Source organism: Bubalus kerabau, chromosome 1, assembly GCF_029407905.1.
Source record: "Bubalus kerabau isolate K-KA32 ecotype Philippines breed swamp buffalo chromosome 1, PCC_UOA_SB_1v2, whole genome shotgun sequence".
Lineage (NCBI taxonomy): Eukaryota > Metazoa > Chordata > Mammalia > Artiodactyla > Bovidae > Bubalus > Bubalus kerabau.
Window position 1 is genome coordinate 214477737 of NC_073624.1, and position 71840 is coordinate 214549576.

General features: G+C 45.3%; 2 protein-coding genes across 8 annotated transcripts; both read right to left on the reverse strand.

The window, feature by feature from the left end:
• Positions 1–12983: 12983 nt before the first annotated feature.
• C1H5orf15 (chromosome 1 C5orf15 homolog) lies at positions 12984–25777 on the reverse strand. Of its 5 annotated transcripts, none has more exons than XR_008704432.1 (4): positions 25514–25777; positions 16404–16930; positions 14436–14713; positions 13982–14171 (listed from the first exon to the last, which is right to left on the reverse strand). XR_008704432.1 is itself a non-coding variant. In XM_055553726.1 (3 exons), exons 1-3 carry the CDS (start codon positions 25650–25652, stop codon positions 14040–14042), a joined length of 798 nt encoding a protein of 265 aa, XP_055409701.1. In that variant the 5' UTR covers positions 25653–25777; the 3' UTR covers positions 12984–14039. The 5 variants fall into 5 exon arrangements, 1 of the variants encoding a protein (XP_055409701.1); XR_008704431.1 differs by having other exon boundaries at positions 14436–14929; XM_055553726.1 differs by lacking the exon at positions 14436–14713 and having other exon boundaries at positions 12984–14171.
• A 2738-nt stretch (positions 25778–28515) lies between these two features.
• VDAC1 (voltage dependent anion channel 1) lies at positions 28516–54571 on the reverse strand. 3 transcript variants are annotated; one of them, XM_055553693.1, is made up of 9 exons: positions 54439–54571; positions 42965–43037; positions 42377–42426; positions 41320–41472; positions 41172–41224; positions 34918–35145; positions 32102–32252; positions 30389–30446; positions 28516–29458 (listed from the first exon to the last, which is right to left on the reverse strand). In XM_055553693.1, exons 2-9 carry the CDS (start codon positions 43029–43031, stop codon positions 29367–29369), a joined length of 852 nt encoding a protein of 283 aa, XP_055409668.1. In that variant the 5' UTR covers positions 43032–43037; positions 54439–54571; the 3' UTR covers positions 28516–29366. The 3 variants fall into 3 exon arrangements, with proteins under 3 accessions (XP_055409668.1, XP_055409678.1, XP_055409688.1); XM_055553703.1 differs by having other exon boundaries at positions 42965–43034; positions 54439–54494; XM_055553713.1 differs by lacking the exon at positions 54439–54571 and adding an exon at positions 45441–45547.
• Positions 54572–71840: the final 17269 nt, after the last annotated feature.

Consider the following 71840-nt stretch of genomic DNA (forward strand, 5'->3'; position numbering starts at 1 on the left):
ATGAAAAAATACTCAATATTCTCAATATTACAATAAGATACCACTTTATACCCACTAGGATACAAATAAATAAACAAGTGGATGAAAATAACAAGTGTTAGCAAAGATGTGGATTTGGAACCCTTCTACATTGCTAGTGGGATTGTAAAAATCATGCCGCTGCTGCAGTAGTTTGGTAGTTCCTCAAAAAGCTAAACCACAGCAATTTTACCCCTAAGTACATACTCAGAAAAATTGATAACAAGGACTCAAACAGATATTTGTATGCCAATGTTAATTACAGCAATACACTATAGGTAGAAACAGGGCTTTCCTGGTGCTCCAGTGGTTGAGAATTTACCTGCCAATGCAGGGCACACGGGTTCAGTCCCTGCTCTGGGAGGATCCTACGTGCTGCAGGGTAGCTGAGCCCATGCACACAACTACTGAGCCAGTGCTCCAGAGCCCATAAGCCACAACTATTGAGCCCACACCCTAGAGCCCATGCTCCACAACAAAAAGAAGCAATCACAGTCAGAAACCCATGCACCACACCTAGAAAGCAGCCCCCACTCACTGCAACTAGAGAAAGACCCCAAGCAGCAACAAAAGATCCAGCGTAGCCAAAAACAAAATTTTTAAAAAGGTGGAAATAAGTGTCCATTAACAAATGAACAGATAAACAAATGGAATATTACTCATCCATTAAAAGGTATGAAGTTCTAATACAGCTACAACATGAAAACATTGTACTACGTGAAATAAGTCAGATACAAAAGAAACAATAGCATATGATTGCATTCATGTAAAATATTACACTAGGCAAATTCATGGAGACAGAAAGTAGATTTGAGCTTAATAAGGTTTGAGGGGGTTTCTATTGCATAATGACTGCAGTTTCAGCTGGGATGATAAAAAGGTTTGGAAACAGTGGTGGTTGCACAGCAGTGTCAGTGTCATTAATGCCACTGAATTACACTGAAAATGGTTAAAATGATAAATTTAAGCTATATTTTACCACAATAAAAAAGTTGAAAAAGAAAACCAACAGCAACCTCAGTATTCATTGCAGCACTGTTTACAATAGCCAGTACATGAAAGCAACCTAAATGTCCGTCGACAGGGGAATGGATAACGGCATGGTACATATATACAATGGACTATTATTCAGCCGTCAAAAAGAATGAGATAATCCCATCTGTAGCAACAGGGATGAACCTCGAGAGTGTCATACTGAGTGAAGTAAGTCACACAGAGAGGAGAAAAACCATGTGCCATCCCTTATATGTGGAATCTAAAGAGAGATGATTCAAATGAACTTACACAACAGAAACAGACTCACAGACTTAGAAAATGAACTTATGGGTTGCTAGGGGGAAGGGCTATTTAGGGATGTTGGGATGGTCTTGTACACACTGCTGTATTTAAAATGGATAACTAACAAGGACCTACTGTCTAGCACATGGAACTCTCTCAATGTTATGTGGCAGCTGGGATGGCTGGGGGATTTGGGAGAATGTTATATATGGCTGAGTCCCTTGGCTGTTCACCTGAAACTATCACAACATTGTTAATCGGCTCTACCACAATACAAAATAAAAAAATTTTTTTTAACCAACAGCAAAAAAAGGAAACATTTCAATTACATGAAGAGCCATTTCACCAAAGAGGAAATACAGATGACAATCACATGAAAAGATGTTCTATATCATCATCTGTTAAGGAAATACAAATTAAAACCATAATAAGACATTGCTACACACCTAGCAGGATGCTTAAGCAACAAATGGTGACACCAAATGCTGGTTGGGATACAGGGAAACTGGTCCACTCATTTGCTGCTCATAGCAATGTAAAGTAAACTCTTTAGCATTCATTTAAAAAACTAAATATGCAGCTACCATATAACCCAGCAATTGCAGTCCTAAGCATTTATCCCAGAGAAATAAAAACATGTTCACACAGAAATCTGTCCCTAAATGTTTATAGCAGCTTAATTCATAATTGTCAAAAACTGGAAACAATCCAGATGTCCTTGAAGAGGTGAATGGTTAAAAAATACATGGCATATCCACACCATGGAACACTATTTGGCAACAAAAAGGAAGGACCTACTGCTACGTGCAAGGACCCAGATGAATTTCCAGATGATTATGCTGAATGCAAACGCCAACCCCAAAAGGTTATATACTATATGATTCAATTCATGTTACCGAATCACAAGTCTGTGTGCCAGGTCCCCAGACCCTGCCCAGCTGTCACCACTGAGGGAGCCAGGCACCCAACCAAACTGGGCCTCAACCAGAGGTGCACCAGGTCTGTCACTGCTAGTAGGTCACAGAGACGGGGGTCGGGGGAGAGGTCCCCCACTGCCTCAAGTCCTGGGCCCGGCCAGTGGGGGGTCTTGGGGAGGGCTCTGGAGCCCTGTAGGACACAGCCCTCAGCCTGTTCCCCGGGCCACCAGCTCACACAGTGGCCTAGAGTGGGTAAGCCGGAGGCCCAGCGGGAGAAGGCCAGCATCTGCCTCTTACCTCACTTTCCACCTGACGACCAAGAAAGAATGTATACAATGTATACCGTATGATTCCATTTATATGCAGTCCAAAACTTACTATAGCGTTTAGGGATATATATTTACATGGCAAATCTAAGAAGAAAACCAAGGTAATGGTTGCCATGAAGGTCAAATCGTAACTCCTGGCAGAGGGAGAGAGATGGTGATCGTCGGGAAAGGGAGCAAGGACGAGGGTGATAGCTATTAATACATAAGCATTTGCTTTTTAATCATCTTTAAGCTGTACATTTGTCTCAGTCCTCTAGAGTGTTATGTTATATTCATAATAAAAGCAATTTTTAAAGGAAGAAAAAGAGAATACACCTAAATGTTTAGGGCCTAAGAAGAGAAAAAGCTTTGGATAGTTTTTCTTCTAACTTTTGAGTAGCTGTCTCATTTTCTATATTAACAGGCAATTAGTAATTAAGGGAGTCTGGAATCAGACCTTACCTTAATTCAAATCCAAGCTGTCTCTTATCAGCTCTATGACATCAGGAAAGTCACTTAACTGTGTGCTTGTTTCCTGATCTGTGAAGTGGGGTTAATAATAGTAACTACCTTATTTAGCCAGTCTGCACACATGGAAGAGTGATTTACCGGATCCATGGGATACCCTCATTGTTAGCTGCTATTGTAATTAGTCTAAATTACCTTGACCATGAAGAAACAAAGGTGAGGGAATTCCCTGGCCTCATGGCCAGGACTTAGGTTAGGACTAAGCACTTTCACTGCCATGGGCCTGGGTTCGATCCCTGGTCAGAGAACTAAGATCCCACAAGACAAGCCAAAAACAGCAACAACAACAAACAAAAAACAAAGATGAAATCCAGTTTTTGGTGTGTAATATCCATCACACTGTGACTGCTTAATTTCTTTTCTTCTCTGCCTGACAGAGGGCACCATGGGGACAGAGACAGTGTCTGCCTTGACCCACTGTCCTCCCCAGCTCGCAGCACAGAACCAGTGAAAGGAGTCCAGGTGTTCGGCTTTCAATGCAATGCTGTGGTAACGGCAAAAGGGGGACACCTGAGAGTGAACCTTGGCACCCAAACCCTGCCTCCATCCTTGCAAACCCCCATCCCCTGCAGAGCTACAAGATCCCAGCTCAGGCATACTGAGGAGCCTGAAAGAAACCTTCCCTGGGGTCCTGGTTCTCACTGCCTCTAGACAAAGGTTCTTGGTAACAGCCCAAGGCATGATAGGAAGGAAGCTGTGAGGTTTCAGGAAGCCCTGGGGGAGCTGGGCGGGCAGTCCCAGAACTCTAGGCAGCTCCTAGCAGCTCCTTCGGCCTCTCTCTCCTTGGGGGACCCAAAGCTCGAGCTGGCTCTTCTGTCATCAGTGACAAGTTGGGAACTCTTCTCCATACACAAAGTTCTTTCACAAACATAAATCCATTTTTTTCTTCCTTACAAACCCATAATCAGTTGCCCATTTTACTCAAACATAGAGCTCAGACCAAAGTCATCCAGCCCTGACCTCACCCGACACTCCTCCTTCCCTTCCCTTTCTCCCAGGTCTGTCTTCCTAGAACAGGTAGATACAACCTGAGCCAGGACATCCTCAGCCCCAGCCAAGCCCAGGATGTGCAAGTTAGCCCTGGAGACCCCCGATTCTTCCTCACTCCCAGGGGATCAGGAAATGGGTTTGGCCTCTCCCAAGAGGCTGCAATCTGATTTCAGTGTTGACCATCTGGGGATGTCCAGGTGTAGAGTCTTCTCTTGTGTTGTTGGAAGAGGGTGTTTGTTATGACCAGTGCATTTTCTTGGCAAAACTCTATTAGCCTTTGCCCTGCTTCATTCTGTATTCCAAGGCCAAATTTGCCTGTTACTCCAGGTGTTTCTTGACTTCCTACTTTTGCATTCCAGTCCCCTATAATGAAAAGGACATCTTTTTGGGGTGTTAGTTCTAAAAGGTCTTGTAGGTCTTCACAGAACCGTTCAACTTCAGCTTCTTCAGCATTACTGGTTGGGGCATAGACTTGGATTACTGTGATATTGAATGGTTTGCCTTGGAAACGAAGAGAGATCATTCTGTCGTTTTTGAGATTGCATCCAAGTACTGCATTTCGGATTCTTTTGTTGACCATGATGGCCACTCCATTTCTTCTGAGGGATTCCTGCCCGCAGTAGTAGATATAATGGTCATCTGAGTTAAATTCACCCATTCCAGTCCATTTCAGTTCGCTGATTCCTAGAATGTCAACATTCACTCTTGCCATCTCTTGTTTGACCACTTCCAATTCGCCTTGATTCATGGACCTGACATTCCAGGTTCCTATGCAATATTGCTCTTTACAGCATCGGACCTTGCTTCTATCACCAGTCACATCCACAGCTGGGTATTGTTTTTGCTTTGGCTCCATCCCCTCACTCCTTCTGGAGTTATTTCTCCACTGATCTCCAGTAGCATATTGGGCACCTACTGACCTGGGGAGTTTCTCTTTCAGTATCCTATCATTTTGCCTTTTCATACTGTTCATGGGGCTCTCAAGGCAAGAATACTGAAGTGGTTTGCCATTCCCTTCTCCAGTGGACCACGTTCTGTTGAATCTCTCCACCATGACCTGCCCGTCTTGGGTTGCCCCACGGGCATGGCTTAGTTTCATTGAATTAGACAAGGCTGTGGTCCTAGTGTGATTAGATTGACTAGATCTAGTGTGATTAGATTAGCCAAAGATGGAGAAGCTCTATACAGTCAGCAAAAACAAGACCAGGAGCTGACTGTGGCTCAGACCATGAACCCCTTATTGCCAAATTCAGACTTAAATTGAAGAAAGTAGGGAAAACCACTAGACCATTCAGGTATGACCTAAATCAAATCCCTTATGATTATACTGTGGAAGTGAGAAATAGATTTAAGGGCCTAGATCTGATAGATAGAGTGCCTGATGAACTATGGAATGAGGTTCATGACATTGTACAGGAGACAGGGATCAAGACCATTCCCATAGAAAAGAAATGCAAAAAAGCAAAATGGCTGTCTGGGAAGGCCTTACAAATAGCTGTGAAAGAAGAGAAGCGAAAAGCACAGGAGAAAAGGAAAGATATAAACATCTGAATGCAGAGTTCTAAAGAATAGCAAGAAGAGATAAGAAAGCCTTCTTCAGCGATCAATGCAAAGAAATAGAGGAAAACAACAGAATGGGAAAGACTAGGGATCTCTTCGAGAAAATCAGAGATACCAAAGGAACATTTCATGCAAAGATGAGCTCGATAAAGGACAGAAATGGTATGGACCTAACAGAAGCAGAAGATATTAAGAACAGATGGCAAGAATACACAGAAGAACTGTACAAAAAAGATCTTCATGACCCAGATAATCATGATGGTGTGATCACTGACCTAGAGCCAGACATCCTGGAATGTGAAGTCAAGTGGGCCTTAGAAAGCATCACTACGAACAAAGCTAGTGGAGGTGATGGAATTCCAGTTGAGCTATTCCAAATCCTGAAAGATGATGCTGTGAAAGTGCTGCACTCAATATACCAGCAAATTTGGAAAACTCAGCAGTGGCCACAGGACTGGAAATGGTCAGTTTTCATTCCAATCACAAAGAAAGGCAATGCCAAAGAATGCTCAAACTACCGCACAATTGCACTCATCTCACACGCTAGTAAAGCAATGCTCAAAATTCTCCAAGCCAGGCTTCAGCAATATGTGAACCGTGAACTTCCTGATGTTCAAGCTGGTTTTAGAAAAGGCAGAGGAACCAGAGATCAAACTGCCAAAATCTGCTGGATCATAGAAAAAGCAAGAGAGTTCCAGAAAAACATCTATTTCTGCTTTATTGACTATGCCAAAGCCTTTGACTGTGTGGATCACAATAAACTGTGGGAAATTCTGAAAGAGATGGGAATACCAGACCACCTGATCTGCCTCTTGAGAAATCTGTATGCAGGTCAGGAAGCAACAGTTAGAACTGGACATGGAACAACAGACTGGTTCCAAATAGGAAAAGGAGTTCGTCAAGGCTGTATATTGTCACCCTGTTTATTTAACTTATATGCAGAGTACATCATGAGAAATGCTGGACTGGAAGAAACACAAGCTGGAATCAAGATTTCCAGGAGAAATGTCAATAACCTCAGATATGCAGATGACACGACTCTTATGGCAGAAAGTGAAGAGGAACTAAAAAGCCTCTTGATGAAAGTGAAAGTGGAGAGTGAAAAAGTTGACTTAAAGCTCAACATTCAGAAAACCAAGATCATGGCATCCCGTCCCATCACTTTATGGGAAATAGATGGGGAAACAGTGGAAACAGTGTCAGACTTGATTTTTCTGGGCTCCAAAATCACTACAGATGGTGACTGCAGCCATGAAATTAAAAGACGCTTAGTCCTTGGAAGGAAAGTTATCACCAACCTAGATAGCATATTGAAAAGCAGAGACATTACTTTGCCAACAAAGGTTCGTCTAGTCAAGGCTATGGTTTTTCCTTGGTCATGTATGGATGTGAGAGTTGGACTGTGAAGAAGGCTGAGTGCCGAAGAATTGATGCTTTTGAACTGGGGTGTTGGAGAAGACTCTTGAGAGTCCCTTGGGCTGCAAGGAGATCCAACCAGTCCATTCTGAAGGAGATCAGCCCTGGGATTTCTTTGGAAGGAATGATGCTAAGGCTGAAACTCCAGTACTTTGGCCACCTCATGCGAAGAGTTAACTCATTGGAAAAGACTCTGATGCTGGGAGGGATTGGGGGCAGGAGGAGAAGGGGACCACAGAGAATGAGATGGCTGGATGGCATCACTGACTCGATGGACGTGAGTCTCAGTGAACTCTGGGAGTTGGTGATGGACAGGGAGGCCTGGCGTGCTGCAATCCATGGGGTCGCAAAGTCAGACACGACTGAGCGACTGATCTGAAGAGGCTGCAAAATGGCGTGCAAGGGACTCTTAGGGTCCAGAGGTCAGGCCCAGAGTGGGAAGCCAACCCAGATCTGTGACTCCAGAGCCCACCAGAGCTCTAACCCATGGCAAGACACTGCCTCCTTTGGAAGGGTCTCAGGTGGGAGTGCTGTCCTATCCATACTCCAAAGGGTGGCCTGGGAGAGAAGCCCAAAGGACCCTATAAAGAAGGGCATGTTGGAAGGAAAGGATTCTCAGAACATGGCATCTCTAGATTTCCCAGCAGAGAAATGAGACGGTCTGGGAGTCTGAGGGAAAGAACCGTTAAGGTTTCAGAGCACAGTTGTTATTGGTGTGTTAGGTATAGAAAAGGAAATGGCAGCCCACTCCAGTGTTCTTGCCTGGAGAATCCCAGGGACAGGGGAGCCTGGTGGGCTGCCGTCTATGGCGTCGCACAGAGTTGGACACGACTGAAGTGACTTAGCAGCAGGTATAGAAAGGCCTCCTACCTTAAAAACAGCAGGGCTTTTAAATCTGGAGCCTCATCAATAGTGGCAAAGGAGTCTGGGACTCCTTAGGAGGGAGCTTGAAGAGAATGGGCTTAGAGCTAATGGGGAAAAAGCTGCTGCTTACAGGTCCAAAATCCCTGGAGTCACTTCAGTCTAAACAGCAGGTCACCACCACACAGGGCTCTTGAGATGGGAGTCAGAAGCAGTTCCAGTTCCATCTCCAAAACCTATCCTGGCAACTTACCCTCCTCAAGGAAGTAAAACCACAGGTGAACAGAATTTAAATATAACTGACTTCAAACCTCAGGACAGCCCCCTTTTCAGCTCCCTTGGAAGATTTCTGGCCTTCACAAGTTACTTGTAATCTCTTGAGCTTCAGCTGGGATGTTTCCACACCTTTTTCAGCTTACTGCTGAACCCAAAAAGGAGGCAAACTATTGCACCGCCAGATCGGGCAGAAAAAGGGCAAAAGGCAAAGTCAGCTAGAGAGGGAGAGAGAACCAGAACACTGGCAGCTGTGCTCACAGTAACCTTCATCCCCTTCGCCTTCATGGGCAGCAGCTGCTCTGATCAGAACCTAGGGTTTGTGGGAAGCAGCAGTATCTCACACAATTAACGCGGGCTTTCGCTTCATGTAGGAATCTGGGTACTCAGACAAAGCTGACACACTCCATCTTGGTTCTCCCCCACTCCCTGCAGTGCCAGGTCTCAGATGTTACTAGTATTAGACTGTATGCCAACTTCATGAGCCCATTTTCTCATCCTCTAATTTCACAACTATGTCATCACATGATTGATTTCAAGGGGCCTAGCAGGCATCATGCAGTGCTGAGTAAGGGGTAGAGATGAATAAAAGCCAGTCTCTGGTCTCAAGCTCACACTCTGGGGCAAACTATAGAGACAGCTGCTTCCTGCACACGTTCTATTAAAGAGCTCACACTCACCCTCTACAATTCACATATAAGATCAAATTCCCAGGGATTTCCCTGGTGGTCCAGTGACTAAAACTCCACACTCCCAATGCAGAGGACCCAAGTTCAATCCCTCATCAGGGAATTAGATCCCACACGCCACAATTAAGACCCGGCACAGAGCCATGTGGCCTAGCAGTCCTGGGTCCCCTTACCCTACTGCTCTCCACCCAGGCACTCCTTCACTATAGTCTCTTGCTTTGTCAAAAAAAAAATTTTTTTTTAAAGTCTGGGGTAGCAGACTGGTTCCAAATAGGAAAAGGAGTATGTCAAGGCTGTATATTGTCACCCTGCTTATTTAACTTATATGCAGAGTACATCATGAGAAACGCTGGGCTGGAAGAAGCACAAGCTGGAATTAAGATTGCCGGGAGAAATATCAATAACCTCAGATACGTAGATGACACCACCCTTATGGCAGAAAGTGAAGAGGAACTAAAAAGCCTCTTGATGAAAGTGAAAGTGGAGAGTGAAAAAGTTGGCTTAAAGCTCAACATTCAGAAAACTAAGATCATGGCATCTGGTCCCATCACTTCATGGCAAATAGATGGGGAAACAGTGGAAACAGTGGCTGACTTTATTTTTGGGGGCTCCAAAATCACTGCAGATGGTGACTGCAGCCATGAAATTAAAAGACGCTTACTTCTTGGAAGAAAAGTTATGACCAACCTAGATAGCATATTGGAGAAGGCAATGGCACCCCACTCCAGTACTCTTGCCTGGAAAATCCCATGGATGGAGGAGCCTGGTAGGCTGCAGTCCATGGGGTCACTAGAAGTCAGACACGACTAAGCGACTTCACTTTCACTTTTCACTCTCATGCATTGGAGAAGGAAATGGCAACCCACTCCAGTGTTATTGCCTGGAGAATCCCAGGGATGGGGTCGCACAGAGTCAGACACAACTGAAGCGACTTAGCAGCAGATAGCATATTGCAAAGCAGAGACATTACTTTGCCAACAAAGGTTCATCTAGTCAAGGCTATGGTTTTTCCAGTGGTCATGTATGGATGTGAGAGTTGGACTGTGAAGAAAGCTGAGCACCGAAGAACTGATGCTTTTGAACTGTGGTGTTAGAGAAGACTCTTGAGAGTCCCTTGGACTGCAAGGAGATCCAACCAGTCCATTCTGAAGGAGATCAGCCCTGGGATTTCTTTGGAAGGAATGATGCTAAGGCTGAAACTCCAGTACTTTGGCCACCTCATGCAAAGAGTTGACTCATTGGAAAAGACTCTGATGCTGGTAGGGATTGGGGGTAGGAGGAGAAGGGGACCACAGAGGATGAGATGGCTGGATGGCATCACCAACTCGATGGACATGAGTCTGGGTAAACTCCAAGAGTTGGCGATGGACAGGGAGGCCTGGCGTGCTGCGATTCATGGGGTCGCAAAGAGTCGGACACGACTGGGCAACTGAACTGAACTGAACTGGGGAAGCCAAATAAATAATGTTGTTTCATTGTTTTTCAGTGGCTCAATCATGTCAGACTCTGCGACCCCATGAACAGCAGCATGCCAGGGGGTGTCCTTCACTATCTCCTAGAGCTTGCTCAAATTTATGTCCACGGAGTCAGTGATGCCACCCAAAGATCTCATCCTGTCACCCCCTTCTCCTCCTGCCTTCAATCTTTCCCAGCATCAAGGTCTTTTCCAATGAGTCAGCTCTTTGTATCAGGTGGCCAAAGTATTGGAGCTTCAGCTTCAGCATCAGTCCTTCCAATGAATATTCAGGGTTGATTTTCTTTAGGATTGACCGGTTTCATCTCCTCGCAGTCCAAGAGTACCTCAAGAGTCTTCTCCAGCACCACAATTCAAAATCATCAATTCTTTGGCACTCAGCTTTCTTTATGGTCCAACTCTCACATCTGTACACGACTACTGGAAAAACCATATAGCTTTGGTTATACAGATCTTTGTCAGCAGTGATGTCTCTGCTTTTTAATACACTGTCTAGATTTGTCATAGCTTTTCTTCCAAGGAGCAAGCATCTTATAATTTCATGGCTGCAGCCATCGTCCACAGTGATTTTGGAGCCCAAGAAAATAAAGTCTGACACTGTTTCCACTGTTTACCCATCTATTTGAAATGATGTGATGGAACCAGACGCCATGATCTTCATTTTTTGAATGTTGAGTTTGAAGCCAACTTTTTCACTCTCCTCTTTCACTTTCATCAAGAGGCTCTTTAGTTCCTCTTCACTTTCTGCCATTAGGGTGGTATCATCTGCATATCTGAGGTTATTGAAATTTCTCCCGGCAGTCTTGATCTCAGCTTGTGAGTCATCCAGCCCAGCATTTCGTATGATGTACTCTGCATATAAGTTAAATAAGTGGGGTGACAATACAGCCTTGATGTTCTCCTTTCCCAGTTTGGAATCAGTCCATTGTTCCATGCCCGGTTCCAAATGTTGCTTCTTGACCTGCATACAGATTACTCAGGAGGCAGGTAACATGTTCTGGTATTCCCATCTCTTTAAATAATAAATATACATACATATTAAAAAGTAAACAAAGTTGAAAATCATTAAAAACAAAGTCAAAACCCAGTCAAGACATGCTTGCCCTCCTGAGGGGCTTCTCTAGTGCTCCACTGGTTAAGAATCTGCAGGGAATACAGGTTCGATCCCTGGACTGGGAAAGTCCCACAGGATGCGTAGCAACTAAGCCGGTGTGCCACAACTCCTGAACCCAAGAGCCCATGCTCTGCAACAAGAGAAGCCCTGCAACGAGAAGCCCACACAGTGCAACTAGAGAAATAACACTCACAGCAACGAAAACCTAGAACAGCCAAAAATAAAGAAATCTTTAAAAAAAAGAGACAGACATGGCTGCCAGCACAAATTCTAAATGTCTGCTTCTGCCTGCCCCACGACTTTCAACACATTCTTTTTCAGATAAGACAGAGAAACGGTAACTAAAGTGTTATCTATTATGCCATTAGTACCAACATTTGGAGCCATGCTCCTGGTCTCTCCAGAAACTGACACTGAAAGACTATACCACATGTGAGTAGGATACACTGGTGCTCTAAGACTCAAATGTAGGTCTTCTTTGTGCCATTCATTTCTATTTATGCCTCCTCTGCCTCATTTAACCCAACAAACCAATTCCAATACAGAAATATTCACCACAATATTATTTCTGAGCCAAAACTGGAAACGATCTAAACAGTCAAGAGGAAAATAGTTAAATAAATTATGCAGCTATTAGATGCTTTTTAAAAATATTAATGACATAGAAAATGCTCATGATCTGTTAGGTAAAAAGCAAGATGCAAAACAATATGAAGTCAAGTTCATTTAAAAGTTGTTACCATACACATGTATGTCTGAATTATACACAGACTTATAGACCAGTGACTTGGGCGCCTTTGTAAGACAGTGGAAGCATTTTTGATCAATGTACAATCGATGCTCCAAGTCAGAGGCTATTTGATTGCAGCACTGGGACATGGGTAGCAAAGACTGTGCCATCAGGAAGCACCAAAGAACCCCAGATCCACTAAGGCGGGCAATCCTTCAGGATGGGAGAGGCTTCAACAGGAAGACAACAAGGAAGCAGGATGCCAGAAGTGCAGCACACTGATTTAGCTGCTTTACTTTCCTTTGCAATCCTACTTTGCTATGGTTTTCAATGAACCACAGTACATAGCCATAAACTAGATCTAAAGTAGGATCTAGAAATGTTATGTGGAATTCACAGAAGCAGAGTCCCAGTGCTAAAAGGAACAAAAGCAAGCTAACACATTTTCTTTTTTTTTCCTCCCAGAGATACACTACCCATCTATCACCACCCAGTGAAGGCCGCATCATTAAAATGAAACATGCTTATAAAATCATGAATTTATATCTTTGCCATTTATTTTTTAAAATCTTATTCAAAATATTAAATAATACAATTTCAGATATGAAAAAATTACTGCAAGAACAGTTCAGGTGTACCTCCACTGTGCCTCCCTTCCTTACTCAAACAGTAAACGGCCCACCCAAGAGAAACGATGGACTGCCCTGCCTCTTCCATCTCTACACAAACAATATGCCCACTAGCTCACCTGGGTTTCGTGAGTGGCGTTTAACACATATTAGGGGTTATGTTTTCTAAAAAGTTGTTGTGACACCTGTAAGTCAACCATGTTTCAAATCATATATTTACATACTGATCAACTCCTTATGATAGAAAGACAAGTCAAAATTAAATAAAGTAAGCAATTTCCAGTTGCTATTAAAAAAGAACAAGAAACCAAACAAGCACAAAGGGAGAAAGAGCCAGTGTACAGATACAGCCTTTATGTATACAAACAGGTATAATTTTCATTTGAAAGACCTAGATCCAATATCATTTAAATTACAATGTCTCCTAAAATTCATTCAAACTTACTATAAAAAATAAGCGAGTGAACAAATATGATATAATTTTAAACTCTGCCCCTTGCTTGAAAGCTTGGAGGAACCCGTGCTACAATCAATTGCTAAGTAAAAGCAATTGTACGTGTATTTAATATTTCACAACAATTTCTACCTCTAAATTTAATTCAGTAATTCAAAGCAAAAAAGCTATCTATAACATTTTATTTATGTCTACTGCAAACTGCAGAGTCTCTATTGCCAGAATTTTTAGACACATTTATTAATGTGCTACTTAAAATCGTGGTCAGAATGAGCAATAATAAATTATACATAAATTATCCAAAAATATCCAAAGCAAAGAGTCCTGGAAGAAAAAAATGTGACTTATATGTAAAGCATTATTACATACATCCTTGTAGATTACAGTTTGACAGCACAAAGAAATGTGTGCTTAAGAAACAATATTTGGATGGCAGAAAGAGAATCTGAGTCAGCAATATCAGATGTGTTAGAATTTAATTATAAGTTTGGGATTTTTTTAAAGTAGCATTACTAACACTTCCAGAAGAAGTACAATAAAGAAATCTAAAACAATAAAAAACTAACAGGTAATGCTTAGCTCCACATTTTGGACACCTGATTGAATTTACCTCTAAAAATGTAGATAAAAAATTATATACTCCTTGTTCGTGATACTTAATTTCCAAAGCACCAAGGCAAAATAAAGAGAGGCCCACCTCTCATTTAAGTATGAACTGCCAATGGCAAACATCTGCACAATATCATATAAAAAGTCAAGCAAATAAAATTACATAATAAGCAAATGCAAATCACAGTGCTTTAAAATATATAATCATTGGTAATCTTCAGAGAAGGCATTGCTTCATTAACATTCTGGTCAAGACGATGATATTCCACTGTTTTGGAACAAAAACCATCACGCCATTTCCTGCTTTGAACCAGAAGGAAAATCTGAAATAAAACAAATCAGATATTCAAAAGAGAAAATAGAGGACATGCTAAAAGTTTTTATAACTGAAATATCTGTCTCCTAGGTTCCCAAACACAAAAGTAAAATGTCAACAACAAAAGGGCTATTTTGTTTTCCATCTTGTAAATAAGCTGAAACAGTGCTTTTTAAATTTTAATGTAAACAGAAGTCCCTGTTAAAGACTGATTCCTGGCCTCTCTCTTCAGAGATGAGCTAATAGGTAGCAGTGGAGTCCAGGAACCTACCTGTTTAACAAGTCCCTTAGGCGTTTAAGTCCCTAGGGCTTCCTTGGTGGCTCAGATGGTAAAGCGTCTGCCTGCAATGCGGGAGACCCAGGTTCAATCCCTGGGTCGGGAAGATCCCCTGGAGAAGGAAATGGCAACCCACTCCAGCACTCTTGCCTGGAAAATCCCATGGACGGAGAAGCTTGGTAGACTATAGTCCACAGGGTCGCAAAGAGTCAGACATGACTGAGCAACTTCACTTTCTTTTTTTAGGTGTTTGTAATAGAGATGGTCCCACACTGAACAGTGGAATAAAACATAACTGGCATTCAAAATTTCATCCACCTACAAATACTTACAGAACTACTGAGAGACCACTAAACCACAAATAAACCAACTCAAAACCACAAGTGAGATATTAGAATCACTGATTCTCTAAGCTGGAAGGCATTCTGAAATTACCTTTGTATCATTTTGCAGGTGAGAAAATCAACGTCCTTAAGGGGAAGTGGGTGCTAGGAATCACAAAGCAAGTTACAACAAAGTCAAGAACTGAGACTTCCTGACCAGTAAGTATTAAAAAGGACACTGTGTTTGATTTCCCTTTAAGTATTTAAAAAGTTTAACTATTTAGCTCAGGGACTGCAGAGCGCCCAGATGAACCCTCACACTAAATTATCCATAGAGTCCTATTTATGCCTCCTCTGCCTCATGTAATCCAACAAACCAATTTTAGTACAGCAATGTTCATCATATTATTATTTCTGGATCAAAGTTTGAAAACAATCTAAATACTCAACAGGAAAAAGTTAAATTACGTAGCTATTAAATCATGTTTTTAAAGAATATTAATGATATGAAAAATGCTCATGATTTGTTAGGTAAAAGGCAAGATATACAACTCTATAGGAAATCAAGTTCATTTAAAAATTATTAGCATACACATATATATCTGAAGTATACACACATTTACAGGCCAGAAATATACCAAAATGTTCATAATGTTCAGCTTTGGGTAGTAGCTTACATTTTCTTTTCTATATTTTTCTGTGTCCCTAAAAAAGGCATCTAATACTTTAACAACCAGGGGAAAAAGTTATCAAAATAACATTAAGTTCAATGTAAATACATTAGAAGTCCTAAATTAACATCTCCCTCCACAAGTACTCCCAATGAAGTAGCAATGCCAAATTAAGACATAAAATCTTTAAAAAAAAAATCATCAGGCTTTGGTTTTGCTCAAAATCAATTGGCTTCTTTTTTTTAAAAGCACATGTAGTAGGCTTCCTTGATAGCTCAGATGGTAAAGAATCCGCCTGCAATGCAGAAGAAAGTGAAAGTGAAGTCGCTCAGTCGTGTCCGACTCTTTGTGACCCCATGGACTGCAGCCTCCCAGGCTCCTCCATCCATGGGATTTTCCAGGCAAGAGTACTGGAGTGGGTTGCCATTTCCTTCTCCAGGGGATCTTCCCGACTCAGGGATTGAACCCAGGTCTCCCACATTGCAGGCAGACGCTTTTACCCTCTAAGCCACCAGGGAAGCCCCGGGTTTAATTCCTGGGTTGGGAAGATCCACTGGAGAAGGGATAGGCTACCCACTCCAATATTCTTGGACTTCCCTTGTGGTTCAAATGGTAAAGAATCCACCTGCAATGTGGAAAACCTGGGTTCGATCCCTGGAGAAAGGAAAGGCTACCCACTCCGGTACTCTGGCCTGGAGAATTTCATGGACTGTATAGTCCATGGGGTCGCAAAGAGTCAGACATGACTGAGCAATTTTCACTCACTCACTCACATGCAGTAAAGCATTCTGTCATTTGTTAAAATCCACAAAGACATACAAGCTGATGAGATATCACAATATTTTACCATCAACTGAAACCTGATTAAAAGAGGGGAAAAAATCTCTGAATAAGCAAAAGCATTAATAAGAAGTATGACTGAGATAACAGAGGGCAACTAGAGGGGGTGAAAAAAAGCTCAAACTTACCTTCCTTTTGTTGTGATATGTAATATAAACAATAGCAATACAAAAAGCAAAAATAATAAGGTGGAAAAAGAAATGGCTATCTTCCTCTTCTATATTTGAGGGTGGGGTTTTAAAAGGTCTCTCTGACTGTTCAATTTCCATGTAGCCCCTGTTTTCTTCCAAGGCTTCACTGGACTCATCATCCCGGGGGCTGGTGGTCCAGTCATAGTCTGGTTCTCCATAATCCCCGTTGTCCAGAGTGTCTTTGGCAGTAGACGGAGAACTGTTCAGTGTGAGAAGATCCTCCTCCTCTATGCTAGGATCTTCATTGTTATCAACTTCCTCTTGGGACAGAGTAGTAGTAGGCAAGGGATGAGGGGACACGGACGCCACTCCACTTTTTTCTGTACTAGTTGTGGGAGGGAGAGTGGTGCTGATTTGGGAAGCAGAAGGTGTGGTTTGGTTTTCATTTGTTAAAGCATTCATATGTGAAGTAGAAACATCTGACGTGAGTACAGGCTGGCTCAATGACTCAATCTGTGATGGAACTAAATAAGTAAAGAAAGAAATGTTACACTGAAATCTCCAAATTTATCTCCACCAAGCTAAAAGGAAATACACCTATATTTTTCACTAAGCTCAGATTAGTCACCTTTCTTTTCTGCAGGTACTGAAATCCAACCTTTGTGAAAGTAGAACAGAGGGCACAAGCTCTGTGTGGACTTTGCCACTGTGACCTAAAGTCAGACCCCTCTCTATTCCTTCTTTTTCTTATGGTGGCAGGCTATGAAATGCAACAGGTCTCCTATGCTGCTTAAGTTCTTACTATCTGGCAAGGCAACTGTTATCTGATGAATATTTCATTTTCTATTTTTCATTTTTTATTTCATTTTAAATGCAACACCCAAATCCAGATGTACCTGTTATGCTGTCAGCAATTATCCTGTGTTTTCCCAGCCTGTTCACCCTTCTCTCTTAGTAGACCATTCACAGCTTGCTCTGTCCTCAAATTTCTAAAACCTTTTCTGTTGTCCTCATTGTCAAAGGCTCATATAACTTCCTGACTTCTCTTAGAAAAATGAAGCCCTCAAAAGAGAAGGTCCACAAACTACCAGAACTCTAGGCTCATAAGTCCAACTGTCTACCTGACATGTCTGCTTAGATTTGTCATTCAAATTAACATGTTCAAAATGAAATTCTGACTTTCACTGCTAGGAAGATGGAGTAAATGTATTTTTCCCTATTCTTCCCACTAAAAACAAATAAAACTCTTCCTATTACATATAAAATAACACAATTGTGAAAGGTGGAAAGAATAAGGCAGAGCAATCAGAGACCTCAGGACCTGAGAAACAACCCAGAGTTGACTATCCTGAACTTTTTTTACCTCATGTATTCCTGACTTGGAGCTGAAGAATCCAGTAACCTGGAAACACCCAAGAGTATGGACAAAACGGGCCCCCAAAAAAGCCTGCTCTCTCGCCAGAAGATCAGGAGAGAGGCAGCCTAGCAAGAAAGAAAACTTTCAGACGACTGCTCTTACTTTCTCCAAACAAAGAGCACCACTCTCCACTCACACTTACAGCAGCAAAGACCAAGTGGGGAGCCTAGATTACCACCCTGACCAAGCTGCAATGAGGTGCCCCTTCGCCTCCATAAAAGGATGTGTCTGAGGAGGCCTATGCTATGCTATGCTAAGTCACTTCAGTCGTGTCCGACTCTGTGTGACCCCACAGACAGCAGCCCACCAGGCTCCCCCGTCCCTGGGATTCTCCAGGCAAGAACACTGGAGTGGGTTGCCATTTCCTTCTCCAATACATGCAAGTGAAAAGTGAAAGTGAAGTCACTCAGTCGTGTCCGACTCTCAGCGACCCCATGGACTGCAGCCTACCAGGCTCCTCCGTCCATGGGATTTTCCAGGCAAGAGTACTGGAGTGGGGTGCCATTGCCTTCTCCTCTGAGGAGGCCTAGTGGACAGTCAAGACTTTAGCCATGGCCCCGCAGTAACGAGGCTGTCCCCACCAACATGTCAGCGCAGGCCACAAGAGGAGCCGAAACTCCCACCTCTGCCCAGAGCTGCCAGGACCACCACTGTCCTTAAGGCTCAACGCAGATCAAGTAGAGCCCCTAGGTTTCTAGCTCTAACTGCAATTAATGTGCATCAACCCCCACCTCCCCATCAGAGCAATGTCATAAAAAGCAACTAAAAGAGAAAATTTAAGACCAGAATCTTAAAAACACAAAGTACCACAACTTACCACATATGGAATACATAATTTGACTAGCCCTTTAACTATTAAAGAAACTGAATTGTTAATTTTAAAATTCCCCAAAATTAAATATCCTTGCCCACATAAGAATGGAGAATTCACTGGAGAATTCTACCAAATGTTTAATGTAGAGTTAACACCAATTCTATACAACCTCCTCCAGAGACCTGCAGAGGGAACGAACACCTCATGATTCCTTTTATGAAGCTCCTGAAACCAAAACCAAAGACACTACAGAAAAAGAAAATTACACATTGGTATCCTTCCTGAACAGAAATGCAAAAATTCTTAACAAAATACTAACAAATAGAAACCAGCAATATAAAGTTCCCTGGTGAGCTAGTGATTAGGATTCCAAGCTTTCACTGCCCAGGTTCAATCCCTGGCTGGGAAACTGAGACACCGCAAACCACATGGAACAGCCAAAAAAAAAAGAAAAAAGAAATGACCAATATATAAAACGATACTCCATGATTAGTAAGGTTTATTTCAGAGATGCAAGATAGCCTCAATACTCAAAAATCAATGTAATCTAACAAGCTAAATTAACCTTGGCCTAAGTCTCACACCTTTTGCAAATATTAACTAAAAAATGGATCACAAGTTTAAATGTAAAACTACACAGATTTTAGGGCCTTGCCTGGTGGTATACTGGATAAGAGTCCACCTCCCAATGCAGGGGACATGGGTTCAATCCCTGGTCCAGGAAGATCCCACGTGCCGTGGAGCAACTAAGCCCATGCACCTGGAGCCTGTGCTCCACAAGAGAAGTCCACACACCACAACCAGAGAAAGCCCTCACGCAGCAACGAAGACCCAACACTACCAAAGTTTAAGTAAATTAATTAAAATAATAATTTTTTTTAAAACTACACAGATTTTAGAAAAAGACCTCCAACAAAATCTTCAGAATCATGGACTAGATAAATTCTTAGACCAAAAACACAATACATAAAAAGAAAAATTCATAAATTGGATTCCATCGAAATTTTAAAACTTTTGTTCAGTAAAAGACTTTTGTGAGGAAGAAAAGACAAGCTACCAAGTGGAAGAAGTATCTATAAGCCCCATACCCAACAAAGGACTAATATCTAGAATACATGAAGAATTATGACAACTCAAAAGTGAAAAAGCAAACAATCCAATTAGAACATGGACAAAAGACACAGAGAGACATTTCACCAAAAAGAGTATACAGATGGCAAACAAGCACGTGAAAAGATGTTAACCACTGCTGCTGCTAAGTCACTTCAGTCGTGTCCGACTCTGTGTGACCCCATAGACGGCAGCCCACCAGGCTCCGCCGTCCCTGGGATTCTCCAGGCAAGAACACTGGAGTGGGTTGCCATTTCCTTCTCCAATAAATGGGATTTTCCAGGCAAGAGTACTGGAGTGGGGTGCCATTGCCTTCTCCCTTAGCAAAATGCAAATTAAATCTCAATGAGATATCACCATACACCTATCAGAATGGCTAAAATAAAAAATAATGACCATGTCAAATGTTGGCAAGGATGCAGAGTAACAAGATCACTCACATGTTGCTCTGGTTACATAACATGTGACAACCATTTCAGAAAACAGTTTGGCAGTTTCTTAAACTAAATGTGCAACTACCACCTGACCCAGCAGTTACAGTCCTGGGCATTCATCCTAGAGAAATGAATTTTTATGTTCACATAAAAATCTTTGCATAAATGTTTATAGCAGCCTTATTCACAATAGCCAAAAACTGGAAACAACTCAGATGTCCTTCAATAGATGAAGGGTTAAACAAGTGTACTACACATAAATGCCAAGGAACATTACTCAGCAATAAAAAGGAACAAACTATTGATACATGAAACAACTCAGATGAACCTCCCAAGAATTATACTAGGTAAACCCAGCCAACTCCCAAAAGCTACATAGTATATGATTTCATACATCACATTATACTAGGTAAAACCAACTCCCAAAAGCTACATATGATATGATTCCATACATCACATTCACAAAATGATAAGATTATAGAAATAAAAAAGATTAGTGGTTGCCAGGAATTCAGGAGGGAGTAGGGACAGGGAAAAAGTGAGGGTGACTTTTAAAAGAGCCACAGAAAAAATCCTCATGGTGATGGAAATGCTCTGTATCTTGACTGTATCAGTATCAGTGTCTGGTTGTGGTACTGCACTACAGTTTTGCAGGATACTATCACTGAGAAAAACTGGGTAAAGGGTACACAAAATTTCTGTATTTTATTTTTTACAACTGCAAGTGAATTTACAATTATTTCAAGATGAAAAGGTTAAAGACATGAATTTTTACTCCCCACTCCAAAAAGAGAAGACAAAGAAACAAACAACAACAACAAAACCCTGCTCTATGTACAGTCTCCCTCTCAGTTATGACAACTCCATTTTTCTGTTGTTCAAGCCTAAAGCTTTGCAGTCATTATTTTAACACTCCACATCCAATCTGTCACCCTACCTTCAAAAGATATGAAGAATTTGAAGAGTTTTCACCTCTCCATTGCTACTGCCTAATCCAAGCCATCATCTCACCCAGATTATTACAGTAGTCTTCTAAATGATCTGCCTGCTTCTACCATGATCCCCAGTGTCCACTCTCAACGTAACAGCGAGAGTCACCCTGTAAAACCTTATGTTAAATGATGTTACTGCTCTGCTTAAAACCACCTAGTAGCTCTCAGCTTCTCTCAAAAGTGAAATTCAAAGCCTTTATAATAGCCTATAAGCTCCTATATGATCTGGTCCCCATTATCTGAATGCTATTACCTCTTACTAATCTTCCAAACTATTCTATCCCCACTGCCTACTTATAGCAGGCATTCAATAAACACTTACTGAACATGCTCTTGACCCAACTCTCACCACAAATCCTACACTGCTTCCCAAGTAGTGTTTCTGTACCTGCTGCTGCTGCTGCTGCTGCTAAGTCGCTTCAGTCGTGTTCGACTCTGTGCGGACTACACCCTCTCAAAAGCCTTTCTCATAGTTCTTAGCCAGGTAAAACCCCACTCACTCTTCTAAGGATATCTCCAACGTCACCCTATCTGTTGCTGTAACTCCGATACCTAGCATCAGGTAGGAGTCCACCGGGGAAGCTCCAGGTAGGAGTAGTTAATAAATATTGCTCAAGGAGTAAAAATGTGGAAATTAGGACTTCCCTGGTGGTCCAGTGGTTAAGATTCTGTGCTTCCACTGCAGGGGGCACGGGCTGAACCCTGGTTGGGAAACTGAGATCTAACACGCCCTGCAGTGCATCCAAACAATAAAAAACACTAGACGTTACATCCAAGAAAACAAACTTGGAATTCACCTGAAACATTTGATGTAAATTAGATCAACCTTCTGGACCACCACTCCTTCAAAGAAAAGAGGCTAATCCAGTCAGCTATGACGTGTTTTCAGAACAAAGTGGTAACTCTGACTTCACAGATTTACTTGTTCAAGTTTTTATATAGCTTTAGATTTCTAAATATATGTTCCATCTCTACCCTTCCCTATTTGATATTACCTCTCTAGTTAAAAGTTAACTTTTTAAAAATTAAAAGTTTTTAATTTCTCTTCTACTGGTCCCTTTTTAAAAACTTCCTTACACTGTATCAATATTTCTGATAATTCATTCACACATTGAATTCTGAGAAAAAAATGCCTTAAAAATTGAATACATTACATAGTAAATAAATTAAGGCAACATCTGGGAGCAATATGATGGCAGAATGTAGAAAGTAGGCATTTTTGAAATAGCATGGCAGACTTGGTCTTACAGTGAGTATCCCATAATCCAAAATAATGCTTACATTAGTTTTTTTAAACTCATCAAAACGAACACATAAAACTAAAAAAGTCTCAGAGATTGCCAAGAAAACACCCAAGCAAGCACTGGAAGTTTAAGAAATCTAACATGGAACAAGTTTAAATAAAACTGATATGGCAACTTTCTAACATTCTATGGTTACTTGAAGTTTGAAACTCAATACATTCTAGCTAGACTTTCATTTTCTTCTGACAAGAGTAACTGTTTTGAAATCACTCTACCCTAAGGCACACCTACAAAGAACATTTGTATTAGCCAAAGTTCTACACATGCTAAGCTGTACTGCAAGGAGCTGCCTCCCTATTAAAAGCACATGTCAGAAGATTTTCAACCATCTCTTAAAAAGTTGTTTCTGAAACTATAGTTACCAGCTACATATACCCCTAAACCATATATCTTAAGCATTCCAGCAAGAAATATAAATGTTTATATGTCAGTTTTTTCTTAGATGATTAATGACCAAAACAACCATGCTACTTAAGTACTTTAGGAACAGGAATACTTGCATCAACAAGAGAAATCCTCCTTATTTACTAGCTATGAAAGGACCTTGGGAAAATGAACCACAGTCCCTCCCCAGACTTACAAACACTTCTGGGAGGGTGGTCCACACACACTCAGTCCTGCTGGGGAAACCCAAGTAAGTAACCACAGCACTGCAGCAGAGGAATGTATGGCTAGACAGCCTCGCTGGCAAATAAGTGAACACTATCCCATTCATACTGTTTTCCATCTGAACTCAGAAAAGATTTAGGCCTAAGAAGGATTGTGCCTTGGCCTGAAAATAAAAAGGAGCTACCACACAAGATACTGCTTAAATGGATTATAAATTCTTATTAGTGCATTTGTTCCTCCCAAGTCTCAGAATATGGTTTACAGGTTTCATTTCTCAATAAGGCCTTCAATATCTTGATTAACAATGTAACATTTCTAAGAAAAGGAATACTTAATCATGCAGCATTATTTAAAATAGCCAAGACACAGAAACAACCAAGGAGCTCATGAATCAATGAATGGATAAAGAATTGAGGTATATATACAGGATGAATTATCATTAAGAAATAAGAGAATGGAATCTTGCCATCTGCAACAACGTGAGTGGATATTCAGGGCATTACACTGAAGTGCAATACGTCAGTAAGAGAAAGACAAATATCATGATATCATTTACATGTGGCATTTAAAAAACAAAACAAAAAAGCTAAACTCACAGATACAGAAAACAAAATGGTAGGGGAGGCAGGCGGAGAGAGTGGAGGTGAAGGGAATCAAAAGATACAAACTTCCAGTCATAAATTAAATAAGGCATGCAGATGCAATGTACAGCATGGTGACCATAATGAATAATACTGCATACTGGAAAGTTGCTAAGAAAGTAAATCTTCAGAGTCCTCATCATAAGAAAAAAAACTGTTGTTAACGATGCAGGGTGCTGGATGGCACCTAGACTTCCTGTGGTGCTCTCAGTGTATACAAACATCAAATCATTATGCTGTACACCTGAAACTAATATGTCAATCATGACTCAAAAAACTAAAAAAGAAATACTTAAATCCTACAGATCCATCAAAATGAAGCAGGGCTATCTAGGACACAGAGGGACACAGAGAAGGGGGACTATGTTTACAATGAATCTCACTTATCCCAGAACTCCTGTCCTCTTAAGCCCCTCAGAAGTCCAATACTCTAGCATTCTGGCTCTTCACCAAGCACGATGGGGTCGCTAAGAGTCAGGCACGACTGGGCAACTTCACTTTCACTTTTCACTCTCATGCATTGGAGAAGGAAATGGCAACCCACTCCAGTGTTCTTGCCTGGAGAATTCCAGGGACAGCGGAGCCTAGTGGGCTGCCATCTGTGGGGTCGCACAGAGTCAGACACGACTGAAGCGACTTGGTAGCAGCAGCAGCAGAACCTCCCAGTCCTCAGAGAGGCAACAGTACTCAAAGATAGTTCTTTTCCCTTTTGCTCTCCAAAATATTCCATCAGCTCAGTCCAATCACTACCCCTACCCACCTTCATCTTTACGGCTGATCTCACCGTCCCTTGGCCCAGCTAAACCCCCGGGCACCCAGCCCTGACCTTGGGACTCTCTCTGGATACCACACCTTCTAAACTCTTCAGCACATGTTCCCTCTGTCCTCTCTTCTAGACCCTCATAACTCCCATCTCTATAAAGAAAAAGAATAATTAAAAAAAAAAAAAAAAAAGCTGTGTGCCATTCCAGTTCCACAAGAATCCAACCATTAGCCACTGCAAGTGCCCATCACAGTGGGCCTGAGGGGAATTCAGGATAGAGAAAAACAGGATGCAGTATTCTGCCTTGGATATACGGGTCCTATCTAAGGAAATGCCTCTTTAAGGAAAAACTTCAATAACCCCAGATTCCTGTGTCTTCCCATATAGAGAAAAGTACTAAAATTATAACCTTCAGATCTGTTGTTATTAGCAATAATCTTTTGATGTTCGAGTACATGTCCCAGCAAAAAAAAAAAAAAATCATACATATTCTGGCTCGTCTCTTGACCTCTTCGAACAATTGCTCAGAACTGAAAAGCTGGCTCCGCCCGCTACGACCTTTAGTAAGACATTGAATAAACTCAACTCACAGCTCTTACAGTTGTGCGTTTTTTGTGTTTTTGTTTTGTTTTGTTTTGTTCTTTTACTCCACACCTCCAAGGGATTTTGGAGACCATATCACAGCCATTCTCTGTAGCAACCCATTCTTTAAGACTCTCTAGACACCACGGCCACTCCTCCTTCCCCGCCCATCTACACTCTAGCTCCCCGGGTCCCCGGAGCTTTCAAGCCCACTTCTGAGGCCTCTTAAAGACCCTACCTTCACAGACCCCTTCAAACAGCCTCCCTTACCACAGACCTTCAGACAGCCTCGCCAGGGCTGAAGACACCCTCCCCCTCTAGATACAGCCACCTGCTCCGGACACTCGGAATCGCCCGTTCCCTGGCCGGGCCCGTCTTGGCCTTCCGCGCCGGGGCCCTCCCCGTCTTCCCGCGCCCGCCCTGCCGCCGCGCCCCTTTTACCACTGGGCATGATGGCGGATGCAAGCAGGAGGGCCAGGACCAGCGGCCGCGCCAGTCCTCCGGGGACCTGGACACCTGGCCTGGGCAGCAGATTTGCTTGCTCCGCGCCGCTCATCCTCCTCCGGGCGGCGACAGCCATAACGGTCTCGGTTACGAGCCTGCGCGGTTGCTAGGCTCTGCGTCGTGACGTCAGACATTGCGTAAAGCATCGCGGCGTCCGTAGGCGTTTGCGTCCCAGCGTGATGACGCTGCGGCCAGGAATGGAGCTCTGGAAACGAGAAAGGCACAGCGGGATTTGGGGCAAGGGGGAGAACCTTAAAGTCGGCTGCAAACTTAGGATGTAATTTGTAAGGTGTGAAGAGGGTCCGAGCAAGCCTCTCCCTCCCACGTGATGGGCTACTATACAGCTAATTGTTTTAAAACATTTTTAGAAGTATTCAACTTCGTAATAAGAGTGATCCCAAAAGAGAAGTAACTGCCCTCCCACTCCCAAAGGTAAAGGAAACATAAATATTAAGAGTGGGTGGTGGAATTTTAGGTTAATGTTTTATTTTTTACCTTTCCCCATAACCATTTATTACTTCAACAAATACTTAGCACCTCTCCATATTTCAGTATACAGCACTGAAAGAAACTCCCCACCTTTGTGGAATTTTTCTTGTGAGGGAGACTATAGTGTAAAATACATACTATATATAATGATAAGGGTATTATGAAAGAAAAGCAGAGAAGTGAGCTAGGAAAGAGTAGTAAGCTTCTATTTTTAAATCCTGTAACTTAAAACCCCCAGTATATGAAAATGCAAATTTAGAAGCTTCCAGGAAGTTCCCTTAAGGCCCCAGCCATAATGCTGTCATCTGTGTGTTCTGTGAATGTTTTCTTTATAAATGTATATAGGCTTCAGGTCATAAAATTACATTTGATTGATTTGCAGGAAAATCATGTCATGAAACAAGACATTCATTTTACCCCACAGCTCCTCCACTCTGATCTCCATGATTGCCTAAGAAGCTTGCTCCTCCCCCATATACAGTTGAGCTGCCTCTCTGAGGAGAGAGGGCCTGTGTTCTCCTGAATCTGGTTTCCCTTAACATTTATCTGGCCCTGGTGACCGCTCAGAAACACACAAACTCTGTGTTGTTAAGAAAACTAAAAGGTCATTCATCTATTCATTTCCCCAAGCCAGCCACAAGCCCAAATAGACTGAATGGTACCCTTATTGCAAAACTTTCAGGGTAGCCAGGGTTCAAAGTCCTCCCAAGTTCCCTAGAGCTTTCCCTCTGTGAGTACAAAAACCATCACTCAGTTTTACAAATAAGTCTCAATTCTAGCGTCTGCATGTTGGGAGATTCAGGCTTAAACAGGCCTTTTTCCTGTAATAAACATACCTTCAGTCCTCTTTTTTTGTCCCCTTTGTTCCTTTGTCCCCGTACTAGATTGTTCCAATTCTCCTACTGGTGTATCATGAACTCAGGGCATTTTGCACAATATTCTGACATGCTGTATGCAACAGACAATATATAAATGGAAAATATTCCCTCAGCCCTTTGTACCTTTCAAAATATCATTACTGTACCTAGCATCTGACTGGATGTACCCAACAAGCTTTATGCACCACATTCTCTGAACACATTTAACAAAGTTCTCTTTGAAATAGCTGCAGGTCTTTATGAACCTGATGAAATATGACAAATACTGAGGCCAGCAGGTTTGGGGTGACCAGTTTGCTAAAAGTAAATCTGATACCTGTTTGGAATTGCCACTTCCAAACATCCATAAAAAGGAATTCTGCCTAAAACCATTTATCGCTGAATAGGAAAAAAGTTTACATTTGATGAAGCTGAGTAATACACATGCAGAGCTACTATTCTATTCATGTTTTGTAAATGCTTGAAGTCCACAAGTTATTTTTAAATACATATGGCAGAATCCATCCCCAGTGATCCATACCTTTATATGATCCCCTGCCTTTGGGAGGGACAGGTGAATGTGAGCTAGCACTCCTGTGATTAGGCTATGCTATGTGGACAGTTGACTTTAATGGGAGACTATCCTCAGTGGACATGATTTAATCAGGTGAGTCCTTGAAAGGATTAGGACACTATAAAATAGTTATGGGGATGTAATGTACAGCACAGCGACCATAATTAATGGTCTTAAAACTTCTCATCAGGGACTTCCCTGGTGGTCCAGTGGTTAAGACTCTGAACTCCCAATGGAGGGGGCATGGGTTTGATCCCTGGTTGGGGAACTAAGATCCCACATGCTACGTGTCCAATAAATAAATAAAATAAAAACATTAAAAAAAAAAAATCACAAGCAAAAAACAATTCTGTACAAGTAATGGATGTTAACTGGACATCCAGGTATGGTGACTATTTCACAATCCATACAAATATCAAATCATTTGTTGTACACCTGAAACTAACATAATGTTATATGCCAATTATATCTTAATTTTAAAAATAAAATTTGAGAATTAGGTGTTTGGGTTCTTCTGGAGGAAATAAGAAGTGTGGCAAGGATTTGCTGGTGAAATTTTTCTGTTCCAGCTGTTCCAGCTTTCAAAATGGAGAAGACCATGTGGCAAGGAATGCAGATGGTCTGTGTTTGCTGAAGCAGCCCCTAGCTGATGGCCGGCAAAGAAATATCAGTAGAAACCACTGTCTTACAATTAAAGGAAACTGAATTCTGCTACAACCATATGTGCCTAGAAGAAGACCCCAAGCCTAAGATGAAGACACAGTTTGCCTGACATCCTAATTTCACCACTGTGAGAATCTTAAGAGAGCCCAGGTACCTAGTGCTTGGACTTCTGACCGACAGACCTGTGAAATAAGTAAGTATTGTTTTAAGCCACTAAATTTGTGGTGATTTGTTATGCAGCAATAGAAAACTAAAAATATCACACACACATAACCACAGCAAGAAGCTGAAAAACATGACAAACATATGCCCTGTTTATTTACACTTTTATTAATAAAGACAACCAAAAAAGGATAAGGTTTCAATATTTTATTCAAGTTTTATTTTAAGTGATGTTAATTACAGCATTTGAAGGGGAGAATCTAATTGCACACAAAATGGAACTCTAAAATGTACCCATTAAACTGCTAAAAAATAAACTTTAGTGGCAAGAATACAACAGAAGTCCAATTTAGATTCTGAGTGTTGTCACCATGTGATTACAGTCACAGAGACTCTTCCCAGCTTGCAGCTGGGGCTCTTAGAAGCTATTTCATACTCTGGTGCAAGGGCAAAAAAAACACAACGTGAGAGGGAATTAAGTCCTGAATTATTGGCTTCATCACAACTTCTCCACCCGAAAATGGCACAAAAGAAACAGCTACCACACCCTGCAGACTACTTTTTGTGTAAAAGAGGTGATGGATGGAGGTGGAAAAAGTCCCTGCCTAAAAAAGTCCCTTTCAGATAAGTTTGTACACACCATCAAACAAAGAGCCTCTCCTCAATCAATTAGGGGAGGAAACCAAGGTTCAATTCTCAGGAAGTTACAATTTCATTCAGTTACTCAATAGGAATTTACAAAGTGCCTGCAAATTATCAGCTTCCACTTGCAGCCATTTCTAGGTAAAAAAGAAACCTGACATCTCTAATGGGGCCAGCAAGCTCCCCACCAAGTCTACAGCTGAAAGGACCTTTTTTGAAATTGGGTTTCTTCTGTACCTCTGAAAGGGTAACACCCTAAAGCTGAATCATCTTTAACCTGGAAGTCTAACATGGTATTTAGCAATACTTGCATCCCAGACATACAACATTAAAAGGTACACTAAATTCTGAAGGTAGCTATGCTGCAAAATAGTTTAAAATTAAACGATTGTACAATATTCATTTATGCTTGAAACTCCAGTCCTAGACCAAGCTTGTGGCCACCAGCGTTGACATTCTTGCCATCCAGCAGAGCCGACAGTGTCAGTTTGATACCTGCAGGAGAAATCAGGGAGAGGAAAGGAAGAGAGAGGTAGAAAAGAAAGGAGAAGAAAGGTTAGCTTAGGAGGGTCACTGCAGCACACTGGAGACACCACATCAGGTTCAAAACCTGTTCCAGCCATGTGTGATCAGCAGGAGAAAAACCACAGGGCCCTTCAATCCCTGTTACTCAACACCATCTGACTAATGACTAGGCAGCCTAGGATGAGCTGATAAAGCAATAATGATTCTTCCACAGCTCACCCAAAGCCACTTAAGGGACTCTGCTTTCCTTTATCCTCTCAATATCCGTGCTATAGTCAGCACCATGCAGTAAACTTCTTTAGTAAAAGCCCCCTGAAACAAAACCCTAGCCATGAATCAGACTCCAAGGTCTTACACTCCCACTCACAGCAATGGATACATACATACACACACACACACACACACAACTAAATGCTATTTTCTCTAGAATAGCTTGATTCTGCCATCATGTAATCTTAGATCTCCAGAATTCAAAGCCCCAATTTAACCAAACTAACCCCAAGGTGGTATTATTTCCTACAGCTGTAACATTAATTCGATGGACTGGCCTAGCTAACTTTGCAGAAGAAACCTGCAAACCAGTTTTACAATGAGGATGATCGATAGGCTGGTTTTACGAACTTGCTGGAAATAAGTATCAAGTATTAGGTATACACTGGGACAAAGAATGGAAGAAAATAACTAAAAATGTAATATATGTTAGCCTTGGCCTTTTTTCTCCTACTTATCACCTCTCCTGTTCTCCAAATGTTTTATAATGACAGCACTCCTTTATAAACATTCAACTATAAAATGTGATATACACATTTACAATGTTCTCTACAGTTATTTATAAGCAATTAACCTAAAGCAGAAAAACCAGCACCACATTTTAAGACAGCTAATCTCACCAATACATACCTGGCTTTAGGGTCTGAGTATATCCTAATCCTATCAGGCTGGAGTTGTTCACTTTAGCCTAGTCAAGGAAAAGGTAAGAGTGAAAATGTTAAATACTTCATGTTACCGTCTCCGAACTGAATAAGAGCTTTTTAACCAACCAACTCTGGATTTCAGTATCAAATTCTATTTTTTAATGACCTCTTTGTTCACAGGATTCATTAAATTCAATATGAAATATATTAAGTTTAGGAACTAGGTCTCAGAAAGTAACACAAAGAGATAACACAATTTTAAATTAAAGGGAAGTTATTATTTACATTTGATTCCGTATGGTATGTGACCCAACTCCATTTATACTGAGTATATCTGTATTCTTAAGTTACAGCAGGTGAGAACACCTTCACTTATGGCCAGAGACCTAAAAGACTTTCTTGTATAGAAGAGTTCTTCAAGATCTACTTGTTGGGATAAGGAAATACAGAGCAAATATCTGATGAGGTTATGGAGCTTTTGTTAAGTGGCAGAACATTGTTTGAATTTTCTCTTCATGAAAAACAGAAACAAAAACCATAATGACATGAAGGAAATTCAGCACAGACAAGCCTGAATATTTGGAGCAAAAGAATTCCTGAAGAATGACTTAAATCTTATACTTAGTGAGTGCTGATTAATAATCAATAAAGCAAGTGAGTCAATAATAATTTTCCCCTTATTCTCCTGCCTGAGTTGTAGGGAAATCTGGGCCTCTCCCTGACCCCATTCTGGGAAATGAGAGGTCAGCAGAGCAAGCTCAGGCTGTGAGAACATCGAGTCCTGGCGAAAGCAAGAGCTACCAGGATGTGTGTTTTCCCGCTCACATGCTGTTTTTAGACCTGGCATCTCCCACAGAAGAAAAGAGGAAGGAAGGCCTCCAGGCAGGCAGTGCCCCATCTAGCTGTTCCATTTTGCCCATGCCATCCAAATAACATGGCCCCTTTTCCTTTGTTTTAAAGTGCCTAAACTTAAAGAAGCCAAATTCAGTTCCTATCTCAGGAGACTGCAAATTACACAGCCAGCCCAGAAAGCATCCTGCAACATGAGATTTCCTCATTTCACCCCAAAAGGGCTACAGCTGGCAGTGCCCTGTGACAACAGAGATGAGCTCAACAAGATTTAATGCAAAAACTGCAGCAACCCAAGGGTCCATGAGCTATGCTACAGAGGTCTGCAAGATAAGAGGCCAATCAGTCAATACGAGGACCTGATTTCTTAATATGCAGTACAGGAGCAGGGCAAGAGAATGAAAAGTGAGGGGGAAAGGAACATTTAAAACCTTGGGTTCAAAGTTTACAGTCTGCAGCATGGACTAGGGACTGGTTAGAGAAGGAGGCTCCATAGCAAGGCACTCTGGGTCAAACACAAACCCCAGCACTTACCAACTGCCTGCGCTTGGGGAAGTCACTCAGCTGCTCTGAGCTTTCAGTTCCTCATTTGTGAAAACATGGATGGCACCTATCTCAAGTGGGTGGTATAAGAACTAAATACAGTAATTCACATGTAATAGGCTCCATACAGTGTTTGGCACCCACAGGAAGTACACTAAGTACTATTACTCTCATTGTTTTACTCATGGTAAACCCTTTCACAGTGAGAAAAATCACCATCTGAAGCATGGAACTCCATCAGCCCAAGAGGATTCCAACTAAGGGATCACGTGGGGTCTCAGCAATGCATGATTCCACAGGCACCCACCGAGAAGCAGGCATCAGGGTCAATCTGGTACTTGGCTGCTATTCCGAAGCGAGTGTTGCTATTTCCTGCGGTCCAGGCCAGATTAACAGCAGTCTCCAACTTCTTGTTCACCTTCTGATAAATGGAGCCACCAAACTCTGTTCCATCATTTCTGCAAATAAGCACAGCACAGATACCAAGCAGCTTAGCAAGGGGGGCTGAGCTGGGCAAAGCCAACCAAGTCTTAACAGAGGATGGGAATGTTGTAAATGGTCTGAACTGATCACAAAACAGGCACCAAATTACAGGAAGCCTGATAGGAATGGCACAGACACCAGGGTTAGGAAGGTTCACAGAAGGTAAAAGCTATCTCAGACATCACTGGGAACATGCAAGGCAGCTCAGTCAACTACTCGGGCTGCATGGAACTTGAAGTTTGCTTCCAAAATATTCTTTAAAATAAAAAGGGTGACTAGGGCAATGGGATTGTGAATTCTGAGTGATTTCTTCCTTCAGCTGCTAAAGTTATTGCATTTATGAAATGCTGTATTATAAACATAGAAATCAAGAACAAAGCCAGAAATCTTAAGAAAGTCCAGACCATTCATACTCCTCAGAAGGCAGCCTATAGCCAGTGCTTAGCAGCAGCTGCTGCACCCACTGCTGAGGGTGCACGGCCAGTAGGAGGAACAGCAATTACAAAAGAACTTAACCTATAATTGAGGCCCGTTGGCCCATGCATACTGTTGACCCATGCTGCCACACCTACAGTCGTGGTGAGCCCTGAAAAGGAGCAACTTGCCATATTATAAAATGTTTCTGTCTTTCAAACATGGAATGAAACCCAGCAGGCCAAACTGCTTCCTCTCTTTGCAGCCTCTAGGAATACCCTCTTCCCCTCCCTGACATTTTTAATATAAAAATACAATGTCAAAGTTCTGCTCCATCATTTTGGGTGTCTCCAGTGGAAACGGCACTGGAAACTGTTAAGGCAGAGTCCATATACTTTGGAATCCAGCAAAGAGCCTAGAACTCACTAACCCAACAAAAAAATTGTTGCTGTTTCATTACAAACTCTGCTCTTCACTAATACACTCCCCTAAAGTAGATGCTCACAGAACACATTCTAAGTTCTTACGTTCTCCCCTGACATTCAGCCAGTCAGACACTGTGATTCCAAAAAGTACAGGAAGAACCCAGACACCACCTGATTCATAGGGAATCTAACTTCTTCAGAAAGTCAGTATGCTATAAAACAGCAGCTTGTCAAACACAATAGATTCTGCAGTGACTGTGGTATAACGCAAAGAGGGAAATTTTCTTGGGCTTAAATGTGTTTAAATGTTAGATTTCTCAATGCATTCTAAAACCAGCAACACTGCCTTCCTGTACTGAACTCTTAAAACCATAGACAGAGGGAACTCGCTGCACAGAATTCATCTGTATGAAGCACACAGAATATCTGTTACACATCGGGGCCTCTGCAAGACCAGGGCAACCCAAACTAGCTGTGTCAGCTGTTTCCATGTCAGTTCCAAAAATGAACCATGTCCACTTATTGAAAGCCTTGAGGCTCAGAGAAGAAAAATAGCTAACAGTCATTGTTCTTCCTAGAACTGTACAATCTCCCAATTCCAGACCAAGGAAGCACTTTGCGAATCAGCCAAAATTCTCAATTAAAAAATACTTCTATGCCTGTGATATTTTTCCTATGACTGTCCTGCATGTTATCTTTTTTAAATTTACATTTTTTTCTTTACCTTTTTTGAGTATACACTTCTGTGAGTTTTTACAGACAAATTTGTGTGGCCAGGATATAGAACAGTCCCACAATCAAACTCCCCTGTGCACCGCTTTGTATAACACCCTCCCTGTTCCCCTCTCAACCACTGGGCTGTCCATCTCTATAGTTTTCCTTTGACATTTTAGTTTTAAAAGACTCACATTTTATTAATTTTTTATACTAATATACATCTTTATGTTAATTTATTATAAAAATACTCAAATTTTTTATTAATAGAAATGTTACTAGTTTAGACACAAATACCATTTACTTGTCTGTAAATTTTAAGTCACTTCTTTAGTGACCTCTAGTGGAAAGAAAGAAATCTGGTAAAGTTGTAACCAACTTATACCACTCATCTACAGAGTGGTATAAGTACTTATAAGTGGTATAAGTACAGGAAGAGCCCAGACACCACCACTCATCTACTTATACCACTGGATCTACAGAGATATCATGGATGATATTTTTGTTTCCCTTCGATCTAAATCAGTACTCTACTTCAACCCTCAAGTTTAATTACAAAGGGTCCTCTCTAACCTACCCTGTAATTTTCTCTTCCCTTCACAATACTGTCCAGTTAATAAACTTTTAAATGGACTTCCATGCAGAGAAGACAGTATTTAACTGAGACAATCATCTCCTAATTTGTCTTCCATGCCAACATTCCATTCAGTAGAGCAAGCTGGTTCTCAGGCAGTATACAGAGAGAGAGAGAGGGCTACAACTCCCCACCCCCATCCTATTAACTAAAATGAAAGGACTTCCAGTGTCCGTAAGGCTGCAGGGAAGGGATGCTCCTGTGGACTGACATCACGCTCTTGCCATAACTGATCAGTCTTTCTGTGTGCACCAGGGACAACATTTTACTCTCCACAGAATAGGAAGAACCTACATCACCTCAGGAAATGGGTAAGTGAGAAACAAGAAAAACACTAGCAGGCCATTTGGCTCATCTGATTCCAACAAACTCACCTCACAGTGATTAAAAATTGCGCTTAGAAAAAAATCATGAACAACAATCCCCAGACTGCACACACTCATGTACACTTACACGTTAGTGTGAAGCTGGAACTCATCGGTCTTGTAGCCAACTGCAAAGTTGCTCTGAGTCACTCGAGACTTTGCAGTCTCAAAATTCATCTGGTAGCCAGCCAGCCAGCCTTCATAACCCAGCACCAGAGCGCCCCGAATGGAAGGACCGGCTATGTCAAAATCCACATCGCAGCCCAGGTTGATATGTTCCCGCTTGTACCCTGTCTTGATTTTAGCATTTTTTTTCCTGGAGGAAAAGAAATCATATTAAAACCAGAAGTTAACTCATTTCATGACAACCACGCTAGAAATACACATTTTAAAAAACTAATCCCTATTTGAATAAGGGGGTAGGAAGGCAAAGTCAGGGCACCAGATCTCCTTAAGCAGCTGTTGCAACCTCTCTTCAACCAAAATCCAAAATAATGCAGAAAAGCCACCTTAATGAAGTGAGAACACAGGCTTGTAAAAGAAACACTAAGTGATTTTTACTAGCATCTCCCTATGCTTAATGTAGTGACCTACACAGGCATTCATTAGGTAGAGCGCCACCATGTAATTATGAAACAGACACATCTTTGCTATTTTCCACTTCTGCTGGGGGAAAAAAAAGTCTGTCATGAAGCTAGCTATCTAAACAGCAGCTCCTTTTCAACGATTTTCTTTTTTGGTCACATCCCACACGCTGTGGGATCTTAGTTCCCCAGCCAGGGACTGAACCTGGGGGCCAGCAGTGAGTGCACCAAGTCCTAACCATTGATTGGATCACCAGGGAAGTCCCTAAACAGCAGCTTTTACTGTGTGGCTCACTTAGTAAATAAAGAAACAAATACTAGATCCCTTCCAAGTAAATTCAACAGGCGGCTTTTAATTCAGTATCCATGCTATTCCAATGAGTATAGATTTCAGAGAATCAGGTAGAGAGGTAGAACCTGGGTTCCTGCAGTCATAAGGGGCCAGAAAGCCTTTGTAGTCTGGACAAGACCCCAGATTTGCACGTATGACCAGATCAGTGCCTCCCTTCCCTATTTCACAAGACCCAACATTTCTCAGGAAGTGCAGGTGAGTTGTGTCACCTGCAAATACATTATCATCATGCCTTTTACCAAAAATCAGCATTAGAGACAAGATCATATCTATCCAATAAAATTGACTATTTCCACCTGATAGTTTCTGTCATTCAATTGCAAAATGAACATCTTCCACAGCAAGAACACTTCCAGTGGAGACGACAGGAGAAAGCAGGTATGCTTCAAGGATCAAGAACCACATAGCCCTGTCCACCCCAACTTCATTCATACTGAGATTAAAGCTTTACCTCCAGCACCCAGACTGTGGGCCCTAAATACCATTCCCTCCTAAAAGGAACCAACACTCCTCAGAAAACTGCAGATTACAGGTTGAGGCAGGAAAGGTGCAGGATGAGCTTGAAGCACCCATCGAAGCTATCAAAGAACTCGATGTTGGAGCAAAAGGACTTGAGAACTAACGTGAAGAGGCTCCCAAGGGCTTCAAACATGGGACAGTATGAGCAATGGATTGAAGTGTATCAAATGTTTCAACCTATGACCTCAAGACACATACACATTGGTCATCTTTAGAGACTAGTGGACCAATGTGTTTTGAAAACAGTTAATAAAAAAGGCACCAAACATGTATCCCACCTTTCCTATACTAACTATATGGCAAGATAACCAGAGTTGATGAGAAGTTTTTCTTTACTGAAATATTCCAGCTAAAAAAAATGAAGGAAAGATAAAGGTAGAAATATCACCAATTTGTAACCCCTTGAGTAGATCATGAATGGCACTAACATACAAAGAGAAAACCAAACTTCTGTGTGCATCCTTATGGAAGCATATTTCATAATATACATTTTATTTTATTTTTTTTTAATTTTATTTTATTTTTAAACTTTACATAACTATTAGTTTTGCCAAATATCAAAATGAATCCACCACAGGTATACATGTGTTCCCCATCCTGAAGCATATTTCAGCACCACACCCGCCCAATGGACTCTAAATGTGATGAAGCCTCTAGACTTAGCAATCCACAGGAAATGTGGGGGACAGGGGGACAAGTTAAACACCACCAAAGAATATAAACAGCAAAATTTATGTGTAATTCTAGAAAACAAATGATCTCTTTTAAATAAATAAATCTCAAGGGGAAAAAAAAAAACCAAGATTCTTAAAAACTAAGATTTAGGGGCCATATGAACCAATCTTTAAAATTATCTATGGACAATTTTTGATTCTATAAAAAAGTTTCATGAAATCAGCTCAATCTCAAGAGACAATATGAAGAAATTATGATTAATTTTCACAACGTAATATCGTGGTTATGCTTTCTTCAAAAGGAATCTTATTTAAAGATACATATTAAAATATACACAAATAAAATTGTGTGATAACTGTTATTCAAAATAATCTGAGGGTAAGAGGGATTGATTATGGATGTATAAATTAAACATGACTGGCCATGGGATGATAATTATTAAAAGCTCAGTGATGAAAACATGATGAAGGTATAATATACTTTTTGGCATTCGTTTGCATGTTTGAAATTTTCAATAATAAAAAATGTAAAGATTAAACACTCCAAGTTTCAATGAGTCAAAATTTCAGAGATCACAGGTGAAAATAAAACTAACCGCCTTCCCCAGTGACAGTGAAACTTGCAACTTTTGTTCAAGTTGCTTCTGTGCATTTTTGCAAGCTTTGAAGAAAAGGAGTGACAACTAAACTCTCTCTCTCTCAATAAGAAAAACTTAAGGGACTTCCCTGATGGTCCAGTGGTTAAGACTCCATGCTCCCAATGCAGGGGGAACATGTTCGATCCTTGGTCAAGAAACTAAGACCTTGCAAGCTGCACGGGGTAGCCAAAAGGAAAAAAAGAAAACAAACCTATTTAGGTCTGCCTGCTCTTTAGAGGAAGAAACCTGGGTTATGACGATGTACCTAACTGGCACCAAACAGGGTAGGGTAACTGATGGAAAAAACAGCTGCTCAGAGCCTGACATTTAGAAAGAGGGAGAAACCAAGACATGGAAATAGCAGGCATCTTCTGACCACAGGGAAAACGCTGCTGCTGACACAAAATACAACCCCTGTGACAGGGGCTCTGACCAATGGTGTGGACCAGCCACAGTGGACAGTTACAAGGTGCCCCCACGTATCACCTCCATGGATTCTGGCCAGAGGCACCAGGTCCCCAGGGAATGCGCACTGCTGGGGCGGTGACTCAGGTTTCTCTCCAGGCTTGGCTCTAGGCAGCATTCCACACCTTTGGAGCTTTTCCCCTTTCAGATATTATTGGGATTCTTTTGAAGCTATTTAAACAATGGTGCTAATTTGACAAGCACCTGAGAGGTATACTCTGCTGCTGCTGCTGCTAAGTCACTTCAGTCGTGTCCAACTCTGTGCGACCCCATAGACGGCAGCCACCAGGCTCCCCCGTCCCTGGGATTCTCCAGGCAAGAACACTGGAGTGGGTTGCCATTTCCCTCTCCAATGCATGAAAGTGAAAAGTGAAAGTGAAGTTACTCAGTCGTGTCCGACTCTCCGCGACCCATGGACTGCAGCCCACCAGGCTCCTCTGTCCATGGGATTTTCCAGGCAAGAGTACTGGAGTGGGGTGCCATTGCCTTCTCCGGAGAGGTATACTCTAAGCTGTGGTTAATGAGCTGGCTTTATATGTGGCAGGTACCAGTGTCCTGATGAGGTCATCTGCAGCCTCATCTGGCTGTGGTGATGTTTAGCTCCTTAAAGGAAGCCAGGATGCTTTCCCAGGCTGTACCCCTCAGACACTTGGAAAGACAGCTTTCACTTCCAATCTTCATCAAGTCATCAAAACCTTCCTCAAATACCCAATAGCAATGAGTACATCTTGTGCCCACAGTCTTGGTTTCTAAACACCATTCCTCAATAAAAGGAACCAAAGCTTCTTGGAGAAATGGCTGATAGCAGGACTAGTAAAGGACAAGGACACTTTCTGAAAAAGTATTCATGACAGAAGCTTGTCAAAAGCACACAGGATGCCAACTTGAAGGCAGGCCCAATGGCCATACCTAGGACAGCATGAGAAACTAAATTATAGCAATGATTATAATCTGTAAAATAAATGTCTAAGAATCCACACTGATACAAATAACTGATCAAATAAATAAAAGGTGGTGAAGGAAGAACTCTTCTTCACAGTAAAATCTCAATAAATGTAGAAGGGATGATGGGAACAGAAAATCACCATTTGCCAAACATAATTGTTATAGGCCAGAATCACTAATGGATGCTAATACTTGTTGAGTCAAAGTATAAAAAATAAAATATCTGCATGGTCTCAAAGCATCTCCCAGACAAGATACTTGTTAATTATAAAGAGAAAAAAATTAGTTTTACAGCTAAATCTGCAAACACCACTTTAATCAAGTGACCCAAGTACCATCACCAGTAAGGAGGCACATTAACATATACCTCCTGATGTCATACACCAAGATGGAGAGAACACAACATGATGTCTGTGGTTGTCACAAATGCATAACCTGCGTTTAACCATGAGAAAACATTAGACAAATCCAAACTGAAGGATTCTACAAAGTAATTGGCCAATTATCTTTCAAAGTGACAAAGTCATAAAAGATAAAGACTATGCCCCAGGTTAGAAGAGACAAAGGAGACTTTGCAATTAAAAGCAATGTAGTATCCTGAACTAGATCATGAAGGAGAAAAAAGACATCAGAAGGACAAAAGATTAGCTAACAAATCTCCTGGTCTGATAATTACATGAGATATTAACATTAGGAGAAGGCAAGTAAAGAATATAAGAGGATTCTGTACACTATTTGTGCAACATTTTTATATATGTTAAATATAAAAAGTTAAATATGCAAATAAAAAACTTTTCGGTTATGTATATATTACTGCAAGTCCTAGAGACGTCTCTGCAAACTCCCCAAAGGCAGTGAGAAAACCCTTTACAAATCCCAAAGTGTGCCACCTCAGGGCAGCAAGCGAAGTCCTAAACAGCAAATTCAAGCACGTGGGCACGTCCTCTAGCCCTCGTGCTATCAGTGTCTCTCTGGATAACTTCTCCCATCACGGTGCCTGGGGGGAAGCAGACGAGCAGGAAGGCCATGCTCCTGCAGGAGAAACTCCAGTAGAGATGAGAACAAGGTAAATTCAGCTCCTGGCCAATAATCTTCAGACCACCCATAATCAAGTTATAAAAAGACTACAACCTAGAGGCAGGATCCCAGTGTGCCCAGTCCTTGTGGTCACCCTGCACAGGGTCTGAGCTCGGGAGAGTCTCCCTCTAATAAATATTCATTGGAAGAAGAAAAAGGAAGGAGAGAAGAAAATAACATGAAATGGCAAAAAATGGAATTCAGAATGCCACTGAACCACACACCTAAAAGACAGTTGAGGTGGTAAATTTTATGTGCATTTTACCATAATTTTTAAAAACTAAGAAAACTAAGAAATGAAATTCAATACACGCCCTTGAGGCTTATCATCAGTGTGCAAAACAACCTTCCCAGATCTAAAAGACCCAACTGCTGAGTGGAAAAAAACAAGAGTGTGTTCTGGAGGAGAACAACTCCCTCAGCCACTGTGAAAAGCTCCAGGAGCTGAGGCAGACCAACACATCCTCTTGCCTCCCGTGCTGTGCCGTGCTTAGTCACCAAATCACGTCCGACTCTTTGCAATCTCCTGGACCGTAGCCCGCCAGGCTTCTCTGTCCATGAGATTCTCCAGACAAGAATACTGGAATAGGCTGCCATTTTCCTCCTGCAGGGGATCTTCTTGATCCAGGGAGAGAAGCTGCATCTTCTGTGTCTCCTGCACTGCAGCACTGATAGCTCATTACCTGCTGAGCCATCAGGGAAGACCCAGGTCCTCGATAACCAGCAAGCCTAATCTGCCTGTGGCTGGAGGGCCTGAAGCAGAAAAGCGCAGCCTCAGGAGCCACCTTGCAATTAAGCCCACACACTCTCAGTGTCCCTAAGTAGGAAGCTGGGGAAAGGGCTTCTCCAGCCTGAAAAAAATGAGGCTGGCAACAGTGACCCATTAGCCCCTGCTTCCAAACACTGCCCTACAGCCTTGGCCACTTAACATTACCAGCAGCCTCACTCACAAGGAATGGAGCTTCACTGGACCAGAAGTCCTGCAGCCTCCTCAGCTGAGGCCAGGAAAACAATAACAAACAGCACAGAATGAACCTTACTATAAAACACTGCTAAGTGTCCTTAAGGAGAAAACATGAAATTCTTACCCAGTGTTTGGTGAGAAGGATGAATCGAAGGTCAGCTTCAGGCCACGCGCAAGCTGAACAGAAAAGAAATTCACCAACAGGTTTAGTCACAAGACAGACCAGCAGATGTCACTTGATAAAACTGCGTCTTTCCACAGGTGAGCATTACCTGATCTTCCACAGTAATCTCTGTGCCCAGCGTGTTGTCAGTGTTCCATTTCTCTGTAAACGTCAGACCATATTCAGTCCATCTGTACTTGGTTTCCAGGCTGCCCGTCACTTTGGTGGTCTCGGTGTTGGCTGAACCTGAGCTCGTAAATTCCTTTAAAGAAGACAGTCACAGCCTGCATGCCAGCACTTCATTCTGCATCACTCCACCCCTAAATGGACTGCACTTTCCTTTATGCAAGAGGTGAGACCCTGAATGTGTGGGTGCCAAAGCTCCATCTATAATTCAATTAGATATTTAAAGTGTCAAAAAGGCTGCCCCAGTGGCTCAGTGGTAAAGAATCCACCTGCCAATATAGGAGATGCGAATTCTATCCTTGGATTGGAAAGATTCCCTGGAGAAGGAAATGGCAACCTATTCTGGTATTCTTGCCTAGGAAATCCCAAGGACAGAGGAGCCTGGTGGGCTACAGTCCATGGGGTCGCCGAGTTGGACACGACTTTGCAACTAAACAACTATTTAAAGATGGAATCTGCTAACTAAAGGAATCTTACAGAGAATTCTATATCAGGAGACAGCTTCCTTCCTCCCCTGCAACTCTTCAGTCTGGACAGGAAGGCATCCTGTCCTCCTTCCAGCCTGTCTCCAGGCTCACACAGAGAAAAAGCTTTGAGCTAAAGCGGACATCACAGTAATTCTACCCAAAACTTCTTCCTGCTGACAATTACCACATGCACAATCTAAAAGAAACTACTAATTTTTTTTTTTTTTTAATAATCATGTGGTATGGAACACAGGTCAATTTTGAAATAAGATACATAAGGAAAAATAAATCGGAGGCCTGCCTCATATTCCTATGAGTAGTAATAGATGCTGAATTGGGGACCTAGTAGCTTGGTTCCCCTGGACCACCCATTCCACAGAAGATGCAATAAATGTGACAACCACAAGTTGCCACAATCAGAAAAGTTCCTTTGTTTGCCACTCAGATGGAAGTTATTTATTATTTACTGATCTACAATAAATATCCATACTCCATGTGGGCCAGACAACTTACCAGTCCATTTTCGGATTTTGTTTTCAGATCAAGTTTTATTAAGCCAAATCCTAAAGAAAGAACATGGTCACTGTTAATAGGTTAAATAACTCAAGAGCAGCATCTCTGCCTCCCTTAGGAAATCTTAAAAATGCCATGAGTGCAGAGGGTACCAGTCTCCACTGCTGCCTGCCTCTGTGGGTGGAGCTTGGTTGCCATGGAGCCTGGTTGCCACGGAATAGTGGCAGATAGAACAGGCACAGCCCCACCTGCAGTCCCAGTGGAGTCTGAGAAAAAGGTGTGTGACAGCGTGAGCACCAGCCTAAAGACAGGCTAAATTTAGAAGCCGCAGTCCACCGCAGCGGCACCCAGACCTGCTCCCGCCTGGAAGAGGAAACAGGAAGGTCCACTTGTCTGAGCAATTTGCTAGCCTACCTGGACTGGGCGCACAACCAAAACTGCGTGACTAGCCACAGAAGGCTTATCCTTTTTCCCTGACATGAAGGTTCTAAAAGCTGACTGACCCAGCTCTCTCAAACTGTGACAGGTAGAATACCAAACAAGCAAACCCAGTCTCTGAGCTGAAAGGCCACTCCATGCAACACTCACCATAGCCCTTGGTGAAGACATCCCTGGCAGATTTGCCAAGATCAGCATACGTGGGAGGCACAGCCATCTTCTGCTATAATAAAAGAATCACCATAATAAACACCCTGGAAATTACAGATATTCATTTTCCACCAATAAAAATCATCAGCACTGACTTCCAGGTACCTTTTTCCCCCAGGTGAGTGCCATTTCCTGCTTCTTGTGAGGCCAGAGGTGGAAACACCCAGTAGGTTTTTACTGACAGCAGACCAGTCTGACTTTGGATACCTCTTCTCCTAGGTATCCCCAGGATTAAGCACAGGCCCAGAATATGGCAGGAGTCAGTCAGTATTTGCTAAATGAATTGATTGTCAAAGACACACTCCCATGAGCCAGCTACTTTACTGAACTGCAGGACTCTTGCCAATAAGACATTATCTCCTTACAAAATATTGACTGCTAGCACATTAAATACACTGAATAGAAATCAGGGTTTTTCAGAGTATCATATTTTCCAGACAATTCTGATTTCATTCATTCAACAAACATTTATGGAGTACCTACTATGTGTCAGAATGGACTCAACATTTCATAAAACATTTGTATTTTATGGGAACCCACTTTTAGAGTATCATATTCCTCACAGAAGAAAGAGTAAAACCTACCTACCTAACTAGGCAACTTTTTCCCATGGAAGGAAATGCAAACACATCCCTCCCAAATTTAATTCGAACAAACATCTACTTAGTGCCAATGTGACTTTATTTTTAAAACTATCAAAGTACTACTTGGGATTGATGCATATCACTATGTCAGTCAACAAGCATTTATTAAACACCTCAGTGTTCAAGGAAGGCAAGAACTTCAAATAGTCCTCACCCTAAGGACCAGGCTGTGTTGCTGGGAGCCTCCGCATTGACACATTATGTACCCAGAATTAAGACTCTAATCTGGACGGCACACACCCCGTGCTCCACCCAGGAGGAGAGGGGAACGGGAGAAAGCATTATCTTCTGCATCTTTTTCATCTCCAAAATTGTTAGCCTCAACTGCCCAAAACTTCAAGTAACCCAAAGATGTATCTATTTTAAATACAGGACACCTAAATTACCAAACTGGAACTGCATACACCCATGTAAAGTCACATACAAATGTACCCACATAAATAAACATCCAAAGGGCATGTTCCTGGTTCAGTGGGAAACCAATGAAAAGTGGTCCAAGTGATCCCAGGGGAGCAGGATCACAAGTGCAAGTTCAGCCTGACCAAAGCCTTAACTTCAAAGACACTGCAGGGAGCACACAGAATCAACGAGCATAATGTTTAAAAACAAACAAACCTGTAAGCCTCCACAATTTAAATAATAAAACTGTGGTCCAAGTCCTAGTTTACTTTTTTTCAGGTTTTGCTAGCTCTGTCCCAGCTCCCTTTTGTATCAGAGCAGAGAAGAGCAGCCCAGTAAGCTGTTTACGTGATCCTATTTTTGTTGCTGTTGTTATTTCTCGCACATGATCAGGCTGGAACCAAAGGCAACTCAGTTTACATTAGGATCAGGGCACAAAGAACATGGGGGAAGACCCATTTTAGGCGGCTTCCACTGGTTTTTTCCCAAGTCTGTGAACTCTCCTCTCCCAACCCGTTCCCCTTTCACCGCAAACGAACCCCGTAGGCACACCCACCACCCCCCCCAGGGACAGACCAGGAAACCAACCACCAGGCCCTCCCTGCTTTAGCCCACAGATGGGCCTGGGCCCCTCCCAGGAGAAGGAAACAACCATGGATTGAAGGCTGAGGTAACAGAGCCCCAAGGAAACGTGCAGAATGTCTCAGCAAAGGGCCCCAAACGTTCTGCACACACACCAGCACTGACAGTTATCAGTGGACAGAGGACCCCTCTTCAGTGCTGTCCCCTTCCCACCTGGGCCACAAACTCAGCCCCAGCCGGGTGACAGAGAGAACAGTCCATACCAACATCTCCAGGTCAGCTAAGACCCCCTGTACCTCAGGGGTCAGGGCCTTCCCAAGTACCCTCCCCTGGCTCCAGGACCCACCTCACCAAGCACACGCGGCTTTCACATCTGGACCAGTCCATCCCTCAGGAAAGAGGCAGAACACTCATCATTTAATGCTCCCCAAATGCCCTTGCTTATCCCTAATCCCCAAAACTGAAAAGCAAAGCCACCTGTCAAAACACACTCCACCCACAGCAAAAATCACCCTAAAGTGGCCACTAAGGAGATTACCATCCAGGACAAGAGAGGTGGGATGGCAGAGTGAGCGCTCATAAAACCAGGCTCTCCTTGCGTCCCCAGCGCGGCAGCTGGCAGGGAGGATGCACAGGAGCCACGGGCTGAGTGGAGCCAAACCCGCTCCTCAGCCTGAGGCAACACTGCCAAGGAGGGCATGACCCTGACGCCCTCTTCGCCAAAGGCTCCCTACAACTGTGTGGCTGTAGCTCCCCCTTCTGCTCTTCCTGCGGTCTTCCTCTCTGCCTACCTCTTGTCTCTTGCTGCACTTATCTGACAGGACTGAAGCAGTTCCGCCTGTTTGAGCTCAGCCTTCTTACAGCGGCAAACAGCACCCAACACAGTCCTCAGCACCTGCTTCAAAAACAATCTCACTGTAGAAATAATGATTGCCACCCGTGCTTTCTCAGGCCAGGACTAGAGGGGGAGGGAACTCAGCGTCCTGCTTTCTCACTTAACAGCCTGCCTGCACTGACTCGCCAGCTGAACTCTGGTCCTGGCCCCTCCCGCCGCCTGGATCGGCTCCAGACCACTCCCCATCGTCTCTGCAGCATCCGTCCAAGTGTCTTCAGAAAAGGGAACCATCAAGTGCTGCTGGTGAGGGTGTAAACTGGCGCAGCCACTGCGGAAAACAGTATGGAGATTCTTAGAAATATCACATGATCCAGCAATTCTACTTCCAGTATTTATCCAAAGGATACAAAAACACTAATCCGTTAAGACATATGCACTCCTATCCTCCTCGCTGCACTACTTACAACAGCCAAGAAATGGAAAGAGCCTACAAGCTCATCAGCAACTGAATGGATACTGAAGATGTGGCACGTGTGTGTATGTATGTGTCTGTGTGTGCATCCACACACACGTGACATACTACTACTCAGCCATTGGAAAAAAAAAAAAGATGAAATCTGGCCATTTATGACAACATGGATGGACCTTGAGGGTATCATGCTAAATTAAATAAGTCAGACGGAGACGACTTTTATGTAACCTCCATCTTGTAGGGACATATCCTCTTTGAATCCCCTGTGATTTCACTCATATGTGGAGTGCAAAAAAAAGAGACAAAAATAAATGAACCCAAACAAACACAAGGCAGTGGTTACCAGAAGGGAAAAGGATGATGGGCGGGCGCGGGGGGTGAGGGTGAAGGATCAACTATATGGTGACAGATAGGAACTAAATTCTTGGTGGTGAGCACACCGCAGTGGATACAGAAGTAGGAATATATGGTTGTACATGTGAAACACAGACTGTTAAAAGAGGCTCAGCTTCCAGAGACTGAGCATAAAACAGGATATTCTGACGTGGGCAGGCAGCCAGCCTTGGACAGACGGAAATCAGAAGGGGAAGGCAAGACCACAGGTCTCTACCTGGGTGATGGCTTCAAGGCGAAGCCTGGGAGCTTGGTTCCCAAAGATAAGTGGGAAGCAAGAAATGGCCAGGTCAGGCTGAGCAGACCTGCCTGTAGTCACTGATGACTTTGAGAAAGACAAATAAGTCACACCAGAAGATAGGAATCACTGGTTCCCCTCCACTGCCTGCCAGCCTACCTACCCAACACTCCTTGGCTGACCTTGAACAGATTATGCAAGCTCCACTCCAGCTGAGGAATGAAAAGCCAGCCCATACTAGAAGCTCAGAGGGGAGAGATAGTATATCGCCCAGCATGGTCTGCATAACAGTTATGTAACCTCCATCATGGGGGGACATATCCTCCTGGACTCATGAGCTACATGACAGTGACAGCTTCTCTGCTCCCAGTGCCCCACTGCCCCAAAAAATGCACACCTACCCCCAGACCACACCACGGGACTCAAAGCATCCCAGAGCCTGGCATGTGCACATTTATCCAAAATATGGAAAAGGCTATGTGTACAAACATGCCAAGGCCTAGTAAATGGCAGGTATTCAGTATAAATGTCTGTTTAATGAGTAAATGTGCAGCAAGCATCAAAGTATTTTTACAGCAGAAAAAAAAGAACAGTATCTGATAATAGGGACTAAGTGAACAATGTAACCAGGAGGCAGGAGCTCCCTCCACTGGGAAGCTGCAGCACCGCCACAGGTGGGGGCAGGCAGTGCTCAGAGGGACTCTGCAGGGGGCGACATGGGCTCCATCACCTCCGCTGGGCTTTTCTGGTGGGTGGGGGTGGCTGCCAGGGGTGGACCCAAGTCATGTCTAAGTCTTTGCAACCGCATGGACTGTAGCCCGCCAGGCTCTTCTATCCATGGGATTCTCCAGGCAAAAATACTGGAGTGGGGGCTTCCCAGGTGGCTCAGTGGTAAAGAATCCACCTGCCAATGTAGGAGACACAGGAGACATGGGTTCAGTCCCTGATCTGGGAAAATCCCACATGCTGCAGAGCAACTAAGCTTGTGTGCCTCAACTATTGAACTTGTGCTCTTGAGCTCAGGAACCACAGCTATTGAACCCACGTGCCATGACTACTGAAGCCTGTGCGCCCAGAATGTGTGCTCTACAACAAGCAGCCATTGCACGGAAAAGCCTGTGCCCCCCAACTACAGGGCCGCCCCCGCTCACTGCAACTAGAGGAAAGCCCATGCAGCAACGAAGAGCCAGCGCAGCCAAAATATAAATAAATAAAATTTTTTTTTTTTTTTTTTTTTAAAGAATTCTGGAGTGGGTTGCCATGTCCTGCTCCAGGAGATCTTCCTGACCCAGGGATCGAACCAGTGTTTCCTGCCTCGCAGGTGGATTCTTCACCGCTGAGCCACCCAGCAAGCCCACCACGGATGTTGGGGAGACCCACAACTAACATGCCCCATCCTCACAATGGCCTAAGGAATGCTGAACTCAAGCTGAGGAGACCAACCAAGCGCCTTCAGAAGACAGCACTGCCACTTCTAACCTCAGAACCAAGCATGGACTTTATTCAAAGGGCTTCAAGGAGCCACATTATAGAGACTGACACATCTGTGTTTGGGAAGCTCATTCAACCAACAGATCCGCACAAATATAAATGACAGTATCTACTGCTGGTGAAAATGCTCACCCCCATTCTCGCCAAGTAGGAGAGTATAGTACAGTACAGCCCCCGAGGAGCCCATTGCTGGCAGCGCCCAAGTGGACATGCAGTCATTCCAGTGGCAATTCTACTGCTAGGAACACACTTGCAGCGCACCCAATGCTCGAGAGGATGCCCACTGCAGGGTTATTTTTAACACAGTACCCAGAAGCAACCTAAATGTCCACCAACAGAGAAACAAATGAATAAAAACTACAGTGCTTACAAACTAAGGAACACCGTGTGGTAATCAAAAAGAATGAGGGAGATTTCCACATGGTGTCACAGAAAGCCACTAACAGGTCAATGAAAAATGCAAGTCATAGAATATGTATAATTCCACGTGACTGAAGGAAAACTTACTGGGGCTACCTCGGAGCTGCTTCTAGAACGGAAAAGGGGTTTAGGAAAGGAGTGAGATGAAAATAGCATTTTCATTTTTGATTCTATTTAATCACTTAAGTTGTCTGGGCACTTGATAATTTTTTTCTAAGCTAGGAACAGAAAATTTAAAAACCTAACAAATGTGTCTGAAATTAAGCCATGCAGCATTCACGATGCCACAAGTCACACTGCAAAAGGCTGCTGCAGCAGAAGTACCAGAAGGAAAAGCTCTCTCAGTGTCTATACTGGTTCCAGGAACGGATTCAAATCACAGAGGTGGCAGGGCTAACAGGTAAGGCCTGTGGGGGGCACATTCGACCCTCAGGTGACCAGCTGTAGCTTTGGCCACCCTGCCCAGAAGGCAGGAGGAGGGCAGAGCTCCCTAACGTCAGTGTGCGTGACTCGCCTGAGGCACTGACTCAGAAGCCTCCTCCCCCATCGGCAGCCTTTCACTGCTTATCACACAGGCAGGGCGGCCCTCAGATGCCACGGAGAAGAGTGGGCTGGCTCCCCGCACCAAGCACCCACCAGAATTCCCCACTTTGAAGTATGCTCTTTTCTCCGCAGAAGCTCCCTTGGAAGGATCCAGGCAGCAGAGCCTTGATGCCCTCAGAGAGCCAACGGCCGATCTGCAACGGCCGATACAGAGAGCAGGGTGGCCACGGGTCCAAAGGGCTCAGGCAGGAACAGCTGAGAGCAAGTTTTCTGAACACAGGTAACACCCAGTGAGTCAAGAGACGGTATTTTCAATGACAAGGGTATATGAGGACTAGGACCTAAACATTAAGAGCCACCTGCCATGGAATTTCTCCACTCATCTGCGTACCCAGGTAGCAGGGCACAGTGACTAATGGAAGGGGCTACGAGACTGGAAGAGGTTCCAGCTGTGTGACTTTGGACAAGCCACTTGTACGCCTAGGGTCTCATTTTGCTCATCTCTAAAATGGGGCTAACAGAGTCTTTCTACTGCCATTGTTGCAAGGATTGAGTAAGGCAAACAGAACACGTAGAATTGTCTGACACACGGTGAGTACTCGATAAATGGTAGTAAAATGGTAGTGTGGCCACAAGCCACTATTCTAGATATTCTCTGTTTGCCCCGCCAGATGCACTTTCCTCCTCCATCCTAATCTGTGCCCCAAGAACTGATCATGTGGCTGTGAGGTAGGCTCAGCCAATAGGGAGTACCAGCAGAAGATGGGAGAGTGAAGTTGGGGTATTCATCCCCCCAACTTCATCCCTCCCTGTTGGGCCTCAGGTGGGCAGTGACTTCCTTCTACTCAAGGCCACATCTCCTGCCAAAGGGCCCCCTCCTGGTTCTAAAGGACCCAGAGGCCCACACTCCCTCTCAGGTCCCCATACTCTGGCCACACCTTTGCAAATGATCCGTTCATCATGCTTTCTTTAATTACGCCATGGGACTGTACATCTGATTCCCTCAGGTCCTTAATCCACACACAATCATCTCCATCAGCATCACCATCTTTGGTTCCCCTTAGGAAGGGAGACTTGTACAAAAGCCTTGGGCTCTGCTCTTTCTTTTTCCTTTTTTTAATATTTATTTATTTGGCTGCTCTGGGTCTTAGTTGTGGCACTCAGGATCTTCGATCTTCCTTGCGGCATGGGAGATCTTTAGTTGCAGCATGTGAGATCTAGTTTCCCGACCAGTGATCGAACCCGGGCACCCTGCATTGGGAGCACAGAGTCTTAGCCAGTAGACCACCAGGGAAGTCGTAGCTCTGCTATTTCTACCGCCATTCTAGGCAATCTGTGACGGCAGAACTGGGCCAGCCTGTAAGAGGAGCATCAGACCAGCCAGGGATTAGAGCAAAAGCAACTCCTCCAAACTCTGGGGACCAGGAAAAGAAACTTCTCAACGAGGAGGCCAGAGCTGCTCTGAAAACCAACACGTGAGGCCAACACCATCAGGAGCCTCGCTACACCCCTACCCCTCACTTTCTCACCAGAAGAGGCAGCCCAGGAGAATGGCTTTGACTGGATCTCCAGGATGCTGGCAAAGTAATGCCCGGGCTCGGGGAGGTCTGCGCTCTCAGTGCAGCTGTCCTCCTCCCCCCACCCTTCCATGAGTGTCTCACAGAGGGCAGCCAGGCTTTCCAGGCGTTGCTTCTATTTTAAAACACCCTGGAAGCGGGGCCACCACCAGCACAGCCTTCCACAAGCCTCAAGAGAATGTAGCTGACTTAGAGACACCCTGCCTGCCCACCCATCCATCAGGAGGAGGAGACCTGGGCTGGCAGGCAGCACGCCAAGGTCTGGGTCCCAGGAGCCCCTGGGGCTCCTGCCTGAGCAGGAGGTTCGCTGCCTGGCTTGCCCCAGTGGGGGTAAAACAGACAGTGCTTGGGCGGGTAGACTCGGGAGTCCAGCACACCTGAGTTCCAATTCTACTCCACCACCACTCTCTCATTCTGAGATCTTAGGCAGGTCATAACCTATCTGCATCTCCTTTCTCTTCAGTTCCAGTGCAGGGTAAGAGTACTTGACTCAGCAGCCTCTCAAGGACTAAATGAGACTGCTGGTATAAAGCACTTCGTACAGCAGCAACTTAGTACAGAAACAACTAAACAACAACACAGTAGCTGGTACCCAGAAAACACGTAACAGGCACAGGTAGTATTTATTTAAGATTGTCACTTTATATGTTTCCTATCATAATTACAGCTGCTGGGCAGGTTGCCAAAAGGTCATCCTGAATCACAGGGTCCAGACTCCTCCCCAACCATAATGAGGCGTTGTTTAGCTGAATACTGTCCGGCCAGGTCCTGGAAGAATGCCTCCCTCCTCATCCCAAGAAAAAACTGACCCTTCTCCTGGCAAACGCCCTGAGCCACTGCCCTTGCAATAAACAGAGCGACTCCACTGACTGCTGCGCACTGACGGCTGGCCTACACCCACCCAGTACACACTCACTCTGATCAGTGTGTAAAAGAGTAACACTTCCCCTCTGAACAGCAAGGTCCACCTTTCAAAAGGCAAGCAAATCTATTAGCTGCTCAGTGGCACCTAGGAGCGGCAGCTGCAGAGTCAAAGCACCAGGACTCGGGGCTGGCCAGACCAGACCCTGAATTCCAACGCATTCCCACTGAGCTGTGTAACCTTGGGACGGTTATCTCACCACTCTGTGTCAAGCCTCCTGACCCACGAAATGGACACAACAGTACTCCTCCCCCAGGGCTCGGAGGGCAGCGGATTCAACATCATAGTTCATATGTCAACCGGCCAGGAGGGTGCTGAGCAGGCCCTCAGTAAAGAATGGCTGAAACGATCATTATCACACTCTTACAGCAGAGAAACAGGAACGAGCAAGTAACTCGGCCTGTACTAGACCCTGCGGCTCATGTCAGAGCTGTGTTGCACGAGCTCAGTCTGCTCCCCCAGGATCTTTCCAGCATAGTTCCAGGTAAAGAGCTAAGATTCCCACTCAGCCTCAGCCCTGGGAGAGCAGGCAGTGAAATGGAAGCTTGTGCCCAAGTGCAACTTAGGGGCGACCAGAGTGGAGCCCAAGGCTGCTCTGAGCACCCTGAGGGGCTGCCTGCAGGCTTGGGCTGACTCTCAGGCACATGAGCCTCTCTTACCAAAGATGTCACTCCTTCAGAAATCCCCATTGACAGCAAAGTGGACTTTGGAAACATCTTACCAGCAAAGGTAGGGGTGAATATCCCCCATGACCACCAGCTTGGAGGTGGCTGTCCACATCTGCCTAGCATCCAATGGGGCCAGAGACCCACAGACAACTCTCTACTCTTGGTCCTCCCCTGAGCTCCTCTGTTTATCTACAAACAGCCCATGCCTACAGAATAGCAGAAATAAAGTAATCAACTGGGAACAGCCTCCAACCCCAGGGTCAAGCACTTTATTTAGGACAACTCCATCAGAAGCCTCTGGCCCACTCACCATCAGAGAGGGAAGACGCACCAGGCCCACAGGCTTTAGGAGAATCCTCTTCACCAATGTCACCCTCCCCTACAAGCCAGAAACGCCAGTTCAACAAGCTTCCCAAAGGACTTGGAAAGTCGCAGAAGGAGGATAACATGTTCAAAGCAATTATTTCAAATTAGGAAACAGTTTTGCCTCTCATAACTCTAGGGTTGGACACACTGCTGTAGCTCCTTAATTATTTGTGACTCTGCTAGGCAAGGCTATCTTCTGGAAGTGAATGAGATGTGTGTCCCTCAAAGAGGATGTCCATGACCAAGGGACTGTGGGCTGGCCTGCAGCCACTATATATAACCGTTCAATAATCCCACAAATATTGATACTGAGTGAGCACCTACTATCAGTCACACGTTGGAATGGTAAAAAAAAAACTATCCTTCTGTCCAAAGGGTGAGTCTACTTTGGATAAAAAGTAAGAGTACATTTACCCCCAGAGACCCTTCTCAAGTACCTACTACTGCCAAGTGGCACCACTCCAAGCACTGAAAACAAAGCTGCATCAGGCTTAAGTCTGACCCTGTAGGAACTCAGTTCAGAGCTGGGATGGAAAGAAGGCAGACCCTGGGCAATGTGCCCTGGTCTTACCAACAGCATATTTAGGCAAAGGAGGAGCTCATTTCCCTATTTCCCCTAGAGAGGGGAGGCGGTTCGGCAGCTCCAGGCCTCAGGTGGAACACGCTTAGGCTCAGCCCAAGTCTGCAGCCACATTCAACTTCCTGCTCCAGCCTGACCTTGGCTGTCTGTAAACTTAAAGGCTTTTCGATGAATTATCCTGAAAGTTACTCAATGCGTGGCACACAAATGTGTAATAATAATGCTTAAAATAATAGGGGCTACCTTTAATGAACCCTTTCCAGAGCACCACGTGGCACAAAACAGTCTGCAGGGGTTGGGCTAGGTTCCGCCAAAAAGCCTCAAGGGTAAGCTCAAGGTTTCCTCCAAGGCCTTCTCCATATCATGCACCGTTCCGCACAGTGGAAGTTAACCAACTCATTCTTCCCAAAAACCCAATGAAGAAGAGGGATGATTGCTCCATTCTACAGATGAAAAAACTGAGGTTTGGTTTCTTCCCCACTATGTGACCTTGGACAAGTCACTAATGCTGTCAGCCTCAAATCCGAAGGACTAGGAACCAGTTTCCTGAATCCACCACTACATTCGGTGAATGAATGAGCCATCGAATGAGACAGGAATTTCTCCTAAGGCCAAGGAGACCACAGGGCTCCCCGCGGGACCTCTTTTCCAAAGCCTAACCTTCGACCCAGGTCCAAGCTCCGGCCCTGGTCGCCGCGGCCTAACTCGACCGTCAGCCTCCCGTTCCTCCCGAAAGGCGCTGGCACGCGCGGACTGTGCTGGAGGCCAGTGTCTCCGGGCGTGGACCCGACAGGGCGTGCAGGGCCGGACCGCGGGACCACGATCGAGGCGACAGTATGGCTTGCACAGGTCCGTGAGCCCGGCCCGGCGAACGTAGGTGGCGGGCTGGCCCCTGCCCGACCCGCGCTGGCGGGATCGAGGGCCAGAGGGCGCCTCCGAGGAAGGTCACCTAGACCTGCGGCCGGCCGGGCCTCCACGCGGCGGCCCGTGCCCTTCCGCCCGCAGGTCCCCGCTGGCTCTGGTCCCCAGCCGCAGGCGCCTCGGGATGTCTGGCCTCCCGCTCCCGCGCCCGGGCCGGCTCGCCGCCCGCCCGCCCCGCGCGGCCTGCACTGCCCGCTGCTGACCCGACAGGCCCGCGCGGGCCGCTCCCGCTCCCCGCCCCGGCCGGGCCCTAGGCCCCTCGCCCTCGCCCGCTCCGCGCACCGTCTCCTTCCCCAGCTCCCCGGGGGTCGGCCCGCTACCCAGGGCGCAGGAAAAGCCCGGGCCCCTCTCCACTGCACCTACCTCAGAAGCGTTGGCAGTGGGCTCCGCGGCGGCTACAGCGGGGGCTGCAGCGTGAGGAACGGAGCGAGCGGCGGGGCCGAGGGCGGGGCGGCGCGGACGGCGGCGGCGCAGACCCGCCCCGACCCAGCGCACCCAGCCCGCGAGCTCCGCCCCCTGGGCCCTCCCGGGACACCGCCCCGGTCCGGCCGGACTCCGCTTCCAGCTCCCGAGCCGCGTGCCGACCTTTCAGGCACCGCCCCCACCCCAGCCGGGGCCCGCAGCGGATGCTGTGCCCACGGGCGTGAGCGGGAACGCGTGATTGCCTGCGCGCGCCCGGGCACAGGGCGGCAGGACGGCGTGGGACTGACGTGCTCAGGGCTGTGTGCGTGCGCGGGGACACGCTTGTCGCCGCCCGCGCCGGCCGTCCCTGCTGGAAATCTCGCCTGGTTGAAGGATTCGGGGAGGGAGGGATGGGTCTTCCGGTTAGCTAAGCAGTGGCCGAGGTCCTCTGCACCAACAGAAGACACGCGGGGCTCTGGGCCTCCTGCTTGGCCTCAGGGCTGGGAGACAACACCCCTTCCCCCGGGACTTGATGTGGCGGGGGCCGCTGGACCACGGCCTGGCCTGGGTGGAAGAAGTGACCCCCAGGTCTCCCACCCTCGCCAGCAGAGCCCGCGCGGACTGTTAAAGCGGGTTCTGAGCCCCTGAGGGCAGTTACAGCTCTGGCCAGAGTAATGGGCGCCGGAGGCGGCGCGGGTACAGAGTAGCGCCCACGAAGGCCGCTCCTCGGCTCTTGGCTCCCAGCTCCCGACACAATGTTTCAGGCGCCTCCGACCCCGCTTCTTGCCTCTCTAGGCTCGAAGATCCGGATCCCGACAGGGGCTTGGAACCCAGCGCGCCGAGCAAACCCCCGTGCGCCGAGCATGCACTCAAGATGGGCAGACAATTTAAACCGATCGCATTGAGAAATGAAAATCTCGTTTTGCAAGAATGTCCTCTGCTGAGTCCAATGGCGCGCGGACTAGCTGAGGGCTCCTCGGACAGCCCTTGTCCAGACAGGGCCTGCCTCCCCTCCCGGCGTGGTTAAAGAGTGCGCAGTCTCCTTACCAGGCCTTCGAGACCCACCCCTAGCGGACTTCGAGAATTAATGAATTCCTAGCCAGGTGAAAATTCTGCACATCCTTCGCCTTCAGCCTGCAGACGTTCTCCAAGGCTTGAGGCGTCCAGGGCCCCCACCTGGAGGCGGCGCCAGTCTATAGAATCAGGACACTCGCTCACAAGCAACTGTGGCACAGATTAAAGGAGTAGGCAACTGGGGCGTGGGGAGAGGCAATCAGGTCAGGCTGCTGGAAAGAGGCGGCAGCTTCAATGCGGCTTCCAAGTGGCAAGTGGTGTTACATCGTCCTGGGGTGTTGAGAAAGAAGGCAGCTTAGGCTGGGGGTGGGAGTGGGAGTGGGGAGAAGAACAGAGCGCCCTGGCCCCTGTAGGGGCTAAGGTCTTACTGAAAATATGAGGAGGAGTTCCTGGACCCCTTGAGGTGCTGGAGAATAGAAGACCGATGCCACAACTCTCCCAAGGCCCATATCTGTTCCATGATTGATTGGGGACTCCGGGCTCCCCAACCTGGCTGTCCCCACCTCCACAGCCCACTCCTGGAAGAGGGGCTGACAGAGAAAGCCTCTGAGTCACCCACCAGTGCAGTGAGGCAGAGTTGAGGACAAGAAGACTTTAGGGAGGCAGGCAGGACCAGACTCTGAAAAGACAGGGCTTCAGAAACCTCACCTGAGCTAGGAGCAGCTGCCTGCCCAGGGTCAGTAAAGCCCAGGTGTGACATTTGGATCAAATGTCCAAGGTGCTCCTCCCCTCCAGCACCTCCCTGTCAATCCTCCTTCCATGACCTTTGGCCTGGGGAGAATGCCCCATGCTTCTGGGGCTCCTCTAGGTACTGCTGCTGCTACTGCTAAGTCACTTCAGTCGTGTCCGGCTCTGTGCGACCCCATAGACGGCAGCCCACCAGGCTCCCCTGCTCCTGGGATTCTCCAGGCAAGAACACTGGAGTGGGTTGCCATTTCCTTCTCCAATGCATGAAAGTGAAAAGTGAAAGTGAAGTCGCTCAGTCATGTCCAACTCTTAGCGACCCTATGGACTGCAGCCTACCAGGCTCCTCTGTCCGTGGGATTTTCCAGGCAAGAGTACTGGAGTGGGGTGCCATTGCCACCTGAGTGCCCTTTGAGTCACATACTACTGGCTGTGTGACCCTGAGCAAGAGGTCTAGTCTCTCAGTTTCAACTTTAGAGGGTCGTTGCTCATGTATGAATGTGAGAGTTAGGGATGACAGAGGATGAGATGGTTGGATGGCATCACCAACTCACTGGACATGAGTTTGAGCAAGCTCTGGGAGTTGGTGATGGACAGGGAAGCCTGGTGTGCTGCAGTCCATGGGATCTCAAAGAGTCGGACATGACTGAGTGACTGACTGTGAGTTTAAAATGGGAGACATAGAAGTAAACACTCAGAAAACTGAAGGAATAAGGCTGGTCACAGAAGCCCTCAGGTCCAAGTGTTGACCCTTCCCCACCGTAGTCCTGATAGAAGAGCTGAGTAAAGGTAGCCTGTCCTACCAGACTTACCACACTGCCAAGAGCCACTCCGCCAGCCCACCTCCACTCCTTCTGCCACAGCTGATTGGGATGGGGATGGGCACCAAGAGCAGCCAATCAGGTCCTCTCTTGCAAACTAGATCAAGTCTAAACATTATCCTTTGGAGGAATGACCCTTCTCTTCCTCCTTTGAGTTGTTGTTGTTCAGTCACTATGTCCAATTCTTTTGGACCCCATGGACTGTGGCATGCCAGGCTCCTGTGTCCTCCACTGTCTCCTGGAGTTTGCTCAGATTCATGTCCATTGAATCCATGATGCTATCTAACCATCTCTTCCTCTGTTGCCCCCTTCTCCTCCTGCCTTCAATCGTTCTGAACTGAGCATCAGGGTCTTTTCCAATGAGTTGGTTCTTCACATCAGGTGGCCAAAGTATTGAGGCTTCAACTTCAGCATCAGTCCTTCCAAAGAATATTCAGTCTTGAGTTCCTTCAGGATTGACTGGTTTGATCTCCTTGAAATCAAAGGGACTCTCAAGGGTCTTCCCCAGCACCACAGTTCAAAAGCATCGATTCGTTGGTGCTCTGCCTTCTTTATGATCCAACTCTAACATCCATACATGACTACTGGAAAAACCATAGCTTTGATTGTACAGACTTTGTCAGCAAAGTGATATCTCTGCTTTTTAATAGCCACTGAACAACAGCAACAACAACAGAGTGAGAGAAGGTGATAGAACAATAGAAACAGAGATCGGTGAGAAAGAGAAGCCAGAAGATGCTACAGGGCTGGCTTTGAAGATGTAAGAAGAGGCCATGAGCCATGTGATGCAGGCAGCCTGGAGAAGCTGGAAAAAGCAAGCAAATGGATTCTTCCCTTAGGGCCTCTAGAAGGAACCAGCCCTGCTGATACCTTAACTTTAGGCCAGTGAGACTGATTTTGGACTTCTGACCTCTAGAAATATAAAATAATAAATCTCAATTATTTTAAGCCTCTAAACCTATGACAGTTTGTTATGATGGCAATAGGAGACTAATGCATGAACCCCTGGAAGACCATATTAAAAATGATTTATTGGAATGCTGTCTTAGCTCAGGCTGCTATATGTAACAGAAGACCAGGTGGCTTAAACAAGAGCCATTTACTCCTCACAGTTCTAGAGACTGGAAGTCTGACATCGAGGTGTTAGCATGCCCAGGTTCTTGCTAAGAGCCTTCTACCTAGTTATGTCCCTGCAGGGTGTTCCTTGGTATGCGAAGGCAAAGATCCTGTGTCTCCTCTCCTTTTCATCAGGGCATGAATCCCATTGTGGGGGCCCACCCTATTACCTAATCACCTCTCTAAGGCCACTCCCCCCAAGACCTTTCAAATTGGTGATAAAGGTTTCAACAACTGAATTGGCGGAGGCAGGGGTGGTGGGAGCATGGAGCACAAACATGCCATCCATAATAAATGGCAAGATTCCAAGTGACTTTTCTCTTTTACATTCTCTACTTTCCAACTTTTAAACAACGTGGTAAACATATAAAAATCAAACAACAATAAAAAGAGGCAGGGACTCCTGCTATATAAAGCTAATTGCACTTTGGAGCACAGACCTTCCTACCCTTGTGTGGCCAACCCAGGCCTCTATCCAGGCCCTGCACTGGTACTTGTCCGGTCCCCTACGAGGGACACCAGTGTGTGTGCCTGTGCACATGGGTGTGGGCTGTGGGGGTGGGAGTGAGGGTTGTAAGTAGGAGGGACGTGTCCTGGAATCCTACCAGAGACCTCTGAGCTAAGAGAAACAAGAGTTTCTCCTCTGCTCGGCATGTGCTGGCTCCTTAGAGAGATGAAGAATACCAGGGGGAATTCAGCTAGGGCCCCCTTTTATTGCAAGGGCTAGGAAACCCTTTCCCAGACCCCACCCGTGAGTGGACACATCTGCTTTCCCCTAAAGGCAGAAAAGGAGCTGCCTCTTCCCCAGCACTTGTATACTTGCATTCACTGAAAGAGGGTCTGGGGTTTGATGAAGAATTTCCAATTTCTTTTTTTTTCTTTGGAGAGACGTCTCTGTGCCAGCAACTTAAACCAAGAGTTGCTCTTTCTTTTAAAAAAAAAAAAATATTTATTTACTTTTGGTTGCGCTGGGCCTTCGTTACTGTGCGTAGGCTTTCTCTAGTTGTGATGAGCGGGCTTCTCATTGCAGTGGCTTCTCTTGTTGCTGAGCACAGGCTCCAGAGTGCGAGGGCTCGGTAGCATGGGTTTAGTTGCCCCACAGCATGTGGAATCTTCCCGGACCAGGGATGGAACCTGTGTTCCCTACATTGGCAGGCAGATTCTTATCCACTGTACCACCAGGGAAGTCCCACAATTTCTACATCACAGACTCTGCTAACAGGCACAACTTGGTTGCTTTTTGGTTTTGTTTTTATTTAAATTGTGAATGAGGTCAAATGAAGTTTAAATGGTTTTGTGTCTTACACCAACCTGGTAGGGCTGCCCAGAGGTGCTGGCTTCCAGGTACTGCCTGTCCAGGCCCGCCACATAGGGAGGAGTGGTTTACACACTGCACACGCACAAGCCACGGGGATACGTGGGGCTGAAATTCCGGCCACGCACAGCTCACGGAGCCTTGGGTCCCGATAAGACTACGTCCACCACAAGGAAAGGCCTGTGTTTTTGCTTCTGGGCAACTTTTCACAATCTGTTCAGATGTGTCGGCTGGCAGCTAAGGCGCATGTATCCCTCTGCCAGGCATTGTCTGCTGCTCTTCCCACAGCGGGTGGCTTCTCATTCTCTGGGCCTCAGCTTCCATGTGCCTTCTCAGAGCTGCCTTTCCCCACCCACAGGCTCAGGCAGGTTCCTTTCTCCTCTCTGCCCTTCCTTGGGGCTCAGCCCTTTCCCCCTCCATAGCACATTGCACATTTTAAATCACTTAATAGGGGACTTCCCTAGACCTTTGCGGGTCCAGTGGCTAAGACTATGTGCTCCCAATGCAGGGGGCCTGGGTTCAATCCCTGGTTGGGGAATTAGATCATACGTGCCACAACTAAGATCCTGTGTGCTGCAACTAAGACCCAGTGCAGCCAAATAAAAAAATAAAAATAAAAATTTAAATTAAGTAAAATGACTTAATAGTTGGTTTGCTCTCTGTTATCTGTCCTCCCCCCTCCCCAACTAGAATGAGTGCCAGTCACATTGCAGGTGTTGAAGGATATGAGGCATAAAGAAAGGGGACTGAATTGGAGTCTCTTACCAGCCCTCTTTGCAGGTTGCACACCTTGGGGACTGCTATTTTCTGTCCTAATGGCTGGACATCTAGGAATCAGGCTCCATGTATTGAGAATCCTCTGGAAAGAATGGACTCACAGCCGTGGAGTAGGCTGGGACTGCTTAATTTGTCCATGTAGTTAAGCATTTAATCTGCACCCAAGAAAGGTCTGACCTTTGCCCTAGACTTCTGGAAAGAAATCTCAGCCCTTGCAGTGTCATGCCAGATAGGAGTATCTTTATTTAGGGCAAGGGTTAGGCCACAAGGTTTATCCTGTGGCCACACAGGATAAACTAACAATGTGATTCAGGGTGGGGACTGGCCATGCAGGATAAGCTAGCAGTGTGATTTAGGGTGAGGGCTTTGACTCTCACGATATCAGCTGGACGTTCAGAGGGACTGGAGGCTGCTCTCAGCTGAGTGGGCAGTCGATTACAGAGCCCCAGTGAATCTCGGGACGCCAAGACTTGCGAGAACTTCCCCGGTTGGCAGTATTCCATGTGTTACTGTCACACATCACTGCTGGAGGAGTTAAGGGTGTCCGGGAGTCCACCGGCAGAGGACAGCTGGATGCTCTGTGTTTGCAGCCCTCCTGGACTCTGCCCCATGCATGTGTCTCATCTTTTGGCTAATCTTAATCTGTATTCTTTCTGTGTAACCAACCAGGAAGTTTAACGGCCCTCAGTGAGTTCTGCGAGTTCTTCTAGTGAATTATCAAATGTAAAGACTGTCTTAGAGCCCCAAACTTGCAACTCGTATCAACAATGGGAATCATTCTGTGGACTGTACTCCATCTAATGTTGCACTGTCATGAACCCCCCACCACACCCCCACACACACAGTGTTTGGAACTCCCCACCACATACACACACACAGACACACACAGTGCCCTGAACTCTCTACCACATACACACACACGTGCACACACACACACATGCACAGTGCTCTGGACCCCACTACCACCACACACACACACACACAGAGTACCCTGAAATCCCTACCACATACACACACACACACACAGTGCTCTGAAACCCACCACCACATACACACACACACAGTGCCCTGAACTCTCCACCACATATACACAAATGCACACACATAAACACAGTGCTCTGAACCGTCCCCCCCACACACACAGTGCTCTGAGCCCCACCACCACATACATACACACACGCACACGCACAGTACCCTAAACCCCCCATCACATACACACACACAAACTCATGCCCTGAACCCCACCACTACATACACATACACACACACACACACACACACACACACACAGAGTGTCTTGAACTCCCCACCACAGACACATACACACAGTGCAGTGAACCCCCCTCCACACACACACACACACACACAGAGTGCCCTGAAACCCATCACTATATACACACACACATACACACACACAGTGCCCTGAACCCCACCACATATACACACACATCCCTGAAGCCCCCACCATGTACATACAAAACGTGCCCTGAACCCCCCCACATGCACGCACGCACACACACACACAAGATGCCCTGAACCCCCCCACATGCACGCACACACACACATACACACAGTGCCCTGAACCCCCCACCATGTAAACACACACAAGATGCCCTGAACGCCCCCACGTGCACGCACGCATGCACACACACACACACACAGCCCGAGGACTGGCCTAGCCTGGTTTCTCCTGGCTGACTGTGGTCTGCTGTCAGACCAGGTGTCTGCCCTGCTTGGGACCACACCGTCTGCTGGTTCTTATTCCCCAAGGCTTCCTCCAGGAGCTGGAGAGTAGCTGCTTCCTCTACTCCTCTTTCCCAGCTGCCGGAAAGAACTTTCTTTCCCGTGTAGGCAGTGACAGGTAGACAAGTCAGCAGCCAAGTTGGCTAGAAGCCCAAGTGACCCTGCCGTTGTCCCCTCCGCAGTCTCTCATGTCTCCTCCTCTGTGACTACTCTAGTCTGCTGGAGAGGAGACTGTGGAGGATGGGCTGACCAGCAAGGGTTTTCTCTGGAAATGCCTGAGCTTTCCTAAAGCTTGTTAGGACCCTCCTTCTTCCACTGCCCACCAGCGCCCCCAGCGACCCAGAAGGGGACTGCAGAGCCACAAAGTTCCGGCCACAGCTAGCACAGCCCAAGACAGCAGCTTCTGATGCCTCTCAAAGTTTTGAAGTTTCAGGTTCAAATCTAAACTTAGCATCCTTGCCATGCTGGTATTATAAAACCAGCTCTTCTATGAGTCTTACATAAGAAGATAAGGCCCTTTATTCCCTCCCTCACTGCTCCCCAGCTCCTCCTCACTTCTGGGAAAATCCTTGCTTCCCCGTAACTGTACTAACTCTCCACACCCACCCAAGGAGCTCACCCCTCCTTTCCCTAAGCCCCAAACACAAAACTCATTATTCCACCCACAGTAAATTTGAAGAAGGAGAGAACCAAGTTTGGCTTCCTCCCTGCCTGGTGTGATTTCAGCATCATCCTACCCAACCACAGAGGACTGGATGACACGACCTCCTCATGACCCTGAGCCTCAGGCTCACTCAGCAGAAGGTAAGGAAACACACTTTGTTTTCCAGGGGTTATGGAATGGATGGCTTATTCACAAAGCCTTTCAGGGAAAATAAATAAATCAACTTACCAACGTCTTAAAAGACACACAGGTGGCCTAAAGGAAAAACCAGCCCAAGAAAATCCAAACTTAGTACACAGAAATGGAAAAGTGATGCTTCTGAAAATGTAGTGCATGTGAGTCACCTGGAGGGCTGGTGGAATGTGCAGGTGGCTGGGCCTCCCCCTTAAGCTTCTTCGTTAACATTTCTGGGGTGGGGAAAGCAGCTGCATTTTTCACAAGCACCCTGAGTGATCCTGGAACAGCAGCCTCAGAGAATGGCTGTGACCTTACGTAACTTCACAGGAAGAAATTCAGGGTGTGGCTGCTCTGGACACCAGTTCCCTGAGGTATTAAATAAAATCAATTCAGAACATTTTTTAATACCCCTCTTCATCAAGATCTGTGTGCTGTAAAGAGGGATGGCTGTCTAGGAAGATGCTTTACTTTTTGCCCTTGTCCTGTCCCTCTCACTCATTCATTCAGCCAGTATTCACTGCAAGTTGCTCTATTCCAGACACTGGTCCAAAATCTGGGGATCTGGGCTTCCCTGGTGGCTCAGTGGTAAAGAATCCGCCTGCCAATGCAGGAGATACAGGTTCAACCCCTGGTCCAGGAAGAGTCCACACGCCACGGAGCAACTAAGCCCATGCGCCACAACTACTGAGCCTGTGATCTAGAGCTTGTGCTCCACCATAAGAGAAGCCACCACAATGAGAAATCCATGCACCACGACCAGAGCAGTCCCCACTCGCTGCAACTAGAGAAAAGCCCACACAGCAGCTAACACCCAGCACAATTTATAGCCTCAGTTCAGTTCAGTTCAGTCACTCAATTGTGTCCGACTCCTTGCAACCCCATGAACCACAGCACACCAGGCCTCCCTGTCCATCAGCAACTCCTGGAGTTCACTCAAACTCACGTCCATCGGGTTAGTGATGCCATCCAGCCATCTCATCCTCTGTCGTCCCCTTCTCCTCCTGCCCCCAATCCCTCCTAGCATCAGAGTCTTTTCCAATGAGTCAACTCTTCGCATGAGGTGGCCAAAGTACTGGAGTTTCAGCTTCAGCTTCAGATATATGATGCTGAAGCGGAAATCCCAGGGTTGATCGCCTTCAGAATGGACTGGTTGGATCTCCTTGCAGTCCAAGGGACTCTCAAGAGTCTTCTCCAACACCACACTTCAAAAGCATCAATTCTTCGGCACTCAGCTTTCTTCACAGTCCAACTCTCACATCCATACATGACCACTGGAAAAACCATAGCCTTGACTAGATGGACCTTTATTGGCAAAGTAATGTCTCTGCTTTTGAATGTGCTATCTAGGTTGGTCATAACTTTCCTTCCAAGGAGTAAGCATCTTTTAATTTCATGGCTGCAGTCACCATCTGCAGTGATTTTGGAGCCCAAAAAAATAAAGTCTGACTCTGTTTCCACTGTTTCCCCATCAGTTTCCCATGAAGTGATGGGACCAGATGCCATGATCTTAAGTTTTCTGAATGTTGAGCTTTAAGCCAACTTTTTCACTCTCCTCTTTCACTTTCATCAAGAGGCTTTTTAGTTCCTCTTCACTTTCTGCCATAAGGGTGGTGTCATCTGCATATCTGAGGTCCCCTGCAAATAAGAAGTGCAACTACCCTGCTGGACAGGGGGGCCCAGCTGCCTTCCCACCCCTACTGTCATCCCCAGTAACCATCTCCAGCTCTGCCAAGCTCCCAGCTAAATGCGATCACAAGCATGACCCCAGGCAACACAATATGGAACAGAGGAACCTCTTAGCTGAGCCACTGCACTGGCGTAGGCTTCAGATGAGTGTGGCTCAGACAATGGTGAGAACAGCAGTGAAGGTGGGGAGACTGGAGAAGGTAGATGAGCCTGTAGGGCTCAGTGATGGAGGTGATCCTTCTGGCTGTGTATCGAGGGGCTGATGCTGTCTGTACTGAGCTGGGAGCTCTGAGGAGGGTCAGGTATAGAAAAGACAGCGAATTTGGGTTTGACTATTGGAGGCGCCAACCAACATGGGAGAAGCAGAGTCTGAGAAGAGCAGAGAGCAGTCAATAAAGTTGACCTGATTTTTTTTTTAACAATTACATCATTAAATATTTAACCAAAATAATAGGAAAATGTCCCATTCCCGCTAATTTCCCTGGTTGCCACACACCCTGGCTGGCCTCATTTGGGGCTTCCCTGGCTCAGCCTTGGGCTTCCCTGGTGGCTCAGAGGGTAAAGCATCTGCCCAGGTTTGATCCCTGGGTTGGGAAGATGCCCTGGAGAAGGAAATGGCAACCCACTCCAGTATTCTTGCCTGGAGAATCCCATAGACAGAGGAGTCTGATAGGCTACTGTCCATGGGGTTGCAAAGAGTCGGACACGACTGAGCGACTTCACTTCACTTTGGCCAGCCATAGGGAGAGGCCCTGAACTAGCCCCACTGTAGCCCACCTGAAGGCAAGTTGCTTCCCTGTGTCCCAGGGCTGGTTGAGCCAAGGGTGCACTCCCAGCCATCCACCAACAGGGGGCAGCACATGTCATGCTGGTCACCAAGAGGCCTCTGAACAACAAATTCTCTAAGAAGCTTTTCCTGTGAGACAGGCATCAGTCTCCCGCATTTACACTGGCAGCCCTTCTTCAGACAAAGATTTCAGGCCTCTAGGGTGCTGGGCTGGTTTTCTCATCCGTCTCCAAGGGCAATCTCCAGGGAGTATCTGGCAACATCCGGAGAGATGTTAAATTGTCACCACAGGGGAGCATGTGCCTCAGGTGGATACTGGGGACAGGCCAAGGCTGCTGCCAAGCATCTTGCACAGGACAGCCCCCGCAGCGGGAGTTATCTAGCCCAAAGGAGCAACAGTGCTGAAGCTGAGAAAACCAGTTTAATCAGATTCTCAAGAGTGGGTGCCCCAGGAGGTCTCGGACATCCACAGACCAGGGGCCACTGGACTAGGCTGACTTCCAGCCTCCCCTCCCGCAGCAGCCATGAGAGGCCTCTGTTGCCTCCCTCACCTGCAATCTCCCCTCTCCTCACAGACCTCACCTCTTTCACGCCTCACTCAACAGTTCCTGATCCGCAAGCATGTCCTAGGCACTGTGTTGGCCCCAGAGAGACCGCAGGGGACGAAAGCTCCCTACCTTTTTCACAGAGCTCAGAGGCTGCAGGGAGAGACAGCATATTTTCAAATGTAACGAGTGCTATGTGGACACAAACAAGGCACTGAGATACCAAAAACTAGAGGGGCTTCAACCAGCTTTAACCAAGAAGACTGGAAAGGTCTCTGAACGGTGACAGTTGAAGTCTGAAGAAGGAACCACCCTCTTTTATTGAAAGTAATACTAACATGCATTTCTTTGCATTACTCACCATCTGTCCCCACCCTCTTACCGTAACTGCAGCTATGTTCCTGTTTGTATAATAAATACATCTCCAGACCTTGACCCTGAACTGCTATAGCATTTGAGCCATCCCTCAAGTATGTACATATTGTGCCATCAGTTTTTTCTTCCTGTTGCCGTGTAGTTTGGTGTTGGTTATTTGTAACAGCATTCAATGTTTCAGTGTGGTGAGAGTTTTCTAAGTGGTTCCCCATTGGTTGCTCATTCATCCTGTGGGAAAAGACATCCTAGCAATCTAATAAGAGTTTCTGGAATCACGGTCAGCTCACCACTCTCACCAACCTGAAGCTGCCCTCCGCCTCTCCTCTCCTGTGAGTGTCCACTGTGGTAGGTGGGATGCCCACCGTCTTACGGTGGGACAGGACCTTGAGATGGGCAAATGGGACCTCACATCAGGGGTCAAGAGGGAACCTTAATAAAGTATGGATTCCTGGGCTCTGCCCCCTTTGCCCAATCTGGATCTCAAGTATAGGTCAGTGTAGAGGGTTTAAAAGGGTTTCCCTGGTGGTTCAGTCAGTAAAGAATCTGCCTACAATGCAGGAGACCCAAGCCAGGTTTGATCCCTGGGTAAGGAAGATCCCCTGGAGAAGGGAATGGCTACCCACTCCAGGATGCTTGCCTGGAGAATTCCATGGACAGAGGAGCCTGGTGGGCTACAGTCCATAGGATGACAGAGTCAGACATGACTGACTAATACTTTCCCTTTTTTTTTCACTTTTCAGAGGATTTAAAATATATCAACTTATTCTTTCACAGTCCTCCCTTCAAAAGGTGGATCTTAGTTCTCCTCTCCTTGAATGCGGACCAGAGGATTTAGTGACTTGCTTCTCATGAAAAAAAAAAAATGCAGTAGAAGTGATACCATATGACTTCCAAGGCAGCTCAGAAATGACCTCAGAGCTTCTGCCCTGTTTCCCTAGTATCGCTCACTCTGGGAGAAGATGGCTGTGTTACAAGGACACTCAAGTAGCCCTGAAAGAGGCCCATGTTGGGAGGAACTGAGTCCCCCTGCTTACAACTGTTCTCTTTTGTCTGGGACAGTCCTAGAATTAATTCACACTAAAACCCCACATCCCAGGAAACTTCTTAGACCTGGGCAAGTAGTCCAGTCACCCCAACAGGCAGCACCACCTTCCAGCCAGTCCTCCAGCCCCAGGCCTGCCACCGCAGCCCTGATCAATATTTCCCTGCAACTTCATGAAAGATTCTGAGCCTGTTTACACGGCTGAGTCACTCTTTAACTCCTGACCTTCAGAAATTATGCAAGATAATAAAGGTTGTTTATTGCGTCCCAATGTACTGACTGTTGTTTCAAGTCACTACATTGGGGCCAATCTATTAAACAGCAATAGATGAGTAATATGCTTAGGACTCTCTATTTCATGACGCTCCTGGGTGACATGAGCTATGAATCAGCATGAGTGAACCATGGATCTGGTCTCATTCCCTAAAGCAGCACTTCCAATAGATCTTTCTGCAAGAGGAAACAGCGGTGCATCTGTGCTGTCCAACGTGATAGTCACAAGTCAGTTGTAGCTACTGAGCTTAGAAATGTGACTGGTAGATTCAGGGAACTGGATTTTTAAATTTCAATGAATTCAACTTTAAAGATTACATGTATATAATTTCACTTATATAACATTCTCAAAATGACAAAATTATGGATTGGAAAGCAGGTTAGTAGTTACCAGGGGTTAGGGATGGTGGGGGAAAGCGTGATGGATGTGATTATAAAATGGCAACTTGTGAGAGATTTTCATAGCCATGGAGTAGTTTGGGTCTTTCTTTTTTTTTTTTTTTTTTGCCTCCTCCAGGCCAGTTCTTGGTGGTTTAGTCACTAAGTCATGTCCAACTCTTACAACCCCATGGACTGTAGCCTGCCAGGCTCCACAGTCTATAGGATTTTCCAGACAAGAGTACTGGAGTGGGTTGCCATTTCCTTCTCCAGGGGATCTTCCTGAACCAGGGATTGAACCCAGGTCTCCTGCACTGCAGGCAGTTTCTTTACCAACTGAGCTACCAGAGAAGCCCTTAGCTGTGGCATTTTAGTTGCCTCATGTGGGATCTAGATCCCCAAACAGGACCTGGGTCTCCTGCATTGGGAGTGCAGGGTCTTAGCCACTGGACCACCAGGGAAGTCCCAGCCATGGAGTAGTTCTGTATCTTGATTGTGGTAGTGGTTACGTAAATCTACACATGTGAGCAAATGATACAGACCTACACACACATTGTACCAACATCAGTTTCCTGGTCTTGATATTGTACTACAGTAATATTAGATGTAACCATTGAAAGAAATTGGGTGAAGGGTACATGAGACCTCTTTGCAGTGTTTTTGCAACTTCCTGCAAATCTATAATTGTTTCAAAATAAAAAGTTTAAGTTTTTTTTAAATATGAGATAAGCATAAAGCATTAAATAGCACAGGTAGCTAGTGCCTAACATGTTGGACCGTGAGGCCCTAAGCAATGCACAGATCCTCCTGGAATATCTTCTAGTCATTTGGCCTCTGTTCAGAACTTCCTGGTGACAGGGAACTCACAGCCTCTCAAGGTCTGTTTGGCAGCTCTAATAAGAAGAAAGTTCAGGCCAGCAGGTTTTGGGGTAGAAGAGTTTTCTCCTCACCTCTCCATTTGTGCTAGAATCATGAATTAGGCCCAGATTTTCTAGAACAAGTTCTCACCCCTAGGGAGCCCAGGGGACCCACAGGAAGACTGCCCTCGTCACACACCACTTTCATTACCACCACTTGTCATTCCTCATATGGACCACAAGGACCTCACACTGTGTCCCAAAGCAGCCCTGGATGACCACCTTGTCAGATTTAGAAGCAGCCATTACTGACCATTCCAGTTGATTACGAGGGAACTAAACCCAGGTATAGGATTTTAGACAGCGAAGAACCTCAAAGACCTTCTGGTCTTATACTTGCCTTTTATAGATGGGAAAATGAAGACTTGGAATAAATCTTTAAGGATCAAATCCACTGAGTTCAAGGAAGCATGCGTTACCTGTAGTAGACTGAATAGCGCTACATGCTAGCTTTGAAGACTGGAGAAAGAGGCCAGGAACCGAAGGATGCAGGTCTAGTCTAGAGGCTGGAAAAAGCAAGGAGACAGACTCTCCTAGAAACGGAGGGAACATGACCTTGACAATACATTGATTTGGGCTCAGCGAAATCATTTCCAATATTTGGCCTCTAGAACTTTACTGCAGTCCATGGGGTAGCAGAGTTAGACATGACTGAGCAACTGAACTGAACTGAACACTCTAAGACAGTAAATGCATGCTGCTTTAAGCCACAGCATGGGCTTCTCAGATAGCTCAGCTGGTAAAGAATCTGCCTGTAATTCAGGAGACCCCAATTCAATACCTGGGTCAGAAACATACCCTGGAGAAGGGATAGGCTACCCATTCCCAAATTCTTAGGCTTCCCTGGTGGTTCAGATGGTATAGAATCCTCCTGCAATGCAGGGGACCTGGGTTCTATCCCTGGGTTGGGAAGATCACCTGGAGAAGGGAAAGGCTACCCACTCCAGTATTCTGGCCTGGAGAATTCCAGGGACTGTATAGTCCATGGGGTTGCAAAGAGTTGGACACAACTGAGAGACTTTCACAAGCCACAAAATGGTGGCAACTTGTTACAGCAACATTAGGAAACTAATATATTGCCTAACAAAACTACATGTGTACCTTCCTTCTGACCCAGCAACCCACTTCTAGGAATTTACTCTGAAGCTACACCTCCAATGTGAAATATGCATGCATAAGATTATTTGATGCAGAATTGTTTGTAACTGCAAAACACTGGAAACCACTAAGTGTTCATGCATAGGACAGTAGTTGAATAAACTCTGATGTGACCACTTGATGGAATACTATGCAGCTATGAACAAAAATAAGGAAATTAGTATAAACTGATTCCCAAAAGATGCTAAGCAAAAAAAAAGGCAAAAGAGTATCTATGGTATGATACTTTGGACTATCATAAGGATAGTATAAGAAAATATATGTATTTTCTTATGTATGTATGTATGTATGTACATATGTACATATATGTACATAATATGTACAAAATATATGTATCTGCTCATTCTGGGAAAAAAAATGAGGAAGCAGAAACTAATTATCAATTAGGTTGCTTACCTACAAGGGAAGATGGGAAAGGATGAGGAGGAGGAGGGAAGGGGAATGGAGAGAAGTCATGATGAGGGTGTGCTCTCTCTCTGAGTTTATCTTTTTGTATAATTCTGCGTCTTAAAACCATGGCAATATTTCTTATACCCCCAAAATTAACAAAAATCAACAAGAAAGTCAGTTAACAGCCCTCCAAGTAATGCAAGACATGTCTATGTTGACTTGTGAATATTATCACTGAGACAAGACATAAAACGAACAAATGCCCATAGAAAACCTGTGGCCCTCAGCAAAATGTCAACAGACACTGATGTAAAGGCTCAGTCACAGACACATTCTTTACTTGCCACACTTTCCATGGTCCTGGTCATGACTCACTGATCTGCCTGCCTCTGAATATTCAGAGCACTGGAGCGAGTCCACACAAGGGAAGTGAAGCATGTTCTTCAGAAAGTGTCTGGAATTTCTTCTCACACCCTTCCCAGCTGATGGGCTGAGGACCAGGGAAACAAACTATTGGTGCTACAATGATATCCAACCGCAGCGTCACACTGGTATCACCTAGAGAGCCCTACCAAACCCTAATGCCAGCCCCAACCCCCAGAGATGACGATTTAATTGGTCTGGGGTGGCCAGTACTTTGAAAAGCTCTCTCTGGTGACTACCACGCAGCCAGGGCTGAGAACCTTCTACAGCCTGGTGGAGACCCGGTTGCTATTAGAGAATTGGCCACCAGATGGCGATAGAATCAGGCCAAAAGGGGCTGCTGCGCAGGGAGGAGACAAAATCCTGGGGATTAAGTACTAGCCCCCAGCCACTGCTGCTGCTGCTGCTAAATCGCTTCAGTCGTGTCCGACTCTGTGCGACCCCATAGACGGCAGCCCACCAGGCTCCCCCGTCCCTGGGATTCTCCAGGCAAGAACACTGGAGTGGGTTGCCATTTCCTTCTCCAATGCATGAAAGTGAAAAGTGAAAGTGAAGTCGCTCAGTTGTGTCCAACTCCTAGCGACCCCATGGACTGCAGCCTACCAGGCTCCTCCGTCCATGGGATTTTCCAGGCAAGAGTACTGGAGTGGGCCGCCATTGCCTTCTCCAAGCCTCCAGCCACTAGAGATGGTTTGTTTGTTTGTTTTGCACCCTAAGAGTGTGGGGTGTCTGCCCAGAGACATTTCCCCAATATTTTCAGATTGCTTCTGGTTGGAGCCCATGTGGACCTTAGTGGGCTGCAGGGGATCGCAAAAAGAGCGCCCCTGTCACACACATACAAAGCAAATTCCCCCACACCTGTGATCTGGTCAACTAAGAAAACAAGGGGTGCCAGCGCACCCCCTGTAGGTAGGGAGCTCCAGGAACACCAAAATAAGTCCCTCTTGGGATCAGGTGTGGGGCCTTAGTTCCCGGGGTCCACAAGAAAGTTACCTCCCCTTTTGATGACCAAGAGAGA

Excerpts from the sequence above, each read along its gene's own strand:
- C1H5orf15 (XM_055553726.1), bottom strand. The coding sequence starts at position 25,652 with ATGGCTGTCGCCGCCCGGAGGAGGATGAGCGGCGCGGAGCAAGCAAAT. Across the intron at positions 16,931-25,513 it reads ATCCGCCATCATGCCCAGTG|TTCCATCACAGATTGAGTCA; the intron begins GTAAAAGGGGCG and ends TTACTTATTTAG. Across the intron at positions 14,172-16,403 it reads CATATCACAACAAAAGGAAG|ATTTTCCTTCTGGTTCAAAG; the intron begins GTAAGTTTGAGC and ends GTTTTATTTCAG.
- VDAC1 (XM_055553693.1), bottom strand. The coding sequence starts at position 43,031 with ATGGCTGTGCCTCCCACGTATGCTGATCTTGGCAAATCTGCCAGGGAT. Across the intron at positions 42,427-42,964 it reads TGTCTTCACCAAGGGCTATG|GATTTGGCTTAATAAAACTT; the intron begins GTGAGTGTTGCA and ends TTCTTTCTTTAG. Across the intron at positions 32,253-34,917 it reads TTCCAGCTTCACACTAACGT|AAATGATGGAACAGAGTTTG; the intron begins GTAAGTGTACAT and ends GCTTATTTGCAG.